Source organism: Cibotium barometz, chromosome 19 (genome assembly GCF_041138505.1).
Source record: "Cibotium barometz isolate CiBa-2024 chromosome 19, ASM4113850v1, whole genome shotgun sequence".
Taxonomy (NCBI): domain Eukaryota; kingdom Viridiplantae; phylum Streptophyta; class Polypodiopsida; order Cyatheales; family Cibotiaceae; genus Cibotium; species Cibotium barometz.
The window spans coordinates 52,453,243-52,525,331 of NC_141064.1; the positions used below are offsets into that span (position 1 = coordinate 52,453,243).

General features: G+C 39.2%; 2 pseudogenes; both read right to left on the reverse strand.

Moving 5' to 3' along the window:
- Nucleotides 1-34,161: 34,161 nt before the first annotated feature.
- Nucleotides 34,162-54,614, reverse strand: LOC147628724 (uncharacterized; annotated as a pseudogene).
- Nucleotides 54,615-58,861: 4,247 nt separating this feature from the next.
- LOC147628725 (uncharacterized) lies at nucleotides 58,862-59,906 on the reverse strand (annotated as a pseudogene).
- Nucleotides 59,907-72,089: the final 12,183 nt, after the last annotated feature.

Below are 72,089 nucleotides of genomic sequence, written 5' to 3' on the forward strand. Positions count from 1 at the left end.
CCTACATTTGGATTAATCTAATTGGCCCCTCTGAACCTTAATCTAAAATTTTTCAAAAATCTGGACCCTTAGGATAAGGCCTTTTGAACAGATTATAATTGATTTCTAATGCACCTTCTGAAAATCTTTTTGAACTTCTGCTTCAAGGAAATTTATTTTACTAAGAAGAGATATTTTCCCATCCAAAAATATCTACGTTAGAGAAAAGTTATCCTGGAGGATTCACCCGTGCTTTCCAGGCAAAGGAAATTTTTTCGAGTTCAGTTTTGGAAGAACCGATGGATTAGTCTCTTGTCCGGATATCCGTGGGTGAGGCCGCGAGTGTGGGACCCTGCCCCGCGCAAGAAGTGCTACTTCTATTGCTAGTACCTCTCAATTCGTTGCAGGGTGGGGATAGGGACCCTACAGCTGGTATCAGAGCGAATTGGCTAATGAGGATCAACCGAGAAGCCAAAAATGTCAAAAATTTATGAAAACGCAGTAAAGGATTGTAATTGTGTGATAAAATTCATACAAATTGATATTCATACTGAAATTTGTAAAGTGGTAATTGGGTCTTCAGATGGAAGTACTGCAATTGTATGGAATCCTTGACTTGCTTGAGGCGCCTAGACATGATGGTATTTACCTTATAATTCCAAGGACCGTGAGACTACCCGTATATACCAAGGGTATAATTGCAGCTCTTTACTGACAGTATATACGAGTAAATCTAAGACTTGAAAATATAAGCATTAATACTATCTAGATGATGAATTCAAATGTGGTTGATATGATTTTAAATTCTGGTTGAGAACTGATGAGTTGATTTGGATTTTGATTGAAAAATGAAGATTCCTGAATTTCGGTTGAAATGTAATAAACTAAGCAAAACCGCAATGAGGATGAATGGGACGAGTCCCTGTGATGATGATAAGCGTAGTTGGAATGACATTAATGACTTTCGCAAATCACTATGAGATTAGTGGATTATGTTGGCAGATTGCTGCTGTTAACACTTGACCCAGTGGATTATGTTGGCAGATTGCTGCTGTTAACACTTGACCCAGTGGATCAAGTTAAGGGGTGTCAAATTAAAAATCTGTAAAATTAAAAATTTCCATGGACTGTTAAGGAAGAAATTTCTGTGAAGGACTGTTCAGATAGAAATTTCAATCTAATAGACCATTATTGTGATAAGGATTTGAATGTTACGATCTGAGTGAATTATTATTTGATGAGATGAGTTTTATATAAGGGATCTTTATTCCAGGATTCTGTTGGGTTCACCAGACTATAAGGAACCCCAGAATCAGTTCGATCTTAAGGAAAAGAGTTCTCCTCTAATTTTGCGAGATGAGGACATCTCGCATTTTTTTAATGGGGTAGGATGTAAGATTCCTCCCTTCGGCTTTTGAGGTGTGCAGGTGTAAGAACCTCCCCTTCTAATCTTATAATTATTCCCCTCTCTGAAATAAAAGAAAGATCCTGTTTTATCCTATTTTGGCCTAGAGAGAGAAAATATTTTAGAGAGAGATTATTCAAAAGCCTTAACTAACGGAACTGATCTAACCAAACTCATAAGTCCCATAGTCAGATCAAGGGGGGAAAAGATTGCACTTGGATCATAGAGACCAACGCTTTTTTCCTCATTGAGAGGCACAGCCGTTGATTCTTTTCCATAGAACAATTTTTATCCGGGATTTACCTCATCTATTGCACTAACAAAAATTTAGTCCCATTTTAGGGATCCATCAGTCCAGCCTAACCCCATCCAGTCCCATGGGTTAGCCAACTGCGCCCAACCACTGTAGTGATGGGATCCAATAAAGAATTTAGTTAGGTTGTCCCATGTACCAGCAGGGAAATGAGTTCCCAGGCCCCCTAGCCGGATATTCATGCAAACTTAAAACTAGTCACACCACACCCAATATGAATATGCCTTTTTCACAGATTCAATAGTCCTTAAAACAATCATTTAATGAAACCATAGTATCACTGATCAATAATCCTCTAATTTTCCAGTTGAATCCTTATTTCCAAACATTCTTTCATCGGTGTACCGATGGCATCATTGGCAAAAACCAGAATGCTCACCACCTGTTCACTCAGGGGCCTTTTTGATAGTTCCTAGCTCATAGTAGTAACCGGCAATATATTCACATATCAAAATGGAATCTCCGTTGAAGATCAGCAAGATCAACCAATGGATCCATATAAAAGAGCCATGGACTCATCCGTCGAGGACCGGCAAGGTCAATCAACCAGATCCATGCCCGAATTCAGAAAACAACTCTTACTCCTTATTCTAATATCTTCCCCGACGTACTTGTGGGTATCTTCCGCGACCCCATTAGGGAAAGGTTGAGGTCTATAAGGGCCCTTTAAGCTGCCATATTATGATTTTAATGACTTTTTGTTAAAATGTTAAGTTTCTTTGACTTTAGATACCTTCTTGTTCTTCAAATGGCTGGAAGTTTGAATTTCAAAATTTCTCGCCAAAATTGAATTTAAAATTGAGTGGGCAAAACCATATCATGTGACATATCTATGGAAAGAGCTCAGCGAGGAGTAGATTCTGGATCTCTAATCTCCGACAAATTTTGAGCTCATATGTAGAAGTTATGGATGTCCGAAATTTCAAAAACTTTCCCTTCACTTTTTGAAAATGAAAAGTACAAAAAGGCATCTTCTAGAGAATCTTTTGACCACCTTTAATCACCCAACATTTTTGTATACATGGCGTCACATGATTGGCCCTTTTCCTTAATAATATTTTAATCACATGGCATCTTAAAGGGCCCCTATAGACCTCAACCTTCCCCTAATGAGATCCCGAGCACCGTATGGTTAGCACCCTCTAGGATCTAGCGCTTCACTCATAGGCTGCTTCTTTGGTCCCTCATCCACTGTACCGAAAGCTCACCATTTAAATCAAACCAAGGCTGGTCAAGACCTTAGTCGAGACCTTGCTATGCGAGACGTCCTCTGATGACTCTCCGTCTCAGCGATTGTGACTTTAACAGATAGGTCTCCACACGACCTCATTTACAAGATAGTCAAAATACTTCCCCAGCATTCTTGATATAAAACAGTCATTTAAAAATAGATTTCACATACAAATACAGTTCCAACAATATTTCTATCTTTTCTCATTACTCCATCCTTTCACATTAGTCCCCATCTTTTCTCATCTTCCCACAATTTTATTTTCTTCATTGATCACTATCACATCACATCATTCCCACATCAAATCACATCCAATCGCATCATCCACGCATCAGTCCACATCATCCATACATCCATCCACATCAACCACATCAATCCACATCATTCACTCCTCATGCACACCAATCCACATCATCCACATCAATTTATATCGCATCTTTCTATGTATAAAATCAAAATTGATGAGAATAACTCTTTTGAAATAAAAATAAATTTCTTTATGCATCTTTCTATGCATAAAATCAAAATTGATGAGAATAACTCTTTTGAAATAAAAATAAATTTCTTTATGCATCTTTCTATGCATAAATTTAAATCTAATGAAAATCACTCTTTTATATTTTAAAAAAAACCAATATGCATCCTTCTATGCATAGAATTTAAATCTAATAGAAATAACACTTTCATAATAAAAATATTTTTACTATGCATAGAATGAAAATAACACTTTTAGAATACACAAAAGATGGGGATTACTCTTTTTAAATAATAAAAGGTAATACTTATTCCACAAATTTTAAGAAAATTTTGCCATAACCTCCTTTGTATAGCTGACCATTTTTCAAATTTTTCTATTCTTTATTTACTTAAAAATTATCCCCAAATGGTTCAAAGCATCCTAAACTAATCAAATTCCACTTTTAAAAGAGAAACAATATGAAAAGTTTAATTCAAACAATTTGATTACTTAACTAGGATAAAGAAGGGCTGAATTTAAGAATGAGAGAGAGGGAAAGCCTTTCCAGCAAGGCATAGCATCAGATTATCATTTTAAAGATAAAAAAATTTAGAAAACCATTAAAAGAATAAGAAAAAGTAGGATTGCTAACTTACATGAAATTCTGGGATCTTTCCTTTGGCTTGATGGTTTGAGGGATCTACTCTTGTTTGCAACAAGAGTGGCCACCAGTTCTTTAGAAGAGGGAAAGGTAAAAAACTAATGAATTATTAATAAATTCACACTTTTTGGCTCCGGGGAGGAGTAGAGTAACAGTGCATAAAACACTATTAACCATTTAAAAAGGGGGAGGCTTCATTTATAGGAAAAAGTGAGCCTCTAAACAAGCAAACTGATTCTAGAATTTTCCATATCAGTTTGGTCAAGTTTTGACCATTTTTAGGTCCGTTTAGCTTACTTTTTTGATCTAGTTGAAGCAGGAGAGAGGAGAGATGAAAGTATCTCATTATTCTTGAGTTTAAAACTCAACCACACATGTGAAATAGGCGCCTCCTTCTTGAGGGAAATTCCCCCACACTGAGGTGTCAAAAATGCATCATTTCTCTAAATATCTCTTCTTTTTTAACTAATATCCTTGTCCTTAGTTAACTCTTCATCTTATGTTAGTATTTACTCATTTTTTGGGAGATTTTCTTTATTTCTTCTATTTATCTCCTCCCTACATTTGGATTAATCTAATTGGCCCCTCAAAACCTTAATCTAAAATTCTTCAAAAATCTGGACTCTTAGGATAAGGCCTTGAACAGATTATAATTGATTTCTAATGCACCTTCTGAAAATCTTTTTGAACTTCTGCTTCGGGGAAATTTATTTTAATAAGAAGAGATATTTTTCCATCCAGAAATATTTAAAAATTAAATAATCTCTCTCTAGAATATTTTCTCTCTCTAGGCCAAAACAAGATAAAACAAGATCTTGCTTTTATTTCAGAGAGGGGAATAATTATAAGATCAGAAGGGGAGGCTCTTACATATGCACACCTCAAAAGTCGGAGAGAGGAATCTTACATCCTACCCCATTAAAAAAACGCAAGATGTCCTCATCTCGCAAAATTAGAAGAGAACTCTTTTCCTTAAGATCCAACTGATGCTGGGATTCCTTATAGTCTGGTGAACCCAACAAAATCTTGGAATAAAGATCCCTTATATAAAACTCATCATCAAGTAATAATTTACTTAGATCGCAACATTCAAATCCTTATCATAATAATGGTCCATTAGACTGAAATTTCTATTTGAACAACTCTTCATGGAAATTTTTAGTTTTACAGATTTGTAATTTGACACACCTTAACTTGATCCACTGGGTCAAGTGTTAACAGCAGCAATCTGCGAGCGCAATCCACTAATCTCATAGTGATTTGCTGAAGTCATTTACCTCATTCCAGCTACGAACATCATCACAGGGACTCGTCCCATTCATCCTCATTGCGGTTTTGCTTAGTTTATTACATTTCAACCGAAATTTAGGAATCTTCGTTTTTCAATTAGAATCCAAATCAACTCATCAGTTCTCAACCAGAATTTAAAATCATATCAACGACATTTGAATTCATCATCTAGAAAAACAATATTAGATAATTTGGGAAAAATCTCATACTTTGGAAATTACCTTTTTAACATAGTTTTGGCCATATCTTGAGCATATTAACTCCAAATTTGTCGGACATTATATATTTAGATACTACTCTTCAAGATCTTTCCAATGATATGTCACATGAGGGGGTTTTGACAAAAGCTTGGATAGGTTCACCATGATCCCATTTTTAAATGGAAATGGGATTTTTCCCATATTATCTAATATGGTTTTTAGATAGTATTAATACTTATATTTCCAAGTCTTAGATTTACTCGTATATACTGCCAGTAAAGAGTTACAGTTATACCCCCGGTATATACGGGTAGTCACGGTCCTTGGAATTATAAGGTAAATACCATCATGTCTAGGCCTCAAGCAAGTCAAGGATTCCATATAGTTGCAGTACTTCCATCTGAAGACCCAATTACCAGTTTACGAATTTCAGTTTGAATATCAATTTGTATGAATTTTATCACACATTTACAACCCTTTACTGCTTCTTCATAAATTTTAGACATTTTTGGCTTCTCAGTTAATCCTCATTAGCCAATTCGCTCTGATACCAGCTGTAGGGTCCCTGTGCCCATCGGGCAAGGCCTTCAGGGGTACTAGCAGCAGAAGTAGCACTTCTTGCACGGGGCAGGGTCCCACACTCGGGGCCTCACCCACGGATATCCAGACAAGAGACTAATCCATCGGTTCTTCCAAAACCGAACTCGAAAAAATTTCCCTTCAGGGGTACTAGCAGCAGAAGTAGCACTTCTTGCACGGGGCAGGGTCCCACACTCGGGGCCTCACCCACGGATATCCAGACAAGAGACTAATCCATCGGTTCTTCCAAAACCGAACTCGAAAAAATTTCCCTTACCCGGAAAGCACGGGTGAATCCTCCAGGATAACTTTTCTCTAACGTAGTCAAAAGCCTTAACTAACGGAACTGATCTGACCAAACTCGTAAGTCGCATAGTCAGATCAAGGGAAAGATTACACTTGGATCATAGAGACTAATGCTTTTTTCCTCATTGAGAGGCACAGTCGTTGATTCTTTTCCATAGAACAATTTTTATCCGAGATTTACTTCATCTTTTGCACTAACAAAAATTTAGTCTCATTTTAGGGATCCATCAGTCCAGCCTAACCCCATCCAATCCCATGGGTTAGCCAACCGCCCAACCACTGTAGTGATGGGATCCAATTGAGAATTTGGTTAGGTTATCCCGGATACCAGGGAAAAGAGTTCCTAAACCCCCTAACCTGATATTCATGCAAACTTAAAACTAGTCACACCACTTACACACCCAATATGAATATGCCTTTTTCACATATTCAACAGTCCTTCAAACAATCATTTAATGAAACCATAGTATCACTAATCATAATCCTCTAATTTTCCAGTTGAATCTTTATTTCCAAACATTCCTTCATCGGTGTACCTATGGCATCATTGGCAAAAACCAGAACGCTCACCACCTGTTCACTCAGGGGCCTTTTCGATAGTTCCTAGCTCATAGTAATTGGCAATATATTCACATATCAGAATGGAATCTCCGTTGAAGATCAGCAAGATCAACCAAGGGATCCATATAAAAGATCCATGGTTTCATCCATTGAGGACCGGCAAGGTCAATCAACTAGATCCATGCCTGAATTCAGAAAACAACTCTTACTCCTTATTCCAATATCTTCCCCGACGTACTTGTGGGTATCTTTGGCCACCCAGAGCCCGAGCACCGTATGGTCAGCACCCTCTAGGATCTTTCGCAGGTTACCTAGCGCTTCACTCATAGGCCGCTTCCTTGGTCCCTTATCCACTGAACCGGAAGCTCACCATTTAAATCAAACCGAGGCTTGTCAAGACCTCGGTCACGACCTTGGTACGCGAGACGTCATCCGATGACTCTGTCATCGGCAACTTTAACACATAGGTCTCCACGACCTCATTTACGAGACGGTCAGAATACTTTCTCCAGCATTCTTGATATAAAACGGTCATTTAAAAATAGATTTCACATACAAATATAGTTCCAACAATATTTCCATCTTTTCTCATTACTCCACATCCTTTCACATTAGTCCCCATCTTTTCTCATCTTCCCACAATTATATTTTCTTCATTGATCACTATCACATCACATCATTCCCACATCAAATCACATCTAATCGCATCATCCATGCATCAATCCACATCATCCATACATCGCATCATCCACGCATCAGTCCACATCATCCATACATCCATCCACATCAACCACATCACAATCCACATCATTCACTTCTCATGCACACCAATCCACATCATCCACATCAATTTATATCATCCACTCTTCAATCCACATCTTTCATACATCCATCCACATCTTTCATACATCCATCCACATCAATCCACATTATCCACACATCAATCTACATCATCCATACGTCCATCCACATCATCCACATTAATCCACATCTTTCATACATCCATCCACATCAATCCACATTATCCACACATCAATCCACATCATCCATACATCAATCCACATCAATTTATATAATCCACTCATCAATCCACATCATCCATACATCAATCCACATCAATTTATATCATCCACTCATCAATCCACATCATCCACATCAATCCACATCATCTATACATCAATCCAAATTCATTTCATAAATATTTCCATTCTCTTCTAATCACATCTTTTTCTATCTCTTCACTTATTTCCTCATTTATCCTCATCAGATCTCATCCACTTGCATCTACCCATATATCTCATCACTTCACATACATTAACATCTATCTAGTTTACATCGCATCTTATCACATTCATTTCATATCACATCTCATTCATTCACATCCCGATTCACAAGCTAACACATTCATTCACGTCCCTTATCATTCATTCACATCCCGATTCACATCTATTCACATCCTGATTCACATGCTATCACATTCATTCACATCCTATATCATTCATATTTATCTGATTCATATCACATTCCATCTATTCACATCCCTTATCATTTATTCACATCCTATATCATTCATTGATATTTATCTAATTCACATCACATCCCATCTATTCACATCCCTTATCATTTATTCACATCCTATATCATTCATTCATATTTATCTGATTCAGATCACATCCCATCTATTTACGTCTCATTCTCATCACATTTGTTTACCTCTCATTCTCATTACTTCTATTCTCATCACATCCATTTATAGAATGTAAGAGAATTCTTATTTTTGATATAAAGATTCTTTACACATCTCTTTATGCATAAAAACAACTTCAGTTGGGAAATAACACTTTTATAAAAATCCGTTTATACATCAATTTATGCATAAATTCAATTTAAAGGACAATAACACTTTCGAAATAAAAATAAATCTTTCATGCATCTTTCTATGCATAAATTCAATTTTAATGAGAATAACTCTTTTGAAAAAAAATAAAGTTCTTTATGCATCTTCTTATGCATAAATTCAAAATTGATGAGAATGTCTCATTTGAAATAAAAATAAATTTCTTTATGCATCTTTCTATGCATAAAATCAAAATTGATGAGAATAACTCTTTTGAAATTAAAAAAAATTTCTTTATGCATCTTTCTATTATGCATAAAATCAAAATTGATAAGAATAACTCTTTTGAAATAAAAATAAATTTCTTTACGCATCTTTCTATGCATAGAATTTAAATCTAATAGAAATAACACTTCCATAATAAAAATATTTCTACTGTGCATTTTTCTATGCATAGAATGAAAATAACACTTTTAGAATACACAAAAGATGGGGATTACTCTTTTTGAATAATAAAAGGTAATACTTATTCCACAAATTTTAAGAAAATTTTGACATAACCTCCTTTGTATAACTGACCATTTTTTAATTTTTCCTATCCTTTATTTACTTTAAAATTATCCCCAAATGGTTTAAAGCATCCTAAACTAATCAAATTTCACTTTTAAAAGAGAAAGAATATGAAAATTTTATTTCAAACAATTTGATTACTTAACTAGGATAAAGAAGGGCTGAATTTAAGAGAATGAGAGAGGGGGAAAGCCTTTCCAGCAAGGCATAGCATCAGATTATCATTTTAAAGATAACAAAAAATAGAAAACCATTAAAAGAATAAGAAAAAGTAGGATTTCTAACTTACATGAAATTTTGGGAGCTTTCCTTTGGCTTGATGGTTTGAGGGATCTACTCTTGTTTGCAACAAGAGTGGCCACCAGTTCTTTAGAAGAGGGAAAGGTCAAAAACTAATGAATTATTAAGAAATTCAAAGTTTTTGGCTCTGGGGAGGAGAAAGGTAACAGTGCATAAAACACTATTAACCATTTATAAAGAGGGAGGCTTCCTTTATAGGGAAAAGTGAGCCTCTAACCAAGCAAACTGATTGGTCAATTTTTGACCATTTTTAGGTTAGTTTAGCTTACTTTTTGAATCTAGTTGAAGCAGGAGAGAGGAGAGATGAAAATATCTCATTATTTGTGAGTTTAAAACTCAACCACACATGTGAAATAGGCACCTCCTTCATGAGAAAAATTCCCCCACACTGAGGTGTCAAAAATGCATCATTTCTCTAAATATCTCTTCTTTTTTAACTAATATCCTTGTCCTTAGTCAACTCTTTATCTTATGTGAGTATTTACTCATTTTTGGGGAGACTTTCTTTATTTCTTCTATTTATCTCCTCCCTACATTTGGATTAATCTAATTGGCCCCTTAGAACCTTAATCTAAAATTCTTCGAAAATCTGGACCCTTAGCATAAGGCCTTTTGAACAGATTATAATTGATTTCTAATGCACCTTCTGAAAATCTTTTTGAGCTTCTGCTTCAGGGGAATTTATTTTAATAAGAAGAGATATTTTTCCATCCAAAAATATTTAAAAAATAAATAATCTCTCTCTAGAATATTTTCTCTCTAGGCCAAAACAGGGTAAAACGAGATCTTTCTTTTATTTCAGAGAGGGGAATAATTATAAGATCAGAAGGGGAGGTTCTTACACCTGCACACCTCAAAAGCCGAAGGGAGGAATCTTACATCCGACCCCACTTAAAAAACGCGAGATGTCCTCATCTCGCAAAATTAGAGGAGAACTCTTTTCCTTAAGATCCAACTGATTTTGGGGTTCCTTATAGTCTGGTGAACCCAACAGAATCTTGGAATAAAGATCCCTTATAAAAAACTCATCATCAGATAATAATTCACTCAGATCGTAACATTCAAATCCTTATCACAATAATGGTCCATTAGACCAAAATTTCTATCTAAACAACCCTTCATGGAAATTTTTAATTTTACAGATTTTTAATTGGACACCCCTTAACTTGATCCACTCCGTCAAGTGTTAACAGCAACAATCTGCCAGCACAATCCACTAATCTCATAGTGATTTGCTGAAGTCATTAACCTCATTTTCAGCTATAAACATCATCACAGGGACTCGTCCCATTCATCCTCATTCCGGTTTTGCTTAGTTTATTACATTTCAACCGAAATTCAAGAATCTTCATTTTTCAATCACAATCCAAATCAATTCATCAATTCTCAACCAGAATTTAAAATCATATCAACCACATTTGAATTCATCATCTAGATAGTATTAATGCCTATATTTCCAAGTCTTAGATTTACTCGTATATACTACCAGTAAAGAGCTGCAGTTAAACCCTCGGTATATACAAGTAGTCACGGTCCTTGGAATTATAAAGTAAATACCATCATGTCTAGGCCTCAAGCAAGTCAGGGATTCCATACAATTGCAGTACTTCCATCTGAAGATCCAATTACCAGTTTACGAATTTCAGTTTGAATATCAATTTGTATGAATTTTATCACACAATTACAACCCTTTACTGCTTCTTCATAAATTTTTTTGACATTTTTGGCTTTTGGGTTGATCCTCATTTGCCAATTCGCTCTGATACCAGCTATAGGGTCCCTGTCCCCCACCGGGCAATGAATTCAGGAGTACTAGTAGCAGAAGTAGCACTTCTTGCGCGGGGCAGGGTCCCACACTCGGGGCCTCACCCACGGATATCCGGACAAGAGACTAATCCATCAGTTCTTCCAAAACCAAACTGGGAAAAATTTCCCTTGCCCGAAAAGCACGGGTGAATCCTCCAGGATAACTTTTCTCTAACGTAGTCAAAAGCCTTAACTAACGGAACTGATCTGACCGAACTCGTAAGTCCCATAGTCAGATCAAGGAAAAGATTGCACTTGGATCATAGAGACCAATTCTTTTTTCCTCATTGAGAGGCACAGTCATTGATTCTTTTTCATAGAACAATTTGTATCCGGGATTTACTTCATCTATCGCACTAACAGAAATTTAGTCTCATTTTAGGGATCCATCAGTCCAGCCTACCCCATCCAATCCCATGGGTTAGCCAACCGCCCAACCACTGTAGTGATGGGATCCAATTAAGAATTTGGTTGGGTTATCCCGGATACCAGGGAAAAGAGTTTCCTGGCCCCCTAACCTGATATTCATGCAAACTTAAAACTAGTCACACCACTTACACACCTAATATGAATATGCCTTTTTCACAGATTCAACAGTCCTTAAAACAATCATTTAATGAAACCATAGTATCACTTATCATAATCCTTTAATTTTTCAGTTGAATCTTTATTTCCAAACATTCCTTCATCAGTGTACCTATGTTATCATTGGCAAAAACCAGAACGCTCACCACCTGTTCACTCAGGGGCCTTTTCGATAGTTCCTAGCTCATAGAACCGGTAATATATTCACATATCAAAATGGAAACTCCGTTGAAGATCAGCAAGATCAACCAATGGATCCATATAAAAGAGCCATGGACTTATCCGTTGAGGACCGGCAAGGTCAATCAACCAAATCCATGCCCAAAATCAGAAAACAACTCTTACTCCTTGTTCCAATATCTTCCCCGACATACTTGTGGGTATCTTTGGCGACCCAGAGCCCGAGCACCGTATGGTCAGCACCCTCTAGGATCCTTTGCAAGTCACCTAGCGCTTCACTCATAGGCTGCTTCCTTGGTCCCTCATCCACTGAACCAGAAGCTAACCATTTAAATCAAACCGAGACTGATCAAGACCTCGGCCAACCTTGCTACGCGGATGTCCTTCGATGACTCTCTATCAACAGTTGCAACTTTAATAGATAGGTCTCCACCACGACCTCATTTACAAGACGGTCAAAATACTTCCCCAGCATTCTTGATATAAAACAGTCATTTAAAAATAGATTTCAGATACAAATACAGTTTCAAAAATATTTTCATCTTTTCTCATTACTCCACATCCTTTCACATTAGTCCTCATCTTTTCTCATCTTCCCACCACAATTTTATTTTCTTCATCAATCACTATCACATCACATCATTCCCACATCAAATCACATCCAATCGCATCATCAAATCACATCCAATCGCATCATCCACGCATCAGTCCACATCATCCATACATCCATCCACTACTATATAGCAATTATCTCCCCTTGTTGATGAGACCTCTTGAATGCTATGTAGCACAATTTGTGCTATATAGCACAAGGTGATCCTTAGGTGGAGGCTTCACTACATAGCTATATAGCAGGTGTCTCTCCTTTATGAGACATCTTGAATCTTGAATGCTATGTAGCATAAGGTGGTTCCCTTATGTGGAGGATTCACTATAGCTATATAGAAGATATCCCCCCCTTGATGAGACTTCTTGAATGCTATATAGCACAAGGTGTGCTACATAAAAGGAGCCTTTCTATGACACAATCTTTCTTACATATAGCATGTGTTGACACAATATTTCTTAGATATAGCATGTGTTGAGCTATATAGCACAAGGTGTGCTACATAAAAAAGAGCCTTGCTATGACACATAATGTTTCTTAGATATAGCATGTATTGTGCTATATACCACATATTCTCTACTATATATCACATTGCTATATAGATCATCAGTACTGTATAACATACTCATTATGCTAAATAGGATCATGAGTGATCTTTACCATATTCATTATGTTATATAGATAATGTACCATGATATATCTAAGACAAATTAGCTATATAGCACACTAATTGTGCTATATAGCAAGCCTACCATGCTATATCTAGGAAAAATGATCTATATAGCATACTCATTGTGCTACATAGAAAACATACCATGCTACATCTAAGACAAATTAGCTATATAGCACACTAATTGTGCTATAGAGCAAGCATACCATGATATATCTAAGAAACAATTCTTATATAAAGCATGGTAGTTGTGCTATGTAGCAAGCATACCATGTTATATCTAAGAAAAATTTCTTATAGAAAGCATGGTAATTGTGCTATATAGCATTATTTGTGCTACATCAAAATAAAGTTGATACACAATAGGTAACCAATGCTATATAGTACACTGGCAACATAATGTAGACAAATAAATTAAAAAAATATATATAAGTCACACACCTTTGCATCATTTACTTTCATCTCTAGTTTGGCAATTTCATCATGTGATGTGGCCTGAAATTTTGCTATGAGCTTCATGAGGTAGTCTTGATCACCTTGATCTGTGGCAAGTGCAAGCTCCCGCTCGAAATGACTAACATAGGTGATATTGATTTGCTGAGCACTCTCCGCCCTATGCAGATCTCTCATTCTATCTTCTAATGTCTGCTTTGATTGCTCTACAGAGCATCTCACATTCCCCAACCTTTGAACCGCTACTACATTGTGCAACTCAACCAGCTCACTCAGCTTATCTGGGTGAATTGAAAGGGTGTTGTCGGATGTGGACGTGCACGTGGACCTTTCAAAATATGTTGCTTTGCATCATCCTCTAGAAACAATCATCATCTGCCCTTCCCACTTTAAGCACTTCTTTTCTAGATTGTGTCTCTCCTCGCTGCTCTTCATTGACCTCTCTATACGAATGGAGCCCAAGCGATGGTGTACTGATCCTTGTTCTCAGTCCTTTTTGCAGCCTCACGATTCTCCAGGGCAAATGCTTTTGCGAATTGATGCCCAATCTTGTAATTGAATGGTCCTTCTTGATAGACATCCCAATGTCAATGGACCAAGAATTGTGTAAACTCTGGCTTCACATAATATGATTTAATCTTCTTGCTATTTCCTGGAAGGGGCTTTGAGCACAAAAAAACAGAGCTCCAATTTTCATGAGACATGTCATTCTTCCCATATACAATGTGTGGGGATCCACTCCTGACAGGTTAGATATGTGCCACCACATGCTAGAGTTACAGGTGTACAGAGTGAGCCGCATGCATTGCGGAGATCCCAGAGGGTCAGATATCCGTTTTGACAGGTTGACATATAGAGATTTTGCTATGCACTATGCATATATGACATCTATGGTGAAGCATGTGGAACCTACATGCTATACAGAGGCTATTGGAGAGCATGTATGGGAGAAAGCAATGGATATTGAGATGGACGCATTGGTCCATAATGATACATGGGACTTGGTTGCATTACCAAAGGACAAGAATGTTATTGGCTATAAATGGATTTACAAAGTGAAGTGCAAATCTGATGGTTCTATTGAAAGACATAAAGCAAGATTGGTAGCAAAGGGTTATGCACAGACCCAAGGTTTGGACTATGATGAAACTTTTAGTCCAGTGGCTACTAAGATGGGCACAGTGAGAGCAGTCATTGCTATGGCTGCAGCTAATGGCTGGGAAATGCATCAGATGGATGTCAAAAATGCATTTCTAAATGGAGATCTACAAGAGAGGAAGTGTACATGGCACAGCCAGAAGGGTATGTACACCCTAGATATCCCACTCACATATGCAGATTGAAAAAGGGTATGTACACCCTAGATATCCCACTCACATATGCAGATTGAAAAAGGCATTGTATGGTCTGAAGCAAGCACCTCGTGCTTGGAGTGATAAGATGAGCAGATATCTTATCTCACTTGGTTTTCAGATTTCTACAGCAGATTCTTCACTCTATGTGAAGAAGACAGAGCATGGGATTGTTTTACTAGTCATCTATGTGGATGACTTGATTATCACAGGTGATCATGGTGCAGATGTGATGCATGTCAAGAAAGCTTTGAGTGGGCAATTTGACATGAAAGATCTTGGTGAGTTGAGATACTTCCTTGGAATTGAAGTGGTCAAAGATCATGTAGGTACATGGTTAGTACAGCGCCAATATGCATTGGATATGTTGGCAAAGTATGGCATGACAGGGTGTAAGCCTATGAGTACACCTTTGGAGCAAAATGTGAAATTGCGGGCTGATTATGGCGAGGAATTGGATGATCCTTCTATGTACAGGAAGATGGTTGGTAGTCTCATATACATGACTATCACACGCCCAGATTTGAGTTATGCTGTGGGGCTAGTCAGTCAGTAAATGCAGAGCCCCAGAAAACCGCATTTGGATGCAGTGAGACGCATCATGAGATATGTGAAGACCACTGCACATTATGGTCTACTTTATGAGAGTGGTAAAAGCTTGGACATACATGGCTACACAGATGCTGATTGGGCAGGTAGCGCATATGACAGGAGGTCTACTAGTGGTTATGCTTTTACACTTGGAAGTGCCGTGGTGAGTTAGAGTAGCAAGAAGCAACCTACAGTTGCTTTATCCAGTATAGAGGCTGAGTACAGAGGTGCAGCCATTGCTACTTGTGAGGCTATATGGTTAAAGAGTCTCTTGGCAAATTTATGTGAGCCTCTTGATGGCAAAGTTGTCATTCATTGTGACAATATGAGCAGTATACAGTTGGCAAAGAATCTAGTATTTCATGCGAGGACCAAACACATAGAGGTCCATTATCACTTTGTCAGAGAGAAGGTGCTGGATGGTACAGTTGATCTTCAGTATGTGAAGACTGATGAGCAGGTGGCAGACATTTTTACAAAGCCACTTAGCAGGGAGAAGTTTGCGGACTATGTTGGGAGTACATGGGATGAGCTTGAGGGGGAGTGTTGAGAGTCTTGATATCCCAAGCTCATCTACATCTTCATCGGCAGTACATCATGAGCTTGAGAGGGGCTGTTGAGATTCAAGCTCGATGTCAGTGTGAGCCAGCTATGCTATGTGCTGGCAGATTAGGTAGGAACATGTGTGAGACATAAATGACCGCGTGATCAGTTGGTCATAGTGTGTGGACATAAATGACCGCGTGAGACATAAATGACCGCGTGATCAGCTGGTCATAGTGTGTGGACATTAGCTAGGGTTAGATGAGTGTGGACACAACTCATTGTGTGTTGTGTGGATTATGGTTTAGTGCATTATGCTTTGTGTGTGAGAGTGGAGATGGCTTCCCTCTATGATTAGGGTTTGCAATATACATTAGGGTTTGCTCCTGTGTGTGTATCTCCTCCTCCTCTATCGTTCTTTCAACAGTGATGACCAAAGTTCAGGGTCTAGCGCACTAGTAAATCCAGACCAGATAGCTAACCTAGTACTAAGGAGATTGGGACAAACCTATCGCCCACCCATGCAACCACAACAATAGCAGGCGAATGAGGGGTGTACTACCTATAGGTCCTCATCTTTGTGGAGCATGTGGCGGTAACCATAAAACCAAAGAATGTAATACCTTTTCTCCTCTAGTCATAAACCAACCCACAAAGAAGTGGTGCCAGGCCTGTGCTTGGAATTTTACCCACACCACACAGGAATGTACTCGCATTGCAAGAATGAGACAAGAGCGTGAGCAGCAAAGGGGTGCAGTGGCTCCACAAATGCATCAACAGTATACTAATTTTGAACGTAAGCCACCGATACCACAAGAGCAAGCACGACCTGTACTTGGAGCTCAACCTCTTGCTCCTGGGACTGCTCCTGTGAGGTTTGTTGACTACGACAATTCAAATATGTGTAGAGACTTGGTAAACCCAAGCTATGTGGAGGAGGAATATGCATCATATTCATCCAAGGAAAATCTCTTTGAAAGTCCCGCATATCCAAGCCAAGCACTTGGAGCCTCATCCGGGGGAACAAAATTCTTTGATGTTGCTAGGCGGCTACCAACCTAGAACTCCAGGCCCCTCAGGTCAATGGCAGCAAAGGAAAGTAGAAGCCAAACTAATGGGCCCCTGTTATGAGTGCGGAGAACCCCATTGGGCCTGTGATTATCCACATCGCCCAAGGCAAGCAGCTCGATCCAATACAACAGTACCACAGTTTCCACCAATTGAAAGATATTGTCTAGGGTGTTGTGTAGAACACTTTCCAAAGGATTGTTTGCTGAAACCACATGAGGAAGGCACCTCTCAACCAAAGGTCTCACTCAACTTTGTAGAGGCAGTTCCATCGCCACCTTCATCAGAGAATGAGGATGTCATGCCACTTAGAGTCATGACTAGATCACAGACACGAAATGCCGAAATGCAGACTGATGAGACACCTCGAACTAGGGATGCAAAGGCAAATCTAGTGGACAAGACCCTACATTCCAATAGAAAAAGGACCACTAGGAGGAAAAAGAACCGCAACAAGCAAACTAAGAGTGCATCCACTAGTTCTCAAGAAGTCTCTAAACAAAACATGAAGGATCAAGCTTTTACATCCCAAGAAGTGCATGAGGAGCATCAACCTCAACCTCGGCCTAGTGCTAAACAAGATGAGGCTAGTACAACCGAGGATAGTTCTGGGGGTTCTGTTTTTGTGGATAAGGTGAACGAGACTCTAGATGCCATCATTGATGCTTATAGAAGTCACATTGCAGCTTTATCTGAGCTACCCAAGAAGCTTCAAGAATACCCAAACCCTCGTGAGGAGAAGATCAATCTAGCTGTACATCTCATTAGGGAAGCTCAATCAATACTTGAGGGCCCACCTCCACCTACCCCTTGGGGCCCCACCCCTCTTAAGCCAACATTAGAAACCATACCAGAAGTGTCATCAAGTTGGGAAATGAAAAGTGAGCTGATCTCACAAGCTCATAGTAGCGAGAAGTCTGCACCAATTGACACCCCGTTGAAAGAAGGCATTCTGCCACCACCTAGTCTTGCCTTCCCATGCAATGATGAAGTTATTGATGCTAACGAGGACTGTTGAGATATCGAGCTTGTCTAGTGAGGCGGTGGACACTAATGACCCGCCTGGGGGATAGGCCCCACACTTACACCACTGGCATGGTTGGTGAGATCTTGGGTGATATGTAGCCAGTGGGATGACAAGCTGTGTGACAGCCATTCTAGAGACTGGCATAGTTATAGCGCCAGCTCATTTAGTTGGGTTCACACTATAGAGAACCCATGTATGTATTGGTTGAGTACCTTTCATATTATTGTGTACTCTTATCTTGTATATGGTGTGTTGAGTGTTGAGTAGAGAAGAAGATTTCAGCCTCTCACCTTGTGTGTTCTCTATTAGGGTTTTGTGAGTGTGTGTGTGTGCTTGAGCTCAAGCTCTCTTCCCCCCTGCATATTTTCATGGTATCAGAGCCTGGTTCGTGCTAAAGGGCTGAGCTGCAAGCAAGAGAACCACAAGAAGCGGTACACGAGGGTAAGAGCTTCAACTACTCTTCTCTATTTGTGTTGGTGACTACACCCTTGTCGGGAGCTCTACGGGAGGCACCAGCAAACGATCTCTGACTGACTGATGAGGAGCTTTCTTCGCGGGAGTTAAGCTATAGTGCAACTATATTGTCCTATCAGACATAATTTTCTGGGCCAAAAACGCGTTTCGGGCGTGTCTGGACCTCCGTTTTTCAGAAAGCAGGCGATTTCAAACACTGCGCGGGTAAGTCATCGATTCTCTGCAGAACTCTGTTTTAAGAACTGCATGAAGACAGATTGACTGTGCAGACATTGTGGGTGCTGCAAAGAGGTCAACTGTTGCCATTGGGTGTATGTATGCACATTGAAGTCACGGGTTGTGACATTTGAGAGTACTACAGTACCACTGCAGAAAATACAGCAGTTTGTGCAGAAAAACCAGAGTGCTGTTTCTGGTAAAATTGTGTGTTTTGGCAAGATGTCAAATGATGGGATAACTCAGATTGTAGCTGAGAAGCTTGATAAGAATAACTTCCATGCTTGGAGGTTCAGGTTAACAAATTTCTTGATGGGAAAAGGCTATTGGGACTACATAGAAGGTGAGCATGAAGAGGCACCGGAGATACCGGATATAAATCCGACTGCTCTGCAGATGTGAAAGAGTTTAGAGACTGGAACCAAGGAGCCAGGAAAGTTATGTATTGGCTATCCATTAGTATACAGGACACCATGATTGGGCACATTCAGGATGCCAAGTCCCCCAAGGAAGCATGGGACACCTTGGTAAAGCTTTATGAAACAAATACCAAGGCACGCAAGATACAGTTGAAGAATGAACTTCATACTGTGGAGAAAAAGAGCATGTCTGTGAATGACTATGCGCTGAAGATAAAGGATATTGTGGAATCGCTTGCATCTATTGGTGTGTCAGTATAGATGATGATGACAAGGTGGAAGTCTGTCTACGTGGTCTCGAGCCACAATACAAGGCGTTCAAGACGTCTATTCAGACTCGGGAAAACATTCCCAACTTTACAGATTTGGTGTCTATGCTGATTATCGAAGAGGAGCTTGGGTGAAGACCAACAGTCTTCACAAAGCAAAAACAGTTCAGAGCAACAGGCCTTCTACACGAGTTCAGGAAGAGGATGAGGTAGAGGAGGCCGTGGACGCGGTCAAGGAGGTGGCCGAACAGGTAATCAGAATTATGGCCAGCAGCAACAGCAACAGCAACAACAACAGTCCCAGAATCAACAACAACAACAACAACACGCAGGTGGAAGAGGCAAATTCAGAGGTAGGGGGAGTCAAAGAGGCCGTGAAAATTGGCAAAGGCAGTATAATGATGCACGTGAATGCTATTATTGTGGTAAGCCTGGACATGTGCAGGCAGAATGTTATAAGAAGCAGGCTGACATGCAAAATGGAAAAGTGCAGCAAAACAACTATGCATCCTCCTCAAGCAGAAATAATGAGGATAATGAAAGGTTGTTTGTTATGCAGCATGTTGTGAATGCCATGTCTGAAAATGTTGATGCAGCACAAAAAGATGATGTATGGTATGTGGATTCAGGTGATCGAACCACATTACAAGTCATGGAGAGTGGTTCAAGGAGATGAAAAACCCGGAAAGACCAGGTTTTGTGGAAACAGGGGGATGACACTGCTCATCCAATTGCCCATGTTAGAGATGTGCCATTGTCTATGCAGGATGGCAAAGTGAAGTACCTTGCAGATGTACTTCACGTTCCGAACATAACAAAGAATCTGGTTTAAGTTGGCCAGATGATTGAGCAGGGTTTGCAGGTTCGCTGATGGATGTTATGTTGAAGATTTTAAAGACAAGTGCAGGTTGGTTGCAAAAGGCAACAGAGTGGGCAGAATGTTTACATTAAATGTAGACATGCCTGAAATAAGTGCTGCGATGTTTGCAAATGGTTCAGGAATTGTTGCAAACATAGACATTTGGCATAAAAGGATTGGACATGTGAATGTGCAGAGATTGAAGTCTATGCAGACTAAAGGAATTGTGACAGGGCTACCAAAATTTAAAGTGGAAGGTATGCAGAAAATATGTGAAGCATGCCAATTTGGGAAGCAAACAAAGCATGTGTTTCCACGTAACAGATATGTGAGCAGAAATGCACTAGATATTGTGCATTCAGATGTATGGGGTCCTACAAAGACCATATCTATGAGAGGCTGCAGGTATTATGTGACGTTTATTGATGACCACACAAGGAAAGTGTGGGTATATTTCATGAAGGAGAAGAGTGAGGTGTTCACTCACTTTCAAAATTTTAGAGTTTTGGTTGAAAAGCAAACAGGGAAATATGTAAAGTGCCTAAGGTCAGATGGAGGGGGAGAGTACTTCTCCAATGAGTTCTCTGAATTTTTGAAGAAGAATGGTATTCGGAGACAGTTTACATGCAGATACACTCCGCAGCAAAATGGAGTTGCTGAGCGGAAAAATAGGCACATTGCTGAGATTGCGTGGGCATTGATGGAAGAGAAAAATATGCCGCATAGCTATTGGGCTGAGGCTGTTTCTATAGCAGTATACATCATGAACAGGACTCCAACTGCTGCTGCAGCCATACATGATGTAACTCCAGAGGAGAGGTTTACTGGCAGAAAACCAGATTTGTCTCATCTGAAAGTCTTTGGATGCATTGCATATGTGCATGTGCCAGATGAGCTGAGAACTAAGCTGGATCCGAAAGCTGAAAAATGTGTGTTTATTGGATATTCCCTTGAGCAAAAGGGATGCAGGTGTTATAACCCTGCTACTACACGTGAGTTGAGGGTAAGCAAGATGTTGTCTTTGATGAGATGAGCAGCTGGTATGCTGCTGAAAAAGAAGCTGTTGGGGCTGATTTGAGTGGAAGTGTGGTTGCACAAAATGCAGGTCAGCAATCACAGTCTTTGAGTGGACCAGGAGAGTCCTCATCTAGTGGGTCTATTGATAGACCATGGAGTGGCAGGCTGCGTCATAATACCAGTCCTGAAAATGTGATTAGTACATCACGTAAAGGAAAAGAGAAAGTGGTTGAGCCCCTTGGTATGCCTGACATTTCTGCAGGGCATTCTCATGTTGATGGAGAGTCTAGTGGCTCAGATATGAGCCTTGATGAGGAGCTTGGGATCCCAGCTATGAGAACACCTGGTGTTAAGAAGGCTATGGAAGCCATGAATGAAAAGCTGCGAAGATCAGGGAGAGTGAAGAACCCTGTGCAGAGATTTACATATGATGGTTATGTGGCACATCACTATGCATATATGGCAAAGGTTGTGCAGGTTGTAGAGCCCACATGCATTGATGAGGCTGTTGGAAATGTGTGTTGGGAGAAAGCTATGGATGAGGAGATGGATGCACTATATGGAAATGAAACTTGGGATTTAGTGCAATTGCCTGAAGGCAAGAAAGCCATTGGATGCAAGTGGGTGTACAAAGTTAAACATAACAGTGATGGAAGCATAAACAGGTACAAGGCTAGATTGGTAGCCAAAGGATATGCGCAGACATATGGGATTGATTATGAGAAAATTTTCAGCCCAGTTGCCAAGATGGCAACGGTGAGAGTTGTGATAGCAGTGGCTGCGTCAAAGCAATGGTCTTTACATCAGATGGATGTAAAGAATGCATTCTTGCATGGGGATTTGCAAGAAGAGGTGTATATGTTGCAGCCACCTCGTTATGAGGATGTGGGTCACCCCGAGCATGTTTGCAAAGCCTTGTATGGCTTAAAGCAAGCACCAAGAGCATGGCCTGACAAGATTTCTGAATATCTTGTCACTATTGGCTTTCATGTAGCCAATGCAGATTTCTCGCTGTATGTGAGACATGGTGATAGAGGACTTGTGCTTGTTGTCATCTATGTAGATGACTTGATCATTACGGGGGACCATGATGCACTGATCTTTGATGTAAAGATCTTGCTTAGACAGAAGTTCGAGATGAAGGATCTAGGGGAGCTCAGATATTTCTTGGGCATTGAGGTGATTAGGTCACCACATAGTATTGGATTACTGCAGAGACAGTTGGACATGTTGTCCAAGTATGGTATGACAGGCTGTAAGCTTATTTCCGTGCCATTGGATCAGAATGGCAAGTTGAGTGCAGATTCAGGAGAGATTTTGGAGGACCCTACTATGTATAGGCACATAGTAAGAAGCTTGATCTATATGACGATCACCAGACCAGATTTGAGCTATGCTGTTGGGTTGGTGAGTCAGTTTATGTAGGTTCCACGAAAACCGCATTTGGATGTAGTGAGATGCATACTGAGGTATGTGAAGTCTACTTTGCATTGTGGACTATTTTATGAGACTGGGACAGAGATATGTGTACATGGGTACACAGATGCTGATTGGGATGGTAGTATCTCAGATAGAAGATCTACCAGTGGATTCATGTTTTCTTTGGGGAGTGCTGCTGTGACTTGGAGCAGCAAGAAGCAGCCTACGGTTGCTCTATCCAGTACAGAGGCCGAGTACAGAGGAGCTGCTATGGCAGCATGTGAGGCAGCTTGGTTGAGAAAGCTACTTGCAGATTTGGGTCTATCAGTGGATAGACAAGTTGTCATTTTTTGTGACAACATTAGCAGTATTTGGCCAGGAACCTAGTATTTCATGCTCGTATGAAGCATATAGAGGTTCACTATACCACTTCGTCAGAGAGAAGGTCTTGGCAGGAGACCTTGACCTTGTTTATGTCAGCACAGAGGATCAGGTAGCTGACATCTTCACCAAAGCATTGGGTACAGAGAAGATCCGCAGATTTAGGGCGTCACTTGGTGTACATGAGATGGAGTTGAGCTCGAGGGGGAGTGTTGAGATATCGAGCTCGTCTAGTGAGGCGGTGGACACTGATGACCCGCTTGGGAGATAGGCCCCACACTTACACCACTAGCATGGTTGGTGAGATCTTGGGTGATATGCAGCCAGTGGGATGACAAGCTGTGTGACAGCCATTCTAGAGACTGGCATAGTTATAGCGCCAACTCATTTAGTTGGGTTCACACTATAGAGAACCCATGTATGTATTGGTTGAGTACCTTTCATATTATTGTGTACTCTTATCTTGTATATGGTGTGTTGAGTGTTGAGTAGAGAAGAAGATTTCAGCCTCTCACCTTGTGTGTTCTCTATTAGGGTTTTGTGAGTGTGTGTGTGTGCTTGCAAGAGCTCAAGCTCTCTTCCCCCCTGCATCTTTTCAAGGACATGGCAAATGAGATGTGGGCAGCAATTCATGAGAAAGTTAATGAGAATATGTCCTCTATTATTTCACCTCCATTCTCTGAAGTGGATTTTACCAGGGGCACAGAAAAGAACTTTAAATGCCCAAGCATCCAGGAGGAAGTTTAAACAATTGTTTCTCCTAGAAGTAAGCATACAATGAAAACCTTATCATCTTATTTGGGAGAATATGAGAACTGTTCTCAAACCTTGAGAATATCCTCCATGCATAGAAAGTTGACAAGGGAGATGGATATGGGTATCATGCAAGCTATTTTGTCAGCACCAGTGGCTTGTACCATACCTTTGCTTGATTTGATAAAGCTTCGACCAGAGTTGTGGAATGATATTGCCACATGTTTGTCAGAGCAGGTATTGCTACAAAAGGGTCACCATCAATGTACTATACACCCTAAGACAAAGCATGTTATGCCAGTTCCTATCAACAAAGTAGGAAAATTTTGTGAGAGGACGATCAGGGAAATGCTACCCTCCCATTAGAAGTGCGAAAAATAGCTTCAACTGCAATACTTGTTGATAGTGGTGCAGGAGTGGGCATTGTGACAAGGTCCATTTGGGAAAAGTGGGGCAAACCAGCTATTAGGAGTACAAGGATGCGCTTGCAACTAGCAGATGGAAGCTTAGAACATCCCATTGGGCTGCTAGAGAACATATTGGTCACCACATGTGGGATTGAATATGAGCACACATTTGGAGTAGTGGATTTTGGAAAGCATCCAAACTATGAAGTGATATTGGGTAGACCATTCATGCGACAATTTTAAATGATTCAAGATTGGGGATACAATTATTTGTACCTCCAACATGATTCTGTCATCACAAGGGTCAATCTAAAGAATCACTCATATCGTGATGTAACGCGGTCTCCAATAAATGAGTTTGATTCTGCTTCATCTGAGGGCTCAAGAGTTACATTGTCAGATGGGTGAGAAGATCTATGGATGTGTGGAGCCTCATGTAAGGATTTCAACACTGAAAGACTAAAGGGTAATCGAAGTGTATCAGATGAGGCATACATTCCACAACCCTTCCCTGAGCACTTAATTGATCCCCTAGAATGGAGTCATGTCCTTGCAACATTATCAACATGTGCTTTACCTAAGCCAATTCAATTTTGTGACTCAGATGGATATGACATTATTCCTATATGAATGGTACAACCACGTGACCTTCTAGACGATTTGTACTATGGGGTTGCATCCACAGCACCACATGTAGAGGAAGTCTCAGTGGAGGATTTAACACTCGAATCTGCTAATGATGCTGATAAGGAAGATGGATGGGACTCTGATTTTGATGATGATGTGATAATCCCCGAGGAAGAGTTAGGAAAGGCACGCCTACTCTGGAGAGGAAGGGAGGTTCAAGTAGAGATCCCTCGAAGCCGACCCAAACGTAACGTAAATGCTGTAAGAGCCATGAGAGAATCCGTAAACAAGGTGAGAGGGAACGACATGAGAGAATACAAAAAGAAAACGAGGAGTTTAAGAATGAACACTCTCGACCACCACCTCACTTCTCAGGAAAGAATGGATATCTATACTATGTCCAAGCACAAGATAGTATCAAAGACCAAGTAAAACGATCAGATGGATTTCAACCAGGAGAAAAGCTAAAAACTATTAGCAAAAATCGTAAAAAAACAAAGAGACCAAAACAAAAACTCAAGTCTCAAACCGATTCAAAAGAGAGTGTCGAAAGTGCAAAGATAACGGTTGAACAAAAAACTCTGATGCAAGATTGCAAAAGAGAGCTCAAAACCGCATGGTCTTCAATTAGTGATGACTCAAGTGGACAAGAACAAGGTCACAATGTTCCCCCCAACTTCACACAGTACACTCTTCAAGATCGGAAGATTGTTCTTCAACAGCCCATGCGACAAAAGCCAAGCATGCCAGGGGTTTCATATGATGGTCCACAAGATGCAAAAAAATTTGATATCACTGAGCCAGGAAAAGAGCCTCGCTATGTGTGGATTGCCACAGACTTGTCCTTAGATGAGGAGAAGTTATTAATTCAAACAATAAAGGAGTATCGCGATGTTTTTGCTTGGAGTTATAAAGACCTCAAAGGAGTTGATCCAAGCATATGTCAGCATACAATTCCATTGAGAGAGGATGCAAAGCCTTCCAAGCAACGTCCTTATACTTACAATGAGAATTTTGCACGAAAGATAAAAGAAGAAATAGACAAGCTCATAGAGGCAAAATTTATCTATGAGATTGAACACACTGAATGGGTCTCCCCTATTGTAGTGGTGTCCAAGAAAAATGGAAAACTTTGAGTATGTGTAAACCTCAAGAAGGTAAATGCAGCTACAGTACGTGATCATTACCCACTTCCAATCACGGATCATGTTTTGGAACGAGTTGCAGGAAAAAAGGCATATAGTTTCTTGGATGGATTCTCCAATTACAATCAAGTGTCAATTGATCCGAAGGATCAACACAAGACAGCCTTTGCTACTGAAGATGGCATCTTTGCCTATCGTAAAATGAGTCATGTATTTAAGGAGTACCTTAGGCTATTTCTTGAGATCTTCATGGATGATTTATGTGTTCACTCACAAGAGCGTGATGATCATATAGAACACCTCAGACTTGTGTTTCAAAAGTGTCAAATTTATCGTATATGCTTGAATCCTGACAAGTACAAATTCATGGTAAGATAAGGGAAGATTTTGGACCATATTGTTTCTCGAAATCGTATTTCAACAGATATGGATAAAATTGATGTCATTGTCTCATTACCTCGGTCTATCAACCCTAAAGAGGTACAAATATTCATGGGACATTGTGGCTATTATCGTCGATTCATCTACATGTACGCTATCCTAGCCAGACCATTATATTCTCTTCTTGTAAAGTTTAATTGGACTGACGAGTGTGAGGAATCCTTTTAAAAGTTGAAGCAAGCATTAGTGTCTGCACCCATCTTACAGGCACCAGATTGGAACCAAATCTTTCATGTCCATATTGATGCTTCAAACTTTGGCTACCCAAAGATGCGTACAAACTTGTACCATCTAGCCTAGTTGCTAAGCCTCCTAAAAATCACATCTTTTCCAAGCCTAAACCTCAAATTGTTACTCGTTGGGTCCCAAAGCATGTTCTTAAAGCACAAGGCTATTATGAGGGTGCAACAGCACTTTGGCTTCCCAAATGCCATGGTTTACTAGAGGTAAAAGAGTGTATCAATAAGATTCCAAAAGCCACCCTTGGTTTTCCATATCAGTGGGTGCAAAGGAAATCAACACAACCTCTTCAAGATAGGATAGGTGGTTGTGATAGCACCTACAAATCTCCTTGTGTTGATCTTCCCAAAACATGTATTAAATCACCAGTTGTCCCAATTTCTCCTGGTTACACGATTCCACCATCAACTTGTGTACCTAACTTTACATGAGTCTCCTTTAAGCTTGGATTCTAGCACTTCAATGCCTAAATCCTCTTATCTTGCTCAAATTCCTCGACAATTGCTAAAATTCCCACCTCTTAAGAAGGACATACCCAAAACCAAAGATAAGGCATTAACACTACAATTGAAGCTCTTTGGTAGATCAGTGTGTTTGAATAGTCTCACATTTACTAATGTGGTTCCTTATGCCTTTAGAGGATTGTGTTCTTTTTAAGATGATCTTATCTGCAATGTTTTTGATTGGGATTGTAATGATGGATATGAGTGTTTCTAAATTTCATTGTTCTACGACCAGATACCTCCTGATGGATACTTGGCAAGATACATGTCCACCATGCATTGACCCTGATAGTACTCAACCTAAACATCGCGGGGGTTATAGTGCTCCTCCTTTTCAAACTCCTTCTAGGTACTTTTATGCTCCCTTAGGTGAAAATTGCTATGGGCATCACTTTGTCACGTTATTCTATCAACAGCATCACCCATTTGCACATTGTCAAGAGTGTGCATGACTCGTATTAGGAGAAGCTTCACACATTTGTTGGATATGCCGCTCTTACTTTGGACGATATGGCACGGGCTTAATGAAATAAATTGTGCGAATTACACCCCAACGCCATAACCTTCTTAATGTGAGAATACCAGAGAGAGAACCAAATCAACGTAGATTACCTGAGGAGGTTCGAGCACAACAATGGAGGGATACATGCATAAATGACTTGCAACCACCTATCTTGCAAGCCCTCCTTCCCTAAGCCTCAACATGTCAATTTTGGATCACTCTATGAGTACCTACATTGAGCAGTTCCAAAATCAAAATTGTCTGCTTAACCTTCCCATAGAACCAATGCCATATTTTAGCAAGGAAGCACTCCTTCCTCTACCACCTTCTCCAGAGGCCGGTTTTTGTACAAGGTGGTAGAGGAAGCACTCCTTCCTCTACCACCTTCTCCAGAGGCCGGTTTTTGTACAAGGTTGTCTCCTTGCATCCTGAAGTGATTGATACCATCTTTCCAACAGAAGTGGACACGGATCCACCACTAGTACAAGGGTAAGCTTATCAACTCCACAATAAGATCAACAAGCCAGGGCACTTTTCTCCCACTGGGTTTTTCCCCTCGGCTATATTCGATGATTGGCACCAATAACAAATGTTATTCCTTTCTTTTCTTTTCTTGTTTGTTAATAAACATTTTGCAGAGATCTCAGCTAAACAAGAGCATACAAACACGCCCCAATAGTCCACCTACCGTGCACACAAATTAGGAAGGGGGGAGACATGCAATGCCTACAAAGAGCAAAGAGAAGCAATCTGCACAACATCAACGAGCACTACAACAGGTGTATTCAAATCATAATCTTTTGTTCTTTATGTGATTTTAACTTTTGGATATATTGTTTGCATGTTCACACACACTTGGCTGGTTTAAGTTTTAGATTAGTTGTTAAAATGTGGTGAGTGATTTCTAGATTCTTAGAGGACTTAGTAGAAGGTATTTCTATTTGAAGACAGTGTAGAATATATACCAACGGAGTATGCCAAGTTCTTATGCTCTCGAAGTATATTAGTTATCCCTAGTGGTAGCTACCTCTTAAGTATGGGCTAGGTGCTAGGATTAATAAAAAATTTACAAAATCATGCCCTAAAAAATATATACAAGTGAATCGAGACATGACGTGTCTACAGCCATGTGGAATGCTTGGTAGGACCTGGGGTTGTCTTAGCACCTTGGGACCGATGCCTTGGTTTCCATGGGGTGAACACTGACGTCTAAAAGATTAAGAAAAATCTTCAAGGACTCTATTGCCTTGATAGATGCTGGTAGGACTCTGGGATACATTATGGGCCCTCGAGACCGATGCCCTCATCTTCATGGGGTACTCCTTATGACAAAAAGAAAGAAAAGGGTCTGCCGCCCTTGAGATACTTAGCGGCCTTTAGATTCTCTTGGCGGAGGTCTCTTGGCCATTGCTTGGGTCTCATTGGGATGGAACCTTCCTCTTTATCATCTTTTACACACACACCAAAAAAAAAAAAAAGAAGAGGTCCAATCACCATTGCTCATATTTAGGAGTAGGTTTGCCACTTAGGAATAACTTAAATACTTGTAGGACATTGAGACTGCGGTCATAACCGGTGGTGTGCAAGCACACTTGCCTTTGCATAGCACTATCTACCACTTAGTCTCACTTTGACTAGTCTTTACTCACCTCTTTTAGCACTCTTTAAAACTCTAATCAGCCTTTCACTTGTATGCTCACGTGTGAAATTGTCATTGCTGTTTTTTTTTTCAATAAAAGGTTTTACTTGTATCCATTGTTTTTTGTAGCTTTTGCTTCTACCGCGCTCGAGGACGTGCGCAAAATAGGAAGGGGGGAGTGTTGTGTGACGAGTGGAGATTAATGCAAGGATGCAACAAAAAGATGCAAGCAGGAAAACAAGTGACATTCTTATTTAGGGCTCTTGTAAAGAGTTCCAAGTTGTAGATGAGTGTGGGAGTGGGCTTAAGAATAATCCCACATGGGAAGTTTTGGGAGTTTTAGAGTTTTTGTATAAAAAGTGGCTCATTTGAGAGCTTAGGTACACTTTGGGCTAAGTTCATGCAAGAGCTCCTTTGAGAGAGCTACTCTCCCTCTTCTCCATAGAGGTGAAGACTCTTCTCTCACCCCATCTACATCTTTGTATGAGATAATCTCTTCATTGAATCAATAGCAATGTCATGAGTCTTTCTCATCCTCTTCTCTAATCATTTTACTCTTATGCATGCTTTTAGTATTTTAAGAGTAGCAAGAGTAGCATGATCCACGTGTAGCTCAATCAAATGGGATTTGTATCCCTTTCGGAGCTAGGGATTCAACCCGTACACCGGTGCACAAAAGCTTATCCACAAATGGAGAGAATGCTTATGGCTACCATCACATAACACTAGACTAAGCACACACACAAGCTCAACTTTCCCTCATTCCTACACACCCATTCATTCACAAATACAAGCAAGAGGAACACAATCACTATGCACACAAGCAAAGAGAAAGACCTCACTCCACTCCTATCTTCCTACAAGCATGCACACACTCAAGCATCAAGCTTCCATGAAAGCTTCAAATCAGCCCACATACATAAAAATAAAATACTAAAATCATGCATAAGAGTAAAATGATTAGAGAAGAGGATGAGAAAGACTCATGACATTGCTATTGATTCAATGAAGAGATTATCTCATATAAAGATGTAGATGGGGTGAGAGAAGAGTCTTCACCTCTATGGAGAAGAGGGAGAGTAGCTCTCTCAAAGGAGCTCTTGCATGAACTTAGCCCAAAGTGTACCTAAGCTCTCAAATGAGCCACTTTTTATACAAAAACTCTAAAACTCCCAAAACTTCCCATGTGGGATTATTCTTAAGCCCACTCCCACACTCATCTACAACTTGGAACTCTTTACAACAAGAGCCCTAAATAAGAATGTCACTTGTTTTCCTGCTTGCATCTTTTTGTTGCATCCTTGCATTAATCTCCACTTGTCACGCAACAACAAGGACGAGGAAGAGGCAGGGGAGGAGGAAGGACCTTCACTTGTCACAACTATGGGAAGCCAGGACATATGGCTAGAGAGACTGCCAGCAAACCCAATATGAAGAAGGATCGACATCGGCAAACTTCATGGAGACTCCTAATAAGGAAGAGGAGTCAGGACATCTTTTTTGAGAGAGAAAGAGAGAGAAACCCCACAACCTAATGTAACATGTCCCAATAGAGTAAAACTACCCCTGAGCCATCGATGATGTAGGCCATGTGGTAGATGTATGTGTGAGCACCTTAGTCAAGGTCATATGCTCTTGTAGTAGCCTTGGACACATAGAGAGAGAGTGTCAAGGACTATGAGTTAGGGACTTAGGCACTGGTCGTGGGATACCAAGTAAGATGGAAACTTGGTATAGTGTCCAAGTGTGCTAGAATTATTCACTTGAGGAGAGGTGTTGAAATATGCAAGTGAATGGGTGTGTGCGGGAGCAAGCCCTTAGCAAGAGACTGTAAAAGGGTGTAAGGTTCCCCCCTTCCACAAATAGGGAAAACGCTTAAGATAGTCCGCTAAGTCTTATTTTGTTAGAGAAAATTTCCTACTCATCGACACCTTGACCATACAGAGATTCAAGGATACGATTCATAGGTAAGACCTAGCTCTATCCCGCAGGGGAAGCGTGGTCTTCTAAACATCAAATCACCCATAGGGTAATTGATCATAATTTGGACAACTACTAGTCTTGATTCCTAGAGACAACGCTTTTTTCCTTATCCATGCAAGGCACAGCCGTTGGCTCGAGAACCTATTTATCTAACGTAGGGCTTTCACTTAATATGTTGGAAAGCTACCCGACTAATCGGGTCCACCCGTCCGTAGGATGGTGCCGTCGGGGCATTCCATCCTCCCACTTTCCACCCTACTCACGCGTCAATTTGTTTTCTAATTAATCCTACCACACTGTTTGACATAAACAAACATGTTCCTTAATTAAGGCCCTTTCACAAGGTTTATTAAAACAGCCTTTGCCTTTTTCCACAATACAATAATGCCAAAGATAGGATTTATAAAAACAAAGTTTAAACATGAATCAATTTCATACAAGCCAAACTGGCTCTCTTATTCTTTTCCTTTATACCGTCGATGATCTAGAATTCGGCCTTCCAGCCTCCACATGCTGGGCAAAACCCTACGGGACCATACACCTCATCGTCGGCCCCGCTGGCGAGGACTCAAGCCGGCCTGTCGCCCTCTCAGGCTCCATCGCTCGATCCTCCCGCCCCTCAGAGGGATGTCTGCGCACTAGGGTGGGCTAATTCACCGCACTAGCCTGGGCCCTCAGAACTAGGCAGCATCATCACAATCACTTGCCTCAATCGGCAAACCTCATTCTCCCAATGGTATGAGGGTACCATGGGCCAACTCCGAGCCTTACTAACGTCTCCGCCGTCCGGCTATACAAGCACAAGAACGGGGCAGCGTCAAGGCAGGGAGAAGTTATACCTGTACCTTAATTTAACCAAGATAGCAATCCATTTATTCAACTAAACCATAGTACTAGAATCCATGTTACCTTCTCAAGAAAACAATCCTTTTCACAAAGATTTTAGCATTTCAACTTGAGATTGCGATAAGACATTCTTTATTCAGGCATATGCTATTGCTTAAAAGAATACAAACTTTAAATGGTAAATCAATCAAATAGATTACTGTAACAATCAATAGAGAAGCCAGGGCCATACCTCAACCCCTAAGAATGATATGTAAATGAAAAATAAAATATGTATATACCTTATAGAAATTTATCGTTTAATCGTTGCCTTTGCTCGTTTTTAACAAGAGCTTTAGAATATAGAGTCTTCTAATACCTTCTCTTATGATTGAAATCATCCAATCATCTCCAAGCTTTATCTCCTCTTACTCATACTGTGACTCTTCTCTCTTTCTAAGATCTATGGCAAAATAGCCTTCTCTTACAGGGCTATGGCATACTATTCTTTCTCTAAAAGAAAAGCTATGGAGTTTTGGTCTCTTCTTCCGAAAGACTATAGCAATCTAAGCTTCTTTTCTGAGATATTAGATAAGAATGAAGGGATATATACATCTCAAACTCTAGGATTACCTTGAGCCTACTTGCTGTCTTCTCACAGTTTTCTCTATGTAGAGACCCTGACAGAAACAGCAAACTGTTTCGGCCATAACTCTCTGATAAAAACTCAGAATATGGTCATGTAACCAGTCAAAAGAACGGGAAGGTATCTGGTCTACAAGCCATCGCGGGCAGAATAGGCAAAAACGTGTGTATATAGCCACAAACGCACCATCTTTGGAAACGCGTTGTTTTTCCTTATTTTTAGTATGCATGGACTCTAAAGGTGTAAAAGTACTCTAAATATGACCTCTTATCACCTAAACTCAAAATTCTATTTTTGGGGATACTTATCTCTTATTAATAGAACTATTCTTATGTTCTTATTTCTTTTAGGATTTTTGAAGCTAATATTTTTATTCTAACACTTTTCTAATGTTTCTAGCCTTATTGTCTCACTCTTTCTAATTACACTCTCTTTTCTTATTGAAATCTATATTAAAAGAGACACATACGTACATGGCTTGGGAGGGACGTTACAAAGGGAGTCTATAATTGAGTGGGTAATAGTGAGAAGGTGAGAGGTATCTACTGATGAGAGAATCAAGGGTAGCATGAGTGAATATAGGGGTGTGGAAAGATTCTAGGAAAAGCTTCCCCCAACCAATCAGTGGGATTAGATGCTTGCCATCTTGTGGATGTACAACCTATAAATTGCGGCATTGGCCTAATGAGAATTTGCTCGTTTCTAAGTATACATGCCTATATTAAGCTATTAGGCACTAATCTCATCTTAATCATCTTTTAATCAATTGCTAATTATGTTGATTCTTGCATTTGATCCACCATAACTCATCACATTGCTGCAAATTTAACAATGATGTTCTAACCACAAAGGAACATTACCATATGATCCTTCTTTAAGCAAACTATCCCTTTGCTTAATATCCTTCACCTCATAAGCAATAACTTTTTGACTTTTAGGCAAAGGTAATGGAAAACATTTATGTAGCAAAGAGCAAATTGGTCTGATACAATCCTAATTGAAAGGAAGTGGTACCTTCTTTAAAACACTCATCCATGTGATTGTATCTATAAGTAGTCTTTCTTCAGAGTCTTCATTGACCACGATACACTGCTTGAAATATTTACACAAAAAAATATGTATCTACCATTATGTTGCATTAAAAAGAAGCAAGTAATTTGCACCTTCCAATGACCACAATTCTCTACCATAGCACCATTATCATCCACTTGAACAACTACATTGTCACCCACACTATACAACTGTCCTTTATAAAAAGCCTTTTGATACGTTCTCACCTCCCCAATTTCAGAGATCTCTTCTCCTATTCTCCAATAATGTCTTAGATATCTAGCTTCATCTATAGTTTGCTCTCGATATGAGCCTCTCTTCTTAGGTATGGCAATCCCTTTCGATGCAAGGTTAACATTACAAGGTGCATATTGTCCATACTTTAAAAAGGCACTCCAAAGAGTCTTAGCCTTCCCAAATGATGACACAACAAAGAGCCCATTCTCATGCCAAGGAAGACATGTATGAGAAGCCTCAGTCACATGTGGAAACTAGGTAGGAGATAATAAAGATCCATGCAATGCTCTTAATAGTCTTTCAAAAGGTAGAAATCCATCTTTGTCTGCTTAAATAACTTTAAAGACTCTAGTGAAGACACTTCTCAAGTAGAATTTCACAAATGTCACCTCATTATTTAAATTATTTGACTTGATACTATTATATGCTTTCCCTAAACATTTAAAGATGTAGCACCAATAACGATCGTGCAATCCATGTCGCATGACATCATCCAACATTTATCCATTTCCTAAAGAAAACAGAATTCATTGAGTAATTCACCACCACTAAAGAAAAGATTACAACAAGAAAAGCTCATTATGAATAGTTACCTATGACATGCTCGAAAGGTGATGAATTTTCACCAAGGGACTCCTCCATTCTCACTCACCAAGATAGAAGTAGAGTCTTGAAAATTTCAATATTCTCCATAGACCAACCATGATCACGGCTAAAATTGTAAAATCTGTGAGCTGTCAATGAGCAAAGGACCAAGCCCTTCTAACTTGGGAGGAATTTCATCGATGACCCTTAGAATACATGGTAAACACCATTGAATGAATTTCTGATTCTCCTCAGCCTTGAATTTCTGATTCTCCTCAGCCTTGAAGCTATCATGGTACATGCTAGGAGAGTTTGGCCAATGACCATAGCGAATGAAAGTAGGAATAACTTTATACACCATTGCCACTGTTTTGTCTATCTTCTTCTTTGTAGAATTTGATTAATTTTGAAAAATATAAGCTGTATACTTCTTGAACATATTTAATGCTAATGTGTTCATGACATCAAAGACCAAGTTGAGAGAGATCAAATCCATAAAGATTGTATAGTCTCCAAAGTATAGACTCAACCGAAAGACCAACATCTTTCCATGCATCCTCTCTTTCTGATTGTTTGTGAACAAACTCTCTTTGCTTCAGACACAATGCTAATCCTTTTTGGAGCTTTATAACATGCTTGCTTGTGATTTTCATCATAAACATAGTGCCCTTCACTTCATGGGTTATCTGTGGACTAGAGTTGCCTAGGCTTTGTCTCATCTGCAAAACTCTTGTCCACCATTTTTTAGAAGCCCTATCTTGCACTACGCAGGATGGTCACCGGTAACCATCATCACCATAGCACGTACCTTACATACTTTTGATTCTATTATGGAATAACCAAAAATGCTTTCTACATGATATTCATAGATCACATCAATCCCATCAAGATACGAAGCCTCTAGCTCATCTACTAAAGGCCGTAAGAATGCCCCAAAAATATCTCCTGATTTTTTAACTATCTTTTTGCAACTCCAAGGAACAAACACCACAGGTAACACATATATGGTAGAGTACTTTCCAGCATTCAAGAGCATAATCTCCATAACACCACAACTTTTTTGGGTTGCTCATGATGTTTGGAAGCTATCCCAATGCAACAATAACGCCACATTTTGTGGATCTCCCTAAATAAGCAACCACATCACTTTAAAAAAGAAAGTGTATCATAATATGCTAGTAAAGACACTAGATACACAATTTAAATATAACAACATTTTTAAAAATAATGTCATACCTTGCACATTCTTCTCCAAGAATGGATATCTTCTTTGCATTCCAAGCACACGAAATAATGTCATACCTTGCACATTCTTCTCGAAGAACGGATATCTTCTTTGCATTCCAAGCACACAAAAATGTCTTTCTCTTGGTCCCCATTCCAAGATCTTTCTAATTCTTTCAGGCGTTTGGATGCAGGAAATGTGGTGTAAGATTTCTCGCAAGCTGCATTTGTACATGCCACTCGTAGCTCTTAACAAGCTTGTGGATTCCAGAAATCTTAGACCTCCTAAAACTTTGAACCATTCCAAAAGTCAACAATGCTTTCACAAGCACTTCTAGCATCTTGACCCAACCACTTAGTATGGTTACGCCACAAGCTTAAGAGCTCATGGAAAAATGTATTGCTCTTGATTATCAATTTTAGTTAAGGTCCAATGGGGATATAGTCAAATGCAAGCATTGCTTTCCTTGCATTGTTGCATAAAGCACACTTTACACAAGTGGCACAATCACGTTTCAACTACTTGGAAGAAGCCCCATGCTCACATGTGCATTTGGGAATATCTGTAAGATCCCTGTTCCCACCGAGCAATGGATTCGGGGTACTGACAGCGGAAGTAGCGCTTCTCGCGCGGGACAGGGGTCCCACACTCGGGGCCTCGCCCACGGATATCCGGATAAGAGACTAATCCGTCGGTTGTTCCAAAACCGAACCCGAAAAAACTTCCTTAACCGGAAAGCACGGGCGATTCCACCAGGATAACTTTTTACTCTAACGTAGTCAAGATCATTTCTGATCGAGATGATCCAATTACATCTATAAGATACTTAGTCAGTTCAAGGAAGAAACTTGCACTTGGATCATTGGGATCAACGCTTTTTTCCCCATTCAAGAGGCACAGCCGTTGATTCCTATCCATAGAACAGTTACTGTCCGGGATTTATTTTTTTTTTCTATCGTAAAAACAAAAGTTTGAGTCTCGATTTACGGATCCATCAGTCCAGCCTAACCCCATCCGATCCCATGGGTTAGCCAACCGCCCAACCACTGTAGTGATGGGATCCAATTTGGAATTTGGTTAGGTTTTGTCCCGGGTACCAAGGAAAAGAGTTCCAAGGCCCCCTAGCCGGAATTTCATGCAAACATAAAACTAGCCACACCACTTACACACCCAATATGAAAATTGCCTTTTTCTTAGCATCAGCTAACTTTAAAACAATCCTTTAATGAAACCATAGTACCACTGATCACAATCTCCCAAATTATCCAGTTGATTCATAATTTCCCATCATTCCTTCATCAGAGTATCTATGGCATCATTGGCAACTAGAACGCTCACCACCTGTCCACACAGGGGCCGTTTCAATAGTTCCTAGCCCATAATACTCAACAATATAATCACTTATCAAGATGGACTCTCGTTGAAGATCAGCAAGATCAACCAACAGATCCATATAAAAGAGCCATGGACTCATCCGTTGAGGACCAGCAAGGTCAGTCAACCAGATCCATGCCCGGTTCCAGAAAACAACTCTTACTCCTTGTTCCAATATCTTCCTCGACGCACGCGTGGGTATCCTGGGCGACCCAGAGCCCGAGCACCGTATGGTCAGCACCCTCTAGGATCCTTCGCAGGTGACCTAGCGCTTCACTCATAGGCCGCTTCCTTGGTCCCTCATCCACCGTACCGGAAGCTCACCATTTTAATCGAACCGAGGCTGGTCAAGACCTCGGCCGACCTTGCTACGCGAGACGTCCTCCATTGACTCTCCGTCAGCAGTTGCAACTTTATCAGTTAGGTCTCCACGACCTTAATCAGACGGTCAAAATGCTTTCCCAGCATTCTTGACATAAAACAGCCATTTACAAACAGCATTTACAAACAGTTTACAAATACAATTTCTATATTAACTCTCATTTTTCCACATTATCCCTCATGCAATCCACATTACTTATTCCACATTTCATTTATATGTGTACTCATCCAATCATATCATTTTCCATCTCTTCACTTCAGATTCCTTCACATCACATATCATATATTCACATCCATATCCACATCCATACATCCACATCCACATCCACATTCACATCCATACATCTACATGCTTATCTCCATTTTCACATCCTCATTTATACATCCACATCCCATATCCATATTCATACATACACATCCATATCCACATCCATATCCGCATTCATACATACACATCCATATCCACATCCACATGCATACATTCATTATCACGTCCTCATTCATACATCCACATCCACATACATACATACATACATCCACATCCACATCCACATTCTCATTCACATCTATACATCCATATCTACATGCACATTCACATCCATACATCCACATCTATATCCTCATTCACATCCATACATCCACATTCATGCATCCACATCTACATGCCTACATCCATACATACACATCCACATTTACATCCATGCATCCACATCCACATCCTCATTCACATCCATACATCCACATTCATACACCCACATCCACATCCACATTCACATCCATACATCCACATCTACATGCTTATCTCCATTTTCACATCCTCATTTATACATCCACATCCCATATCCACATTCATACATACACATCCATATCCACATCCACATGCATACATACATCCACATCCACATTCCCATTCACATATATACATCCATATCTACATGCACATTCACATCCATACATCCACATCTATATCCTCATTCACATCCATACATCCACATCTATATCCACATCCACATGCATACATACATCCACATCCACATTCCCATTCACATATATACATCCATATCTACATGCACATTCACATCCATACATCCACATCTATATCCTCATTCACATCCATACATCCACATTCATGCATCCACATCTACATGCTTATCTCCATTTTCACATCCTCATTTATACATCCACATCCCATATCCACATTCATACATACACATCCATATCCATATCCACATGCATACATACATCCACATCCACATTCCCATTCACATATATACATCCATATCTACATGCACATTCACATCCATACATCCACATCTATATCCTCATTCACATCCATACATCCACATTCATGCATCCACATCTACATGCATACATCCATACATCCACATCCACATTTACATCCATGCATCCACATCTACATCCTCATTCACATCCATACATCCACATTCATACATCCATACATCCACATTCATACATCCACATCCACATCCACATCCACATCCACATGCATCTTATCATATCTTATCACTTCCCATATCTTTTATGCATACCTCTATGCATGAAATTCAATTATGCTAAAAGTAACACTTTTATAATAAAATATTCAACTTTTATGCATACCTCTATGCATGAAATCCAATATGATAAAAGTAACACTTTTGATATAAAAAAATTATCCTTTATGCATACTTCTATGCATGAAAATGATAAAAGTAACACTTTTGATATAAAAATTTATCCATTATGCATACTTCTATGCATGAAAATAAAAATGGTAAAAATAACACTTTTGATATAAAAATTTATCCTTTATGCATACTTCTATGCATGAAAGTAAAAATGATAAAAGTAACACTTTTGATATAAAAATTTATCCATTATGCATACTTCTATGCATGAAAATAAAAATGGTAAAAATAACACTTTTGATATAAAAATTTATCCTTTATGCATAATATTAAAATTTAATTTCTCCATGATTATAATGAAATTCTTTCAATTAATCTAGGATGATGATTTCTAGAATATGGTAGGACGTCCTCTTTTTATGCTTTGAATGAAAATTTTTTATGTATAATTTTTATAAAAATTTTGCCATAGCTCCGCTGCTATGACTGATAAATCTCAATTTTTCTAAGGGATAAAGCTTATCATTAAGGAAATAATTAAAATGATTCTCTAATTGGATCCTCAATCCATAATGGATTGAATCATCAATATACATAAACTAAAAGCATAAGAAAAAGCCATTAATTTGGCCTCAAGCATAGCTTTATCTTGGGTTAAGGAAAAGCTTTATGAAAAGCTTGATTTGGATTGAGAATGGGTCATGAGTATGACCATTTCTTGAGTGAGAGAGAGAATTTACATAAGAATCATTATAATTTAAACATAAATGAAAATTAACTTCAATAGCATTTATTAAATTATGTAACTCTTCACTACTATTCAAACTTCAATAGCATTTAAAAAAAAACCATACCAATTAAACTTCTCAAGCTTGAGAGGGGTTGAGAAGAGAGAAACATTGAGAAATTATAGAAAGATGAATATTCACTAATTACCTTACAACTTGCTTGATTCTTTGTTCACGGTAGAGGCCCCCAACCAATCAATTGGTTAAGTATGTTGATGGAGCCACTAATGGGGATTGAAGAAAGAGGGAAGCTCCAAAAACTAGTGAATTATTAAATGAATTCACAGTTCTTGGCTTAGGTGGAGTAGAGTAACGATGCATAAACACTAACTATTTTTCAACAAGGGGGAGGCTTCTATTTATAGGAAAAATTGAGCTCCTAACCAAACAAACTGATTCTAGAATTTTCTAAATCAGTTTGGTCAATATTTGACCATTTTTAGGTCAGTTAAGCTAACTTTTTGGAACTAGACTTGAATGAGGAGAGAGGAGAGATGAAATATCTCAATTTTTATGAGTTTAAAACTAATTCAAGCATGTGAAATATGCACCTCCTTTAAAGAACTCCCCTTCCTTACATATGTCATATTTTTAATATTGCTCATAGTTTTTTACTAATAAACCTTGTACATTTTCAACTCTTCATCTTATGTGAAATATGCACCTCCTTTAAAGAACTCCCCTTCCTTACTTATGTCATACTTTTAATATTGCTCATAATTTTTTATTAATAAACCTTGTACATTTTCAACTCTTCATCTTATGTGAAATATGCACCTCCTTTAAAGAACTCCTCTTCTTTACATATGTCATACTTTTAATATTGCTCATAATTTTTTACTAATAAACCTTGTACATTTTCAACTCTTCATCTTATGTGAAATATGCACCTCCTTTAAAGAACTCCTCTTCCTTACATATGTCATACTTTTAATATTGCTCATAGTTTTTTTTACTAATAAACCTTGTACATTTTCAACTCTTCACCTCATGTGAGCATTTACTCATTTTTGAGTATTTTCTTTTTACAAGTTGGATTTATCTCCTCCCTACACATGGATTGATGCTATTGGTCCATAGGAACCTTAATTGGACCATAGTCTAAAGATTTCTGAAAATCTAGACCCATAGGCTAAGGTTCTTTATAGCTATTTTCAATTAATTCCAATTGCACATTGGAAAATTCTTTTTGAATTTCTGTTTCAGGGGAACTCATCTGAATTAGAAGAGATATTTTTCTATCCAAAAATATTCAAAATCTGAATATTCTCTCTCTAGAATATTTTTCTCTCTCTAGGCTAAAACAGATAGAAACAAGGTCTTTATATTTCTGAAAAGGGATTGATTACAGGGAAAGATACTAGACATCAAAAAGGGGTTGGGGGAGGAATCTTACATTCTACCCCACTTAAAAAAAATGCGAGATGTCCTCATCTCGCAAACTGGGATTATTTCGCAAGATGCACGAATATGAGACTTAGAGAAAAATTTTAATCAAGATTAACCACCAAGATAAGTCTTAAAGAGAGCAAGATTCAAAATACGAACAAGATTTAAACTTTATTCATTCTCGGAACTTATACAGTAAAGATAGAGGAACTCTTTACACTTCCATAAGCCCGTCCATCATATGGTCACAAAAGCAATCCTCACAAGCTGCACAAGTATAAGGTAACTCATCTATGGGAATGATTCTGTGGGTTATTGCTGCGCCTATCTCAGTGGTATGAGGTGTTCTAAGAAAAGGACCTCTGAGAGGCAAGCCAAAAACGGGGTAAAGGCATATCTTCTCATGAGGAAGAAAACACGCCAGTAAGAAGACCCGCTCAGAAAACCCAGGATGCCTTGATCTCATGACGCAGTAGTATCGGGGACCCAAACCCAAAGCTTCAATAACCATGGCCAAGCGGACATTGTTACGAAAGTGCTGCTGACCCCAGGGTGTTACCCTAGTTATGTCTTGATAGGTCCACCATTTTGTCTGCGCTACAGAAGTTCCCAAGTGAGGGAAAAGTGAGCGCGCATACTGCTCTATAAAATCTTTCTTCATAGACTCCCTTGCGTCTTGAAGGTGAGAAATCATCATGGATAAAACTAATTCTTGTTGCCAAGCCATGAAGGAGATTAAGAAAGAAAGAAGATCGATGGAAGTAAGATTACTGTGAACGACAAGTAAAAGTTACGACTTATATAAAGGAAGGAGCTAGCGTAACTTAGAAGCCAACGGTAACTTGCCACTGAAGTTTTACCGTCTTTCCATGATTTGGGTTTGACACATTTTTCTATAGAAGGCATTAAGAATTTTGAGATGAAGAGATAAAAGAAGCTTGTAGGCTAAGTCACCTACTTTCATTGAATTCAGATATAAGGCTCACAATATCTGGGGGATAACTTCATATACTCCCCAAGAGATAAAGAACTTCTTTTGGGCCGTACTCGAATGAAGACCAAAACCTTGATATCCAAAACATCGATTCTCACTTCTGAACTCATTGTTCTGAATCCTTAAAACAGGTGGGACTCTTGAGAAGTATTCTAGGAAAAGGGTCTTCCTTTGTTAAACAGAACTTTCTTTTATTTTAGAGAGGGAATAATTATAAGATCAGAAAGGGAGATTCTTACTCCTGTATACCTCGTAGGCTGGGGGAGAATCTTACATTCTACCCCACTTGAAAAGTGCGAGATGTCCTCATCTCGCAAGGTAGAGGACAACTCTTTTTCTTAAGATCCAATTTTTTTCCTGGGTTCCTTATATTCTGGTCAACCCAACAGAATATTGGGAAAATTATCCCTTAAATGGAACTCATCATTAAATGACAATTCATTCAAATCATATCATTCATATCTTTAACATGATAATGGTCCATTAGACCAAAAATTTTCCTTCTGAAGATTCCTCCACAGAAATTTCAGTTAAGCAAGTTCTCAATTTGCCATCCCTTAACTTGATCTACGGTCAAGTGTTAACAATAGTAATCTGACAGCACAATCCACTAATCTCATAGTGATTTGCTGAAATCATTATTATCATTCCAATTATGAATATCATCACAAGGACTCGTCCCATTCCTCCTCATTGTGGTTTTGTTCGGATTTTTATATTTCAACTAATTTCAGAAATCATCATTTTTCAATCAGAATTTTCAATCAGAATCCAATTCAATTCATCAATTCTCAAACAGAATTAAAAATCATATCAACCACATTCGAAATCATCATCTGGATAGCATTAACGCTTATAATTTCAAGTCTTAGATTTACTCGTATATACTGTCAGTAAAGAGCTGCAGTTATACTCTCGGTATATACGGTAGTCACGGCCCTTGGAATTATAAGGTAAATACCATCATGTCTAGGCCTCAAGCAAGACATGGATTCTATATAATTGCGGTACTTCCACCTGAAGACCCAATTACCAAATTACGAATTTCAATTTGAATATCAAATTGTATGAATTATATCACACAATTACAACCTTTTTGTGCTTCTTGATAAATTTTTGACATAATTGTCTTCTCAATTGATCTTTATTAACCAAACGCTCTGATACCAACTGTAAGATCCCTGTTCCCACCGAGCAATGGATTCGGGGTACTGACAGCGGAAGTAGCGCTTCTCGCGCGGGACAGGGGTCCCACACTCGGGGCCTCGCCCACGGATATCCGGATAAGAGACTAATCCGTCGGTTGTTCCAAAACCGAACCCGAAAAAACTTCCTTAACCGGAAAGCACGGGCGATTCCACCAGGATAACTTTTTACTCTAACGTAGTCAAGATCATTTCTGATCGAGATGATCCAATTACATCTATAAGATACTTAGTCAGTTCAAGGAAGAAACTTGCACTTGGATCATTGGGATCAACGCTTTTTTCCCCATTCAAGAGGCACAGCCGTTGATTCCTATCCATAGAACAGTTACTGTCCGGGATTTATTTTTTTTTTCTATCGTAAAAACAAAAGTTTGAGTCTCGATTTACGGATCCATCAGTCCAGCCTAACCCCATCCGATCCCATGGGTTAGCCAACCGCCCAACCACTGTAGTGATGGGATCCAATTTGGAATTTGGTTAGGTTTTGTCCCGGGTACCAAGGAAAAGAGTTCCAAGGCCCCCTAGCCGGAATTTCATGCAAACATAAAACTAGATCCAACTGTAAGATCCCTGTTCCCACCGAGCAATGGATTCGGGGTACTGACAGCGGAAGTAGCGCTTCTCGCGCGGGACAGGGGTCCCACACTCGGGGCCTCGCCCACGGATATCCGGATAAGAGACTAATCCGTCGGTTGTTCCAAAACCGAACCCGAAAAAACTTCCTTAACCGGAAAGCACGGGCGATTCCACCAGGATAACTTTTTACTCTAACGTAGTCAAGATCATTTCTGATCGAGATGATCCAATTACATCTATAAGATACTTAGTCAGTTCAAGGAAGAAACTTGCACTTGGATCATTGGGATCAACGCTTTTTTCCCCATTCAAGAGGCACAGCCGTTGATTCCTATCCATAGAACAGTTACTGTCCGGGATTTATTTTTTTTTTCTATCGTAAAAACAAAAGTTTGAGTCTCGATTTACGGATCCATCAGTCCAGCCTAACCCCATCCGATCCCATGGGTTAGCCAACCGCCCAACCACTGTAGTGATGGGATCCAATTTGGAATTTGGTTAGGTTTTGTCCCGGGTACCAAGGAAAAGAGTTCCAAGGCCCCCTAGCCGGAATTTCATGCAAACATAAAACTAGCCACACCACTTACACACCCAATATGAAAATTGCCTTTTTCTTAGCATCAGCTAACTTTAAAACAATCCTTTAATGAAACCATAGTACCACTGATCACAATCTCCCAAATTATCCAGTTGATTCATAATTTCCCATCATTCCTTCATCAGAGTATCTATGGCATCATTGGCAACTAGAACGCTCACCACCTGTCCACACAGGGGCCATTTCAATAGTTCCTAGCCCATAATACTCAACAATATAATCACTTATCAAGATGGACTCTCGTTGAAGATCAGCAAGATCAACCAACAGATCCATATAAAAGAGCCATGGACTCATCCGTTGAGGACCAGCAAGGTCAGTCAACCAGATCCATGCCCGGTTCCAGAAAACAACTCTTACTCCTTGTTCTAATATCTTCCTCGACGCACGCGTGGGTATCCTGGGCGACCCAGAGCCCGAGCACCGTATGGTCAGCACCCTCTAGGATCCTTCGCAGGTGACCTAGCGCTTCACTCATAGGCCGCTTCCTTGGTCCCTCATCCACCGTACCGGAAGCTCACCATTTTAATCGAACCGAGGCTGGTCAAGACCTCGGCCGACCTTGCTACGCGAGACGTCCTCCATTGACTCTCCGTCAGCAGTTGCAACTTTATCAGTTAGGTCTTCACGACCTTAATCAGACGGTCAAAATGCTTTCCCAGCATTCTTGACATAAAACAGCCATTTACAAACAGCATTTACAAACAGTTTACAAATACAATTTCTATATTAACTCTCATTTTTCCACATTATCCCTCATGCAATCCACATTACTTATTCCACATTTCATTTATATGTGTACTCATCCAATCATATCATTTTCCATCTCTTCACTTCAGATTCCTTCACATCACATATCATATATTCACATCCATATCCACATCCATACATCCACATCCACATCCACATTCACATCCATACATCTACATGCTTATCTCCATTTTCACATCCTCATTTATACATCCACATCCCATATCCATATTCATACATACACATCCATATCCACATCCATATCCGCATTCATACATACACATCCATATCCACATCCACATGCATACATTCATTATCACGTCCTCATTCATACATCCACATCCACATACATACATACATACATCCACATCCACATCCACATTCTCATTCACATCTATACATCCATATCTACATGCACATTCACATCCATACATCCACATCTATATCCTCATTCACATCCATACATCCACATTCATGCATCCACATCTACATGCCTACATCCATACATACACATCCACATTTACATCCATGCATCCACATCCACATCCTCATTCACATCCATACATCCACATTCATACACCCACATCCACATCCACATTCACATCCATACATCCACATCTACATGCTTATCTCCATTTTCACATCCTCATTTATACATCCACATCCCATATCCACATTCATACATACACATCCATATCCACATCCACATGCATACATACATCCACATCCACATTCCCATTCACATATATACATCCATATCTACATGCACATTCACATCCATACATCCACATCTATATCCTCATTCACATCCATACATCCACATCTATATCCACATCCACATGCATACATACATCCACATCCACATTCCCATTCACATATATACATCCATATCTACATGCACATTCACATCCATACATCCACATCTATATCCTCATTCACATCCATACATCCACATTCATGCATCCACATCTACATGCTTATCTCCATTTTCACATCCTCATTTATACATCCACATCCCATATCCACATTCATACATACACATCCATATCCATATCCACATGCATACATACATCCACATCCACATTCCCATTCACATATATACATCCATATCTACATGCACATTCACATCCATACATCCACATCTATATCCTCATTCACATCCATACATCCACATTCATGCATCCACATCTACATGCATACATCCATACATCCACATCCACATTTACATCCATGCATCCACATCTACATCCTCATTCACATCCATACATCCACATTCATACATCCATACATCCACATTCATACATCCACATCCACATCCACATCCACATCCACATGCATCTTATCATATCTTATCACTTCCCATATCTTTTATGCATACCTCTATGCATGAAATTCAATTATGCTAAAAGTAACACTTTTATAATAAAATATTCAACTTTTATGCATACCTCTATGCATGAAATCCAATATGATAAAAGTAACACTTTTGATATAAAAAAATTATCCTTTATGCATACTTCTATGCATGAAAATGATAAAAGTAACACTTTTGATATAAAAATTTATCCATTATGCATACTTCTATGCATGAAAATAAAAATGGTAAAAATAACACTTTTGATATAAAAATTTATCCTTTATGCATACTTCTATGCATGAAAGTAAAAATGATAAAAGTAACACTTTTGATATAAAAATTTATCCATTATGCATACTTCTATGCATGAAAATAAAAATGGTAAAAATAACACTTTTGATATAAAAATTTATCCTTTATGCATAATATTAAAATTTAATTTCTCCATGATTATAATGAAATTCTTTCAATTAATCTAGGATGATGATTTCTAGAATATGGTAGGACGTCCTCTTTTTATGCTTTGAATGAAAATTTTTTATGTATAATTTTTATAAAAATTTTGCCATAGCTCCGCTGCTATGACTGATAAATCTCAATTTTTCTAAGGGATAAAGCTTATCATTAAGGAAATAATTAAAATGATTCTCTAATTGGATCCTCAATCCATAATGGATTGAATCATCAATATACATAAACTAAAAGCATAAGAAAAAGCCATTAATTTGGCCTCAAGCATAGCTTTATCTTGGGTTAAGGAAAAGCTTTATGAAAAGCTTGATTTGGATTGAGAATGGGTCATGAGTATGACCATTTCTTGAGTGAGAGAGAGAATTTACATAAGAATCATTATAATTTAAACATAAATGAAAATTAACTTCAATAGCATTTATTAAATTATGTAACTCTTCACTACTATTCAAACTTCAATAGCATTTAAAAAAAAACCATACCAATTAAACTTCTCAAGCTTGAGAGGGGTTGAGAAGAGAGAAACATTGAGAAATTATAGAAAGATGAATATTCACTAATTACCTTACAACTTGCTTGATTCTTTGTTCACGGTAGAGGCCCCCAACCAATCAATTGGTTAAGTATGTTGATGGAGCCACTAATGGGGATTGAAGAAAGAGGGAAGCTCCAAAAACTAGTGAATTATTAAATGAATTCACAGTTCTTGGCTTAGGTGGAGTAGAGTAACGATGCATAAACACTAACTATTTTTCAACAAGGGGGAGGCTTCTATTTATAGGAAAAATTGAGCTCCTAACCAAACAAACTGATTCTAGAATTTTCTAAATCAGTTTGGTCAATATTTGACCATTTTTAGGTCAGTTAAGCTAACTTTTTGGAACTAGACTTGAATGAGGAGAGAGGAGAGATGAAATATCTCAATTTTTATGAGTTTAAAACTAATTCAAGCATGTGAAATATGCACCTCCTTTAAAGAACTCCCCTTCCTTACATATGTCATATTTTTAATATTGCTCATAGTTTTTTACTAATAAACCTTGTACATTTTCAACTCTTCATCTTATGTGAAATATGCACCTCCTTTAAAGAACTCCCCTTCCTTACTTATGTCATACTTTTAATATTGCTCATAATTTTTTATTAATAAACCTTGTACATTTTCAACTCTTCATCTTATGTGAAATATGCACCTCCTTTAAAGAACTCCTCTTCTTTACATATGTCATACTTTTAATATTGCTCATAATTTTTTACTAATAAACCTTGTACATTTTCAACTCTTCATCTTATGTGAAATATGCACCTCCTTTAAAGAACTCCTCTTCCTTACATATGTCATACTTTTAATATTGCTCATAGTTTTTTTTACTAATAAACCTTGTACATTTTCAACTCTTCACCTCATGTGAGCATTTACTCATTTTTGAGTATTTTCTTTTTACAAGTTGGATTTATCTCCTCCCTACACATGGATTGATGCTATTGGTCCATAGGAACCTTAATTGGACCATAGTCTAAAGATTTCTGAAAATCTAGACCCATAGGCTAAGGTTCTTTATAGCTATTTTCAATTAATTCCAATTGCACATTGGAAAATTCTTTTTGAATTTCTGTTTCAGGGGAACTCATCTGAATTAGAAGAGATATTTTTCTATCCAAAAATATTCAAAATCTGAATATTCTCTCTCTAGAATATTTTTCTCTCTCTAGGCTAAAACAGATAGAAACAAGGTCTTTATATTTCTGAAAAGGGATTGATTACAGGGAAAGATACTAGACATCAAAAAGGGGTTGGGGGAGGAATCTTACAATATCTCCAACATAATTATCCTCATTACTTGGATAAAATAGTTGAGGAGCATGAGTTACTCCTCCAAATCCTGTGCGAATTCTATGGCGATGAGCAGTTACCATGCCGAGCCCTTTTAGCATACTTTGTAAATGACTCCAACAAGTAAGAACTTGAACCCCACCAAGATCACCCTCCCAAGTAGATGGAAATTGTAGAAAAAGTCTTGCTATACTTCTCTTTGAGGAATCAATGTTCACTCTTAAACCTCCAAAATCACCAAATAGAATGTGTAATATCATATCTTGCACCTTAACCGATAGCTTATGCTCATCTCACAAGCCTTGAAGCTCCATTATTCTCTCTATTAATTTGGATTGCACCAAGAGAAGACCATTAGTTTCCTTATCACTATCTATTCTCTTTGAAGCATCATCTTCATCTACATAACCAATTATATATTTGTTTAATAGTAATGCGAAATATGCAAACATTTCACTAGCCATAAAATCATCTTCAAAAGTATGCTCTACAATGGATTCCACATTTGGAACTCCAATTGAATCTTGTGGATTAGATAATCCAAAACTCGCTCACAAAGACTATTATGGGCTACGACACCTCCAAGAGGGAACTCAATGCATTCACCTAAAGGAAGAGCAATAGAACACAACTATAGTAGGGCACTTACCAATGCTTTGAACTTGAGTCCCTTGAGGCCTCCAAGCTCTCTCTCTCTCTCTCTCTCTCTCTCTCTCTCTCTCTCTCTCTCTCTCACACACACACACACACACCTCATCTATCATAAAACTCACATGAATAATCTCTCTACTTTTCACTTACTCACACACGCACATGTACACTTACACATTTCTCACACACACGCACACGTACACTTACACATTTCTCATCTAGGGTAAATCTCTTATTAATGGTGTGAACGGGTAGGGTATGGTTTCACACAAACACCTAAAAGTATGGTATTATTCACATACGTTACAACTACCTAAATCATATCTTTAACACCCTACATGCGATTTCTGCCCGCATGACATAGCATTCATTTTGAGCATTAACCGGCTATGGCTGGTTGTGATTTTACTACACTGAGGATTGGAACGACCTCGGTGAAGAGCTTTCATGGCAATAATCAACTGCATCATCTTGACTCCACCTATAAAATGCGACAAAATAGTGAGTGCTTCCACACTCACTTAGCCCATGTATTAGTGTTTTTTTGCCATGTCTATTGTTCTTGCCTCAGTATAAGGAGTTCTTCTTCCTCTCAAGTAACTCATAGTGACTTGCTCTTGATTTATGGAATCCCACGATAGCTTTTATATTATTGTGTGTTTCTAACTTTGCATATGATTATGGGTTAAGGACTTAATGGAAACTCATAGTATGACTTTGTCCATAATATTCATGTTATCAACCTTTGAAAGATGACAGGATACAGACCTCTCTTCGCGGAATCCTATCAAGGACTAATATTTGAATGATGACAATATATTCTCTAGTTTCTTTTGAAATTCTTTTGGATATGCACAATAGCGTCAACTGTGGTGGGCTTAGAACAGTAGGACAAAGTTCATTTAACAAGCTTCCTTTTTGGAACGTACACTCTTAGTGAATAAGGTATGCCTAACAAGGGTAGGTTGATGAAGCCCTAGACTCTTCCAATAGATATAAAGCAAGGGACTCACTATAGAGATAGTCTCCTAGAATGCACTAATGAAAGGATATGCCCTATAGGGATAACTCTCAAGATTTGTGTTTAGGACATAAAATCAGACATGCCAATCATTAAAAACCTATGTATCAAGCTCCTCCCGGGTAGGTAGGGAACCCTGTCCTGGTAGTAGGGTCTTGCCACATAACCATCATAAGTCAACCTCTACATAGGGTTTTTGACTCTTCCAGATCTTCGCAACTTTGCACTCATCAAAACATGTGGGTTCTACAACCTGCACAACTTTTGCCATATAAACATAATGATGTGCCACATAACCATCATAAGTCAACCTCTACATAGGGTTTTTAACTCTTCCAGATCTTCGTAACTTTGCATTCATGGCTTCCATAGCCTTCTTCACACCAGGTGTCCTCATTGCTGGAATCCCAAGCTCCTCTCGTAAGGCTCATCTTCGAGCCACTAGACTCTCCACTAGAGAATACCCTGCATAAATATCAAGCATACCAAGGGGCTTAACCACTTTCTCTTTGCCTTTATATGATGTACCAACTACATTTCCAAGACTGGTATTATGACGCAGCCTCCCACTCCATGGTCTATGAACAAAGCCACTCGATGAGGACTCTCCTCGTCCACTCAATGACTATGATTGCTGACTTGCATTCTGTGCAACCACATTTCCACTTACATCAGCCCTAACAACATCTTTTTTAGTAGCATACCAGCTACTCATCTCATCAAATACAACATCCTTGCTTACCCTCGATTCACGTGTAGTAGGATTATAGCATATTTAAGTTCTCCTCTAGTGTTACATCATGTATGGCTACAGTAGGAGTCCAATAGCATGTTGTCGACATAGCCTTAGCCCAATAGCTATGTGGCATATTCTTCTCTGCCCCATCAATGCTCGTGCTATCTCTACAATAGCCTCTGCCAAATAGCTATGTGGCATATTCTTCTCTGCCCCGTCAATGCTCGTGCTATCTCTACAATATGCCTGTTTTTCCACTCATCAACTCCATTTTCTTGCGGAGTGTATCTACATGTAAATTATCTCTGAATGCCATTCTTTCGCAAGAATTCAGAGAAGTCATTAGAGAAGTATTCTCCCCCTCCATGTGACCTTAGGCACTTCACATTCTTTCCTGTCTATTTTTCAGCCACCATCACTTTGAAATTCTGAAAATGAGTGAGAACACTTCACTCTCCTCCTTCATGAAATACTCCCACACTTTCCTCATGTGGTCACATCAATGAATGTTATGTAGTACCTACAGCCTCCCATAGACATAGTTTTCACAGGACCCCATACATCTAAATGCACAACATCTAGTACATTCTTGCTCACATTTTTGTCATGTGGAAATACATGCTTTGTTTGCTTTCCAAATTAGCATGCTTCACATACTTTCTACATACCTTCAACCTTAAACTGAGGTAGCCCTGTCACAATTTCTTTAGTCTACTAGACTTCATTCTTTACACATTTACAGGCCCAATTCTCTTATGCCAAACGTCTGTATCTGTGTAACAACTCCTGAACCATTTGCAAACATTGCAGCACTCACTTCAGGCATATTTACATTCAATGTAAACATTCTGCCCACTTTGTTACCTTTTGTAACCAACCTGTACTTATCTTTAAAGTATTCTACATAATAGCCATCAGGGTTAAACCGGACATGTACACCCTACTTATCTTTAAAGTATTCTACATAATAGCCATCAGGGTTAAACCGGACATGTACACCCTACTTAATCATTTGGCCAACTGAAACCAAATTCTTTGTCAATCTTAAATATTATTATAAATTTAACCTTTGCAAAAATATTGTTTGTGTTTACTGAAAAAACACTTGGCCTACAAAAAAAGTTGTGCCTAGGGTTTTAGGAAAAGATATCCTTTAACGTAGAGTCGGTTGACATTTTAACTAGAATGCTTGGGTACCCTTATCCTCTTGATTGCTTGCACTTGTGCGTTGTCAACGTACTTTGAAAGAACGTGTCTCATTATGTTCACGTATAAACATCTTGAAGCGCTTGAATGAAGATGGACACTGTAAACCATACCACTTCTGCAGCACGTTTTCTTCGCATGTGTGTCTTTCTCAAGTATATATGAATAGCTTATTGAGCTCAAACTAGCATGAACATCAAGGCTATGATTATATTCGATGTGAGGAATCGATGGACGTCGACAGAGATCTCAGAGTACATTGCAAGGTAGATAATTCCAAATTCATTACCACATTTGAATCTGAGTTACAAGTCATTCATCAAGTCATAGGATTTTTGTGCTCGTTTGTGTGAGTGAAGTTAAAAAAAAACCATACATAAATTATGGCAGGGAGTTGGCATAGTCCTCTCCGAAATTCTATAAACATAGGAGAACGTTCCCTTCCCCGTTTCCCAAATAGCACTTTTGATATCGAAAGTGAACCAAAACACCTTCAGTGTTGAAGGCGGCCATTAGTCCTACGTATTGATTCACTCATGATATAGAAATCATTTTCAAATGTGGTAATTAATTTGTAATTTTCTAATTTGCGAGGTACATTTGAATCCCCATCGAACATAATAAGAACAAGCTTCAAGCTCATTGATTTGCGGATGTCAGTCTAGCATTGCTTTCAAGTATACTTTCAAACTCATGTCCATTTAGGCATTTCAAATATGCTCTACAATAATACAGGAAGTATGCTATCCAAGTGAAAATAGCAAATGCTCTCTTTTTATAGGGAAGGCTCTTTTTATAGGGAAGGCATGCCTCATAGGCAAAAATGAGAAGTCAACTCCTAGAAGTTGTCTAGTGACATGAAAACCGAGGGGATCTGCAAAAGGAATGGGTATATTATTTGCCATTGTGAAAACAACATCTAGATCCATGCTGTCATTCACATTTGGCCAGTCTTTCATTGATACCATTGAGAGTGGCCTAGCCAAAAGAAAAGCATGCTCACTAGGGTTTGCAGTGTCTTCATATGCCAACAAAAGTAGAGATCTATGATTAAACTCTCTCTCTCTCTCTCTCTCTCTCTCTCTCTCTCTCTCTCTCTCTCTCTCTCTCTCTCTCTCTCTCTCTCTCTCTCTCTAATGAAATGCATCAGCAAAAGCTCTCTTACCTTGTCCGTGCACAGAAAGCGATCCTGTTGTGCTGTTTTAGCGCAGGCATCCATGTCTACAAGCTTGCCCCTAGGTATCTCTCTTAGATTCCAATGCTTGTCTCGTCTTCCATGCAAAAAATAGGAGGATCGTCTTGTGAACGACAAATCTCTCGATCCTTCTTGATAATGTGTGCCGTGATGATGGCACACATGAGCGTGCCACTTGAAAAGATGCAGGGGAGAAGAGAGCTTGAGCTCTTGCAAGCACACACATGTGGGCTCTACAACCTACATAACCTTTGCCATGTATGCATAGTGATGTGCCACATAACCATCATAGGTAAACCTCTGCACAAGATTCTTCACTCTTCCAGATCTTCGCAGCTTTGCATTCATGGCTTCCATAGCCTTCTTTACACCAGGTGTTCTCATAGTTGGTATCCCAAGTTCCTCATCAAGGCTCATCTCTGAGCCACTAGACTCTCCCCATCAACATGAAAATGCCTTGAAGAAATGTCAGGCATACTAAGGGGCTCAACCACTTTCTCTTTGCCTTTATCTGATGTACTAATCACATTTGCAGGACTGGTATTATGACGCAGCCTGCCACACTCCATGGTCTATCAACTAAACCACTAGATGAGGACTCTCTTGACTCACATGAGAATGCCTTGAAGAAATGTCAGGCATACTAAGGGGCTCAACCACTTTCTCTTTGCCTTTATGTGATGTACTAATCACATTTGCAGGACTGGTATTATGACACAGCCTGCCACTCCATGGTCTATCAACTAAACCACTAGATGAGGACTCTCTTGGTCCACTCAAAGACTGTGATTGCTGACTTGAATTCTGTGCAACCACATTTCCACTCACATCAGCCCCTACTACAGCTTCTTTTTCAGCAGCATACCAGCTACTCATCTCATCAAAGACAACATCCCTGATTACCCTAAACTCACGTGTAGCAGGGTTATAACACCTGTATCCCTTTTGCTCAAGGGAGTATCCAATAAACACACATTTTTTAGCTTTTGGATCCAGCTTAGTTCTCTCAGCTCATCTGGCACATGCACATATGCAATGCATCCAAAAACTTTTAGATGAGACAATTCAGGTTTTTTGCCAGTAAATCTCTCCTCTGGAGTTACATCATGTATGGCTGCAGTTGGAGTCCTGTTCATGATGTAAACTGCTGTAGAAACAGCCTTAGCCCAATAGTTATGTGGCATATTCTTCTCTTCCATCAATGCTCGTGCAATCTCAGCAATGTGCCAGTTTTTCCGCTCAGCAACTCCATTTTGCTGCGGAGTGTATCTGCATGTAAACTGTCTCCGAATACCATTTTTCTTCAAAAATTTAGAGAACTCATTGAGAAAAGTACTCTCCCCCTCCATCTGACCTTAGGTACTTTATATATTTCCCTATTTGCTTTTCAACCATAACTCTAAAATTCTGAAAGTGAGTGAACACCTCACCCTTCTCCTCCATGAAGTATACCCACACTTTCCTTGTGTGGTCATCAATAAATGTCACATAATACCTGCAGCCTCCCATAGACATGGTCTTCGTAGGACCCCATACATCTGAATGCACAACATCTAGTGCATTTTTGCTCACATATCTGTTACATGGAAATACATGCTTTGTTTGCTTTCCAAATTGACATGCTTCACATATTCTCTACATACCTTCAACTTTAAATTTTGGCAGCCCTGTCACAATCCCTTTAGTGTGCATAGACTTCATTCTCTGCACATTCACATGTCCAATTCTTTTATGCCAAATGTCTGTGTCTGCAACAATTCCTGAACCATTTGCAAAACATTGCAGCACTCACTTCAGGCATGTTTACATTCAATGTAAACATTCTGCCCACTCTGTTGCCTTTTGCAACCAACCTGCATTTGTCTTTAAAGTCTTCAACATAACAACCATCAGGATTAAACCAGACCTGCAAACCCTGTTCAATCATCTAGCCAATTGAAACCAGATTCTTTGTTATGTTCGGAACATGAAGTACATCTGCAAGGTACTTCACTTTGCCATCCTGCATCATATTCAATGGCACATCTCCAACATGGGCAATTGATGTGATTCGAAGCACCTGAATCAACGTACTATACATCATCTTTATGTGCTGCTTCTACATTTTTAGACATGGCATTAATGACATACTGCATAACAAACAACCTTTCATTATCCTCATTGTTTATGCTCGAGGATGCATAGTTGTTTTGCTGCAATTTTCCATTTTGCATGTCAGCTTGCTTCTTATAACAATCTGCCTGCACATGTCCAGGCTTACCACAATAAAAGTATCCACGTGCATCATTATACTGTGCCCTTTGCCAATTTCCACGACCTCTTTGACTCACCCTGCCTTTGAATTGGCCTCTTCCACCTGCGTGTTGTTGTTGTTGTTGTTGTTGTTGTGAATTCTGGGACTGTTGTTGTTGCTGCTCTACTGGCCATAATTCTGATTACTTGTTCGGCTACCTCCTTGACTGCGTCCACGGCCTCCTCTACCTCGTCCTCTTCCTGAACTTGTGTAGAAGGCCTATTGCTCTGAACTATTTTTGTTTTGTGTGAAGATTGTTGGTCTTCACCCAAGCTCTTCTCTTCTATAATCAACATAGACACCAAATCTGTAAAATTGGGAATGTTTTTCCGAGTCTGAATAGACGTCTTGAACGCCTTGTATTGTGGCCCGAGACCACGTAGATAGACTTCCACCTTATCATCATCATCTATTGAAACACCAATAGATGCAAGGGATTTCACAATACCCTTTATCTTCAATGCATAGTCATTCATAGACATACTCTTTTTCTCCATAGTATGAAGTTCATTCTTCAACTGTATCTTTCGTGCCTTGGTATTTGTTTCATATAGTTTTACCAAGGTGTCCCAAGCCTCCTTGGGGGACTTGGCATCCTGTATGTGCCCAATCATGGTGTCCTGTATACTGATAGAGAGCCAATACATAACTTTTCAAGCTCCTTGGTTCTAATCCTTGAACTCTTTCACATCTGTAGTCGGATTGATCTCCGGTATCTCTGGTGCCTCTTCATTTTCACCTTCTATGTAGTCCCAATAACCCTTTCCCATCAGGAAATTCGTCAACCTGAACCTCCAAGCATGGAAGATGTTCTTATCAAGCTTCTCAAACAACAATCTGATTTATGCCATCATTTGATATCTTGCCAGACACACCAATTTACCAGAAACAACACTCTGGTTTGTTCTGCATAAGCTGCTGTATTTTTTGCAGCGGTATTGTAGTACACTCAAATGTCACAACCAGTGACCTCAATGTGCATACATACACCCAATGGTAATTGTTGACCTCCTTGCAGCACACACAGTGTCTCCACAGCCAATCTGTCTTCCTGCAGTTCTTAAAACAGAGTTCTGCAGAGAATCGATGACTTACTCGTAGTGCTCGAAATCGCCTGCTTTCTGAAAAACGGAGGTCCTGACGCGCCCGAAACACGTTTTTGGCCCAAAATATTCCGTCCGATAGGACAATATAGTTTCCATGTAGCTTTACTCCCATGAAGAAAGCTCCTCAATCAGAGATCGTTTACCGGTGCCTCCCGTAGAGCTCCCGACAAGGGTGTAGTCACCAACACAAATAGAGAAGAATAGTTGAAGCTCTTACCCTCGTACCACTTCCTGTGCTTCTCTTGCTTGCGGCTTAGCTCTTAGCATGAACCAGGCTCTGATACCATAAAAAGATGCAGGGGAGAAGAGAGCTTGAGCTCTTGCAAGCACGCACACACTCACAAAACCCTAATAGAGAACACACAAGGGGAGAGGCTGAAAATCTTCTTCTTCTTCACTCAACACTCAACACACCATATACAAAGATAAGAGTACACACCTATGAAAAGGTACTCAACCAAATACATACTAGGGTTCTCTATAGTGTGAACCCAACTAAATGAGCTGGCGCTAGAATGGCTGTCACACAACCTATCATCCCACTGGCCGCATATCACCCATGATCTCACCAACCATGCCAGTGGTGTAAGTGTGTGGGGCCTATCCCCCAGGCGGGTCATCAGTGTCCACCGCCTCACTAGATGAGCTCGATATCTCAACACCAATGAGCTTTTTGGAGATTTGGTCTATGGGACCCTCCATGGGCATGGTTGTGGCCACCGCCGACATGGAGACGGTGCCCGCATTGAGGCTCAACAACGTCCCCTCGCATGGCAACCACAACACTTGCTTTGGGCAGCACAACGAAGGCCAGGGCAATATACAAGCCAATCTCAACCGCCAATGTCCAGCATTGGGTAGAACGCTTTTTATCATCTATACTTGGAAGGATCACCATCACTTTTCAGCCTTGCGGACCACATTGGCCTACCTTGGTTCAACGCACGGGTTGGAAGCAATCAGAAACACTCAGATGTCCAGTTGGCTTAAAAAGAGCCATATTTGGGAGAAAGTAGATTGGATGAGGCAGTTTGAAACCCATCTTTATGTCCCTGTCGTTGTCCTCATTGTGTTTGTTGGGTGAAAGATTAGTCACTTTTGCAGAAGTGTCTAGCGTAATCGCAAAGAAGATCTGATGGACAAAAAAAATCATGAGTGCCTTCTTGATTTCATAGAATTTTGGAGTTTGATTGTGGATCCGGTATTTGCAGCCCTCTTGCTTCATCAAAGGCAAAGATCACACTACAAGGGGTACACACCTTCTCTTTCTCCAAATCATCAGGCGTGAGCAGTGGGTGCACTTCTTCTTTAAGGCATTTTCAACAGACCTGATTGCTTCACTAGAAGTTTGCAAGTTATAACTATCAGGATTAACTCCTTTGAATGGATCGTGTGTGCCAAATTGAGCTTGGAGCTTCCCCCACTCGTCCAATACCCTCTTTGCAAGGTCAGTTTTGGGACAACCATCCTCATCAAGAAGTTGTTGTTCCTTCCCAACCTAGGGTGACATCCCTGTGGTGTTAAGGTCAACAGCTAGCACATGGAGCCATGCCTTCAAGTAAAGCACTATGTCATGTTCTCTAAATGTGCTAACAAGTTTATCTGCAAGACCAACTATCCTCCGTGGAGAGGCTATTGACAAGATACTCGCCAGGCTGCAGTAGCAAATGTAAACAACCACCTTACTCAATTCCATCAATGCTCTCGACTTGCCCACACCTGAAGATTGCACAAGGGCGCAATAGGGAATGTAGTGAGTTTCCTCTCTCACTGTGAGGGGATGATGAGTAAGTTGTTTGTGCAGTCCCTGTCTACAATTCCTTCAAACGGAACCCTCATGCACTTGTGGGCAAGAGCCATTTCCATCAAATCACTCACTTCATCGTCATGGCGAGGTCTTTTTGCAGTACGACACATAGCAAATTTGGTGGTATATATCTACGAGCTTCATCTTAAACTCTGAAACCAACTAGGCAGTGGTGTACTTCAATAGATCTAATAGCGACTTGTCTCGGAGCCACACAGGTTCGACACATAATCCATAGAGATTGAGTGCTCCGATAGGTACCCACTATGGGAGAGGCGATGTGGAGATGACGCCCGAGGTGCTGACGAGGGAGAAGAGGGACGTAGAGAATGCCGTCCTTTGCCATGGCAGCGTGCACCTTCTCAAACATGTCGTGCTCCTACACTCCCAAGTAGTTCTTGGCGAGCACCTTGAACGCCTTGAAAGAGCAGTACAACAAGGTGATGTGCATGTCCATCCACCCTGATCGAAGCAATGCAAGGTCCATCTTCTCGATGTGGTTAGTTTGTGAATACGAAGATGCCCGCTGCCCGAGCACGACTAGAGATGTGCAATTTCATTGTGCTCCTTGCTTTTTGCTACGTCCCCTTGGCCTATGGCATGGCGGCCTGGCTGTTGGTGCCTCGCCTAGCCCCTCCTTCTCACCTTCGCTTGCTCCCCATGCTTCTTTGGCTTGTGCTTCTCTTTATGTAATGTTCAGAACATGAAGTACATCTGCAAGGTACTTCACCTTACCATCCTACATAGATAATGGCACATCTATAACATGGGCAATTGGATGAGTAGCGTCATCCCCTGTTTCAACAAAACCTGGTCTTTCAAGACTCTTTATTTCCTTGAACCACTCACCATGACTTGTCATGTGGTTCAAAGCACCTAAATCAACATACCATACATCATCCCTCCTTACATGCTGCTACATCATTTCCACACACAGTATTAACTACATGTTGCATAACAAACAACCTCTCATTATCCTCATTATTTCTACTAGAGGACGCATAGTTATTTTGCTGCACTTTTCCATTTCTCATGTTAGTCTGTTTCTTATAGTAGCAATTTGCCTGCACATGTCTGGGCTTACCACAGTAAAAATAGCCTCGTGTATAATTATGCTACCTTTGCCAATTACCACGATCTCGTTGACTCCCCCTGCCTCTAAATTGGCCTCTTCCACACCTATGTGTTGTTGTTGTTGCGAATCCTAGGATTGTTGCTACTACTGGCCATAATTCTGATTACCTGTTTGGCCACCACCTTGGCCATGTCCACGACCTCTACCTTGTCCTATTCTTGCACTTGTGTATAGAAGGCGTGCTCCTCTGAATTATTTTTGTTTTGTGAAGACTCTTGATCTTCACCCAAATTCTTCTCTTCAATGATCAGCATTAACACCAAATCTGTGAAGTTGGGAATGTTCCCCCGAGTTTGAATAGACATCTTGAATGCCTTGTATTGTGGCCTGAGACCACGTAGACACACTTCCACCTTATCATCATCATTAACAGAAACACCAATTGATGCAAGGGATTCCACAATGCCTTTGATCTTCAAGGCATAATCATTCACAAACATATTTTTCTTCTCCACAATATGAAGCTCATTCTTCAACTGAATCTTTCATACCTTGGTGTCAGTTTCACACAGCTTCACCAAGGTGTCCCATGCCTTCTTAGGTGACTTAGCATCCTATATATGCCCAATCATAGTGTCCTGTATGTTGATAGAAAGCCAATACATGACTTTTCTTGCTCCTTAATTCCAATCCTTGAGTTCTTTTACACTACAGCAGTTGGATTAATCTCTGATATCTCTGGTGCCTCCTCATGTTCACCTTCAATGTAGTCTCAGTAATATTTTTCCATCAGGAAATTTGTCAATGTAAACCTCCAAGCATGGAAGTTATTCTTGTCAGGCTTCTCTACAACAATCTAGTTTATTCCATCATTCGACATCTTGTCTACAACACAAATTTACCAAAAACAACACTCTTGTTTAACCTACACAAACTGTTGTATTCTCTACAGCGGTACTATACTGCACCCAAACTGTCACAACCAGTGACCTCAATTTGCATACATACACCCAATGGCAACTTTAAGACCTCTTTGTAGTATACACAGTGTCTGCACAACCAATCGCCCTTCCTGCAGCAGTTCCAAAAACAAAGTTCTGTAGAGAATCGAAACTTACCCGCAGTGCCCGTGAACGCCTACGAACTGAAAAACGGAGATCCAAATGCGCCCGGAACGCGTTTTTGGCCTGAAAATGTATTCTAATGGACAACAAACATAATAGTTGCCCTGTAGCTCGACTCTCGCGAAGAAAGCTCCTCAATCGGAGTTCGTTTGCCGATGCCTCCCGAAGAGCTCCCGACAAAAGGGTGTAGTAGCCAACACAAAGAGGGAAGAGTAGATGAAGTTCTTACCCTCATACCACTTCCTGTGCTTCTCTTCCTTGCCGCATGAACCAAGCTCTAATACCATGAAAAGATATAGGGGAGAAGAGAGCTTCAGCTCTTGCCAGTACACACACACTCACATAAATCCTAGAAGAGAACAGACAAGGTGAGAGGCTAAAAATTCTTCTTCTTCTTCACACAACAAAAGAGGTCTACAAAGAAGATAAAGTGACTAACACACATAATAGAGTATGTACAAGCGGTTGATAATGTGAACACGCTAAGTGGAGTGGGTAGGTGTGGACTAGTCGGTGTAGTCTTGTAGAATCTGTGGCGAAGATATGTCAGTGCCAGCTACCAAACCCGCCAATGATGTAAATGTCGAATGGTCATGCAAGCGCCTCGTGAGCATCAACTCATGTTGAGCTTGACATCTCAACCGTCCCCCCCCCCTTTACCTTAATTTATTTTTCATGAGAAAACAAAGCTAAGCATTGAAAGAGGTTATCGTTAAAAATATAAAGAGGGAATAGCAGCTTGTGATCTACACAATATGTAGTACTTATATTCACCATTAATATTCTCTATGGGAGTTTTCTTATGTCTGTGATCCTTCTCTCTCTCTACCTCTCTCTCTCTCTCTAATGTGTAAAGAATAGGGTGCCACAAACATAGCTTTCAAGGATCAAGTTGATGTAAGCAGCTTAGAGTCTCTCGACTCTCTCTCTCTCTCTCTCTCTCTCTCTCTCTCTCTCTCTCTCTCTGACACACACACACACACACACATACATTACACACACAAATAACTTGAGTAAGATGTGTGCAACCCTTTTGTAAAATTTTGCCATTGTACATTTCTTTTCAGTGTCCTCTTAGATAGCCCGCTTCCTCTTTTAAGAGGTACAGGTGCATGTTCATAATAAATATGAGCATTATAACTGATTTGTTTGGCATAATCACCCTCATGAATTGAGTAAATTGATGGATTGACTAGTTACCATAATGTTTACTTACTAACTAATTGATACTCTACACTTACTACATAATTGCTAGATGAGGGAAATTTGTCCACATAGTAGCTCAAAAAATTGCTACTTGAGAAAATATTTACCATTTAGCAATTTAGAATTTGCTACATGAGGAGAATACTTGCTATATATAGTGATTGAAGAATTGCTAGATAAGAAGCATTTTTGCTATCTAGTAATTAAAGAACTATTATACGAGGACAACTTAATATAGAACTTCATTCTTGCTACATTGACATAGACCATTTTCCTAGTTGCTCTACAAGATTGCTAGGTAGATTGCTAGATCAAAATCGTAGAAGTAGAATTCCTATTTGTACCAGCTAGGACTTTTGAGACTTTCTCCCAATTTACCAGCTCCTTGTGTCAGGTCCATCCCGACTCACCACTGTCAACCAACACAATACACTACATCAATAATACAGTGATTATTGATAGTAGATATACAGTACTGAGTAGAGTCTAGACTCGTACAGTCGCCCTTCCATGTCCCTATATATTGCAGTCTTCTCGGTCACCTTCCTTCTAAAGGTTTTGGTCCTGCAACACACTGATTAGATCTTCATGCAAAGCGATGTTGCCAGTCATCTGAACAACCACGCATGCTGCAGCACAGCAGCGACCTACGAGTCGCGATCCATCACCCACCATTACTCGGTTATGTGCAGTTTACTCTTGTTTCCCACTTAGATCTTAATAATCATGTCTTATAGAGGTGAGAGAGAGAGTGTTGAGATACCTAATGTCTGGCCTATATCCAGTAAGATGTATCTCTGGCATACTTTCATGTATGGCAGTTGTAGCTTGTATCTTGTTAAGCAAATACACTATTGTGGCGCATGCTTCTACTCAATAAAAGTTTGGCATGCTCTACTCATCTAGCATTTCCCTAGCCACATCACCAATGACCCTATTTTTTCTCTCAGCAACACCATTTTGCTGAGGTGTGTACTTGGATGAAACCTACCTTCTAATGCCATTCTTCCTCAAGAAGTCCTCAAATGCATGTGAGGTGTACCACCTCCATCTGTCCTTAAGCATTTGATCCAACAACCATATTGCTTTTTTGCAAATGCTTTAAAATCCATGAACTTTTCTAACACTTTGCTCTTCTGTTTGAGAAAATAGATCCAAGTCATCGTGCTATAATCATCAATGAAGGTTACATATAGTACTTTCTGCCACTAATGGATGGGCTTTGTGTAGGCCCCCATACATCACTGTGAACAATCTCAAGCGGTCTACTGCTCATGTTGCCTTCTCTAGGGAATAGCAACCTTGCTTGCTTTCTAAACTGGCAAGTATCACATACATGCATACTCCCATCATATTTGAATCTGGGCAGCCCACCAACTATGCCTCTTGATTGCATATTCTTCAACTTCTGTATGTTCACAAGCCCAATACGTTTGTGCCACATCTCAATACCTTGGACCACATTATGGCTTTTAGAAAACATAGCTAATTTCAACTCTGGAATGCCTGCATCCAATTTGAATAATCTGCCTTCCTTCTTGCACTTTGCAATAACTCTATAACCATTCTTAAAGTCTTCAACAAAGCAACCATGCTCATTGAATCATACATGTAATCCTTGCTCAACCATTTGACCAACTGAAGCCAAACTCTTTGTAATGGAAGACACATACAAAACATTTGACATAGACTTCACCTCGCCATTATGCATTACCAATGGCACACTCCCAACATGAGTGATAGCATGCTGAATGTCATCACTATCTCCACATATCGTTTTTCAGCCAATGACCTCTTCCACGAGCATTACCTTTGACCTCTTTGAGGTGCATAACCACAAAAATTGTGTTGAGACTGTGGTTACCTATCCTGCCAACCATGTCCACATGTATGTCCTCTCAGACTAAATCTCCCCCTGCCTCTAGCACCTCTATAAGTATAAAATGCTTGATCCCCTACATGTTCATCGGTACTAGATGAAGCACCTAAACTAAGTTTCATTTCCTCCATAATAAGCAACGAAATCAGCTCATCAAAATCTGGGGAGTCCCCACCTCTAACCCTAATAGAGGTTTCAAATGCTTTGTACTCCTTACCCAAGTCATTCAATAATGTAATGGCTACCAAATCATCATCATCCATGGGGACACCAATAGATGCTAATGCATTAGCACATTCTTTGATCTCCTACACATAATCATTTATGCTTCTATTGTTTTGAACCACACCATGTATCTTTTGCTTCAATTGCATCTTCTTTGGTGATGTAGTTATATCATGCAACTTCACCAGAGTATCCTATGCATCCTTGGGATTATGTGTATCCTGAATATGGCATAACATGGTGTTTATCACACAAATCGAGAAATAATGCAACACTTTTAAGGCCCTCTCTGTCCAATTCCGATGTGCTGTAAGATGAGCGGGTGTTGCATTCATTTGGGGAACCCTTGGCTCCGTCTCCTCGCCTATCACCAAGTTCCATAGTCCTTGCCTTTAAGGAAATTTTTCATACGGTACTTCCAGATGCGGAAGTTGTGTCTATCAAGCTTGTGTGGACTATCACTCATTTTGCTAGCACACTGTTTACTGAGTATTTCCAACAATCAACTCAAACACACACATACATACATATACTTTGGCACCAATGCTGTCCAAACATCCCACAATTTTTATGGCGATAACTTCCAAGACTCAAAACCACTATTTGCATAAGCTAAAAACAACTTGGTGCCGCTCACAAAATTTGAGAAACGTATCTGAAATAGTCCTCCACTTTTCAAAACACTTCAATTAGCTCAGATTATGCATACAAGATCATCCAAGTAGCATTTGAGCTTAACTATGTACAAACAGTCCACTATGCCTTGTTGTGATGGGTTTTACTAAGCCTTCCAATCCTTCAAATCAATGGGAAAGGATCAAATCAAGTGTAGACCATATGCATTGACATCCATACATCCTAAACATCATCCAAACTCATCACATGCCAAACACTTGCCACAAATATTGTACTCTATTTTGATGTAAACTTGTATATGATGTTTCTCCACCTCCGTGTAATAGGAATTGCTCTAATTTTGAGTAGTGAGTAAGTAATTAGAGATTCAGTGAGCTCTGTTTTGTAATTATTAGCTTAATCCTTTATTAATCTACTCCTTATTGCTCAATGCACTTGACCAAATGTTTCAAGAGCTTCTCCACATCAATTTTCAGCCATTTTCTAAGCTTCATGTGCATTTAACCACCTCATATGACTCCAAGAAGCATCAAACATGTGAGAAATGGTAAAAAAACTGCTCCAATACTATGTTTTTTTAGCGTCGCCTACTCCAAGGGGGATTTGGAAGCTTGTCAATCATCAATGAGTGCATATACACCCTTAGAAATTGACTTATCTATGCTCCAAACACTTCAATACTTCCGATTTGTGCATTAAACACCTCCAATGGCTTCAATTTTTGTGGCATGTATTCTCTGTTTTGCAGAGGCTTTCAAACTTGCAAATTTTCCTCTTTTACAATGCATCAAATGGCTTCAAATCAATGCTTGTGCTTGCTCCCAAGTTGCTATTACATCTCACAATGCGTCCACTAAGCTTTAATTTGCTTGCTTATATCACCTGCAATCTGCAAAGGGAGGCTAGATCTTCTTACCCAGTAGGACAAGCTCTCAAATCTGATGCCGATGTGTGTGCTCCACAGCTTCTCTTTGCTCCAAGCTCAATGGATAGCTCCAAAACAGAATTTTCTCTGTTTTTCACTCACTCACAAAACCCTAATAGAGAGCACCAAGCTCTAATACCATGATAAAAGACAGATAGTGAGAGAGAGCACACACACAAGAGAAAACCCTAATAGATTGATGTAACCCTAACCATAGAGGAAAACCATATCCACTCACACAAGAGAGAGCACACACAAGAGAAAACCCTAATAGATTGATGTAACCCTAACCATAGAGGGAAACCATATCCACTCACACAATGCATAATAGAAGAAGACTACACAACAACACAATACATGTGTTGTGTTCACACGCCAAATAACCCTAACTAATGTCCACACACTATGGCTAGATGGACGCGGCCATTTATTGCCACACACTATGGCCAGATGGACGCGGCCATTTATTGCCACACACATGCTACTATCTACCATGCAAGCACATATCATACCTGGCTCCAACTGTTATCGAGCTTGTAATCTTAACATTTTTTAATGTACCAAATGTTACTTTGCATCAATCATTATGTATGTGGCCTATACTTCTACATATGGAGCAAAGCTTTTTCGACAAGCTTGCCATACTTTGTTTTATGAGAAGATTTGTGCTGAAATCTTTGAGAGTCCATTTTTCTCATTGATGGTGGACGAGAGCACGGACATTTCATGTGAACATTGATCACATGATAGTATGCATCACATACCTTACAGATAAGGGAAGTGGTCCAGTTTGTAATATCACTTTGTGCGGTTGCTTCCTACAAGTAATGGCTCAGCTGATGCATTATATGCAAGCCTTTGTGCTTACCTTTTGGAGCTTTGCTGCCAAAATCTAAGTTGAATGGATTTTCCACAGATATTTGTAGTGTCATTTTGTAGCCAAGATTTCAGATTTTGGGTTGTCTACCCTCATGAGCAGGGACCAAACCCATGTGATAACGACCATGAGAGGCACACCTGGTTATTTAGCGCCCGAGTGCCTTAACGAGGAGTCTGCATTATCTGAAAAATGTGATGTTTTCAGCTTTGGGAAGCTACTAATGGAGATACTTGGTGGAAGGAGGAACCTTGATCCTTCACTGGCAGGGACAGATAAGCTTTACTTCCCATCTTGGCTCTACCATCAGGTGGCACAATCAGAAGGAAGAGAGGCTGATTTAGCCCTTATAGCAAGGGTGGAGACCCAAGAAGAGGTGAGACAAGCGAGGTACGTAATGAACACAGCTTTCCTGTGTGTTTTGGGGAATCCTGATCTGAGGCCCTCCATGGAGGGAGTGGTTCACATGCTAGAAGGCCGTGCTCCTGAATTGGAACATCTTCAGCTGTCCGACCTCTATCAAGACCTCCATTTTGCTCTCAGGATGCAGTCTCCTAACTTGGGCCAAACCAGGATTGAGAGAACTCTTGCCCCCAATATTGAGCAATCTTCTTCATTGAAACGAGGCACCTCGCAAGGGGGAGTGATGTCTTTGCATATTTCTGCAAGGTGATCACTCATAGCCCCAGACGCTGGCCTCCTACATGTATGCAAACATCTCAAGAAGAAGAACATTCATTAGGGAGCTTGGGGGGTCCTCAACTTATTTTCGGACTTAAGTGCCTTCAGCCTTCTAATCCTATTTTTCTCTTTAAAATAAATGCTAAATTTATGAGACAGTGAGAGCATGTATGAGGTCGTGGATGTAGTCCCTTAATACTGACTCCCCCTTACATTTGTATAGTATTTGACCAGGATTGCTGTTAGAAAATGCCTACCTAGCTATGCACTTAATCTACTTTGCTTGCTAACTTCCTAAAAATCTAATCCATCTAATCCTAACACATTTTAACCATTTAAATCCACATTTATTTTATCCAAGGAAAAATCCCTCTGTGCACGTCCCTCCTCCCCTTCTCCCTCCCTCCCAATCTCATCCTCCTCTCCCCCTCTTAACAAAGGTTGTCCCATCTTCCCCATAATAATTAATCGATTTTTATTTTCCACTCATTGTAGCCCCTATTTTTGCTTCTTTTTGGCCACCGCCTTTGTTAAGAAGTCCCTATTTTAGCTCAAGGATTCTTGGTGCTGCCGCCGCCTTTGTTATGTGAGTAAACGTATATTAGAAGAATGCTTCGTTTTGGCCATCGCCGTTTTTAAGAAGTCTGCCCACGTCATGTGAGTAAACGTATATTATGTAGTGATCTTTTGCTCTTTGACCACTTATATTGCTAGGTGAGAACCGTGCTTAAGATATCTTTAGAGGCTTCCAGAATCAAATGCTACCTAAACCTCCTCAAACCTCTTCTTTCCCTTTTAGAACCTCCAAATTCTTGCCACCTGGCAGTTTTGTGAAACTCTTTCTTAAGACAATATAGAGATAGAGAAGGGATATAATGATCTTTTGTTCTTTGACCAACTCCTTGATGCAATGCTATTAGTTTTTTGTGATGCCCATGAAGAACTCCCAAGGATCTTTTGGTCGTTCCCTATCTAAGGAAAAAAATGCTTTTTTATTAGAAATCTTGACTAGGAAAAATAGAACATTTCCTACAGACATAGACAAACCAGAAAAACTAGACGAATGTAGGAAATTTTTCTACATAACAAATTTTTCCTATGTGGGAAACTTCTCTTATGTGGGGATTTTTTCCCTATATAGGAAATTTGTTTGAGTATGACATCTTTCATATGTAGGAAGTATTTTCTATACTCACTTTTCTAAAATTTTATGTGTAGAAAATTTTTCTCTATAGGAGATATTTTCTAGAATCGTGTATCTTGAAAAAAAAATCTTACATATAATTTTTTTAAATACATGGTTACTAATTTACCTAGTTAAGTATGTGATTCTTTTTAGTTTGTTTATTATAATTACATGGACTATATAACCTTTATTTAGCATATCTATATCTAACATAATACCTAATATAGAAAAAAGTTCTCATTAGTATTTATACTAAAATAATTTGATAATTATTTACGTTTTAATACTGAAACATAGATACATTATTGTATTCACTATTCAATTTTTCCAAATTAGACATTAGACATTCTACATTTCTTTTGAGTGATAAATAATTGAAGATCCATAAAACGTGTACTCATGGAGAATAAATCAACTTAAGATTAGTGATCTACGAAAAGAAAAGAGTATATTTCTAGATATATCACCATAACTTCTTGATATACATTCCATATTAAACGTGTTAAAATTAGTGAGAATAGTTTCTCACAAAATTCCAATAATGTAAGGTTCACATTCTTGGACTTCTGAATGAATTTTCTCTTAAGCTACCAAGAGACTAGTAGGCTATGCATCATGTCTTCAAGACTTTAACGAGTCTTCACATCTTTTGAGTTATTTTTAAAACCACTATATTTCTTTCTTATTTTAGAATATGTGGCCTTCAAAACAATATACTTATTATTAATGGTTGTCACATCAAAATATTTGAGAAGAATTATCTACATCTCCTCACTTGTTAAAGCTCTCATCTAGAAAAGAAATGAATAATTTAAGTGTAAATAATATATAGTGTTATAAAAAATATATACTACGAAATAATTAAAGATTTTACTCATAATTGCATTCTCATCTTTAGTCAATATAAGAGCACCATTTTCATTTGACTTGTCATTTGATTCATACACTGAGTTCTTGGGGGGGTTCACATAAAAATATGTAAACATACCATATGAGTTCAAATGAAGGGTTTTTTAATTCAAAAATTTAAGGTAAATGTATAAAAATACATTTATAAGAGGGTTTTTTAATCGATTTTGAAAAAAAAAACCCATAAGTCCATTAAAAAAAAGGGGATCATTTTATTCATATTATAGGTAAGGGGTTTTTTTAATACCCCTTCAACACACGTGATACATATGGTTCCTTAGTAGTGCACCCCCCAAGACTGATTTGATCTTCTATTTTCAAAGAAAAAATCAAAACGTAAGACAACAATGAACTATAGGTGCTATCGTATATGATATTATAATAACAACATTAAATATATTATAACATATACTAACAAAAGAGGAAAAGTCCAATGAGTTACCTCATTTGAGAAAAGATTTATTAGTATCTTGTCTTGAGAAGAGTTATCGTCACATTTAAGCACCATGGCATGGCTACTACCTTCGAAGTCTTCATATAACTTCATGAAATATACTAATAACAAAAGAGGAAAAGTCCAACAAGTTACCTCATTTGAGAAAAGATTTGTTAGTATCTTATCTTGAGAAGAGCTATTGTTACATTTAAGCACCATGGCATGGCTCATATAAATTCATAAAAGATTTCAATACTCAAAAACTTTATCTAATATGCTATGTAATATATAAATTCATGAAATATTTGAATGCTCAAAAACTTTATGTAATATGCTATATAATATCATACATTCACATTTTGTCAACACATACATAATTTATAATTAGTACGTGGAGAGTATGTAGCATGTGTATATATTAGTGTAGAGGACAAGTTGGCTCATGGCATACCTTATCTTTCGATAAGCTACCATTGCACTCATCCCCATGACATGGCTATCTTCAAACTTCTACATTAGCCAATATCAATACTAAAGACAATAATCAACTTCATATGATACATCATACTTCAATTACTTCAAACTTCTACATTAATTCAGTAACCAATATCAATACTAAAGATAATAATCAGCTTCATATGATACATCAATACTAATAATAATAATCAACTTCATATGATACATCATACTTCAATTACTTTAATATAACAAAATAAAGCATCAAATTTCAATACAACTCCAATACAATAATAAAGAGAAATACATAGTGGATTACCTCAATAACATCCAATTCAATCTTTGTTTTCAATATCAGAAGTGTCTTTCACTAAGGATGTGCCCATCTATACACACATGACTTGAAATAATGTTTCACATAATTATAGCACTATAATCCAAAGCTCTCATAAGTCTCAAATTAAAAACACTAATGTAGTATATGGTTGAAAATAACTTACATTACTTTTTTGTTATTTTTTTATTTCCTTGGCTAGATGATATCTACCAATGGTAAATAACATCTTGTGTCCACATATATGTAGATTGGATAGGTGACACGGGTGGACAAGCATGATATGTAGGAGGATCAGTGATCAAGTGGGTAAGCTACTCAATCTAGGTAGAGCAGTTAAATAA